This window comes from Eptesicus fuscus, chromosome 1 (assembly GCF_027574615.1).
Source record: "Eptesicus fuscus isolate TK198812 chromosome 1, DD_ASM_mEF_20220401, whole genome shotgun sequence".
In the NCBI taxonomy this organism is placed as follows: domain Eukaryota; kingdom Metazoa; phylum Chordata; class Mammalia; order Chiroptera; family Vespertilionidae; genus Eptesicus; species Eptesicus fuscus.
The window spans coordinates 121924235-121996323 of NC_072473.1; the positions used below are offsets into that span (position 1 = coordinate 121924235).

Below are 72089 nucleotides of genomic sequence, written 5' to 3' on the forward strand. Positions count from 1 at the left end.
GAACAATGTTTAATCTTTCTGCAAGTTGTTTTTGAGTTTGACATGCATCTTCATCCAATAACGCTTGTAATTGTTGGTCTTCAAACTTTTTCGGTTGACCTGGACATTCTTTGTCTTTCACATCGAAATCATTGCTTTAAAGTGTTTAAACCAGTGTTCATAAGTATCTTGAGATGGAGCATGTTCACCATAAGCTTCCTGAAGTATATACAATAACTTTTTCTTCAAAATAAAGTAATGAATTAAAACTTCCCACAAATGCTCTTTTGAAATTCGACATTTTTAAGTGTAAAAATATCTATGATGTTAACACCTTCAGCAAATTTGACATATGAAGTTTTGAAGCTTGCTGTCATTGGAAGGAATAAATAGTAGGTTGGATAAACCAGAGGATCCAATTATCAATTTGTAAGACTGAAATCATATCAAGCATCTTCTCTAACCACAATGTTATAAAACTAGAAATTAATAAAAAGAAAAAACTGAAAATCACACAACATGGAGGCTGAATAACATGATTCTGAACAATGAATGGATTAACACTGAGATCAAGGAAGAAATAAAATGATGCATTGAATCAATTGAAAATGAGAACACAACAACCCAAAATCTATGAGACACAGTGACAGCAGTACCAATTGGGAAATTCATGCATTACAGGCCTATCTCAAGAAACAAGAAAAATATGAAATAAATTATCTAAGTTTACATTTAAAGAAACCTGAAAAAGATAAACAAAGTCCAAAGTGAGTAGAAGAAAGAAAATAATAAAGATCAGAAATAAATAAAATAGTCTAAAAAAACAATACAAATGATCAATGAGAACAAGAGCTGGTTCTTTGAAAATATAAACAATTTGAGAACCTTTAACCAGACTCATCAGGAAAAAAAGATTGAGGACCCAAATAAGTAAAATTAGAAATGAAAGAGAAGAAACAACTTCCACTAAAGAAATACAAAGGACTGTAAGAAAATATTATGAACAACTACAAGGTAACAAAATAGACAATGCAGATGAAATTAATAAATTCCTAGAAACATACAATCTTCCAAAACTGAATCAGGAAAACAAGAGAATTTGAATAGACAGATTACAATTAATGAAACTGAAGCAGTAATAACATAAAATAAAAAACACAACCAACCAACAAATAAAAATCCTGGACTGAATGGCTTTTCAGGTGAAATTTATTAAACTTTCAAAGAAGAACTAACACCTATCCTCAAACTATTCCAAAAAATGCAAGAGGAAGAAGTCTCCCAAACTCATTTTACAGAACCTGTGTTATCCTAATTCCAAAACCAAATAAAGACACTACAAGGAAAGAAAATTATAGGCCAATATCCTTAATGAACACAGATGCTAAAATCTTAAACAAAATATTAGCAAACCAGATCCAGCAATACATTAAAAATATCATACACCATGATCAAGTGAGATTTATTTTATAAATGCAAGGTTGGTATAATATCCACAAATCAATAAATGTGATATGCACCACATAAACAAAATTAAGGATAAAAACCACATGATCATATCAATAGATTCAGAAAAAACATTTGATAAAATGCAGTACCCATTCTATATATATAAAACCCTAATATGCAAATAACCAAACAACGGAACAACTGAACAACTGAACAACTGGTCACTATGATGTGCACTGACCACCAGGGGGTGTGTGCAGAACATGGCGGGTGTTGGCAGCAGGTGGAAGAGCATGGAAAATCATGGGCATCAGCTGTGGTGGGATGGTGGAGCAGGTGAGCAGGGGCACCAGACCAACGCGGGGCCCCAGCGGCTGTCATCAGAGCGAGCCTCTGGTGGTTACTGAAAATTCTTTGCTCCCGCGCACCAAGGTCCCACTGGGCGCTGGCACCTGCTGCCAGAGCTGGCCCCGCTTGCACCCACTGTGGCACTGGAGTCGCCACTCACACCCACTGCCGGCGCCAGTCCCACTTGCACCATCTGCCGGCACCTGGTGCTGGCGGTGCTGGCTCGGCACCATCAGTAGGTGTGAGTGGTGGCTGCCAGCCCTGATCGCCCCTGAGGACTTCTCCACCTCCCCCTGCTCCTAAGGAGTGATTGGGGCAGCAGTCGCCTCTCGCACCCACTGGAGGCGCGGTCCCCAATAAGTCTGGTAGCAGAGTGAGCAGGGTTGCTGGCAGACAGGGGACTGGGGGCCACAGTGGGAGGGGCTGGGCAGGGGTGCAGAGGATGGGCCGAGACCTGCCCCTGTGCCCACCACAGCCTTGTGGCCCACAGTTCCTTTCAAGGTGCATGAATTCATGCACTGGGCCCCTAGTTTATTATAAAAACTCTCAGCAAAGTGGGAATAGAAGGAACATACCTTAATGTAATTAAGGCCATATATGGCAAGCCCACCACCAACATCATACTCAATGGGCAGAAACTACAAGTATTCCCCTTAAGATCAGGAACAAGACAGAGATATCCACTTTCACCACCTTTATTCAACACTAGAGGCCTGGTGCACAAAACTTGTGCATGGGGGGTTTCCCTCAGCCCGGCCTGCACGCTCTCCAATCTGGGACCCCTCGAGCCTAAACCGGCAGTCGGACATCCTTCTTGCAATCCAGGACCACTGGCTCCTAACCACTCACCTGCCTGCCTGCCTGCCTAATGCCCCCAACTGCCCTCCCCTGCCAACCTGATCTCTCCCCCAACTGCCCTCCCCTGCTGGCCTGATCTCGCACCTACTGCCCTCCCCTGCGGGCCTGATCTTGCCCCCAACCACTCTCCCCTGCCGGCCTGGTCATCCCCAACTGCCCTCCCCTCCTGGCCTGATTGCCCCTAACCCCCCGCCAGCCTGATCTTGCCCTTAACTGCTTTCCCCTGTCAGCCTGATCTCACTTCTAACTGCCTCTGCCTCGGCCCTCACCACCATGGCTTTGTCTGGAAGGAAGTCAGACATCCAGAAGATGGCCAGTTGACCCAGTCTAATTATCATATTAACCTTTTATTAGTATAGATAGTATTGGAAGTCATAGTTACAGCAATCAGACAAGAAGAAATAAAAGCCATAAAATTGGAAAGGAAGATGTAAACTGTCATTATTTGCAGATGACATTATACATATAGACAACCCTAAAGATTCCACTAAAAAAATTACTAGAACTGATAAATGAATTCAGTAAAGTAGCAAGATACAAAGTAAATATTTAGAAAACAGTTGCATTTTTATACACCAATAATGAACTATTAGAAAAGGAAATTACAAAAACAATCCCATTTACAATTACATAAAAATATACCTAGGAATAAATTTAACTGAGGACATAAAAATCATGTACTCTGAAAATTATAAGATACTGAAGAAAGAAATTGAAGAAGATACAAATAAATGTAGTCATATATATTGTTCATGGATAGAAGAATTAACATCATTAAAATGTCCATACTACCCAAAGCAATCTATACATTCAACACAATTCCTATCATGATATGAATGGCATATTTCAGAGAACTAGAAAAAATATTCCAAAAATTTATATGGAACCACAAAAGACCCCAAAAAGCCACAGCAATTTTGAGAAAGAAGAACAAAATTTGAGGTATAATACTACCTGATATCAAACTATACTAAAGTGCCATATTAATCAAAACAACATGGTACTGGCATAAAAACAGACATGTAGATCCATGGAACAGAATGCAGAGCCCAGAAATAAATCCATGCCTTTGTGATCAATTAATATTTTACAAAGGAGACAAAAACATACAATGGGGTAAAGATAGTCTAATTCAATAAATTGTGTTGGGAAAATTGGACAGATATGTGCAAAGAAATTGAAACTAGACCACGTTCTACACTATACATAAGAATAAACTCAAAGTGAATTTAAATATTTAATTTTTTTAAATATATTTTATTGATTTTTTACAGAGAGGAAGAGAGAGGGATAGAGAGTTAGAAACATCGATGATAGAGAAACATCGATCAGCTGATCCCCGCAACCAACTTACATGCACTTGACCGGAATCGAACCTGGGACCTTTCAGTCCACAGGCCGACGCTCTATCCACTGAGCCAAACCGTTCGGCCGAATTTAAATATTTAAATGTTAGACTTGAAACCACAAAAGTACTAGAAGAAAACATAGGCAGTAAAATCTCAGACACTTCCCATAGCAATATTTTTTTCTGATATATCTCCTCAGGCAAGGGAAGAAAAAGAAAAAATAAATAGCCCTAGCCAGGTGATTCAGTGGTTGAAGCATCATTCTGTGCACCAAAAGGTTGCAGGTTTGATTCCTGGTCAAGGCACACACCTAGTTTGTGGGATCAATCCCCAGGTGGGGCACACACAGGAGGGAACATCTCAACATTTCTCTCAAATTGATGTTTCTCTCTTTTCTCACTCACTCACCCTCCCTCACTCCTGTCCTCTCTCTGTAAAAAATCAATAAAAACATATCCTCAGGTGAGGATTAAAAAATAAATCTATAATAATAAAAGCATGATATGCTAATTAGACCGGACCTCCTTCTGGATAACCTCTGGACAAAGCCGGGGCTGCAAGGGAAGCCCTGGTCCTGGGTGCCAGAGGGAAGCCCAGGTTCCAGGTGCCAGAGGGAAAGCCAGTGCCGGCAGCCAGGGAAAGGAAGGCCTACTCTTGCACAAATTTCATGCATCAGGTAAATAAATAAGCAAGTAAATAAGCAAATAGTAAGTAAATAAGCAAATAGGACTATATCAAACTAAAAAGTTTTTGTATAGCAAAAGAAACCATCAACAAAATGAGAAGACAACCCACTGAATGGGAGTATATTTGCCAATACATCTTATAAGGGCTTAATATCTAAAATTTATAAAGAACTTATAAATCTCAACACTAAAAAACAAACAATCCAATTAAGAAATGGGCAGCATGGCTAGTGTGGCTTAGTGGTTGAGCATTGAACTATGAACCAGAAGGTCACTGTTCGATTCCCAGTCAGAGCACATGCCCCAATTGTGTGGTCAATCAGCAGTGGGGGGGGGGGGGGGGTTGTGGGAGGCAGCCGATGGATGATTCTCTCTCATCATTGATGTTTCTATCTCTCTCTCCTTCTCCCTTCCTCTCTCTGAAATTAATAAAAACATATTTTTTTTAAAAGGAAATGGGCAAAAGACCTAAATAGATACTTCTCCAAACAGGACATACAGATGGCCAATAGCCATATGAAAAGATGCTCAAAATCACTAATCATCAAGGAAATGCAAATTAAAACCACAATGAGATATCACCTCACACCTGTCAAAATGACTATTGTCAATAAATCAACAAGCAACAATATTGGCAAGGACGTGAGGGGAAAATCCTTATGCACTGTTGGGAATGCAGATTGGTGTAGCCATTGCGGAAAGCAGTATGAAGTTACCTCAAAAAATTAAAAATGGAACTGCCTTTTGACCCAGCAATTCCACTTCTAGGAATAAATCCAAAAAAAACTAAAAGACTAATTCGAAAGAATATATGCACCCCCATGTTCATTGCAGCATTATTTATAACTAGAGGCCTGGTGCACAAAATTCATGCACAGGTAGGGCCCCTAGGCCTGGCCAGTGATCAGGGCTGATTGGGGGCCTTCCAGCTGCCGGCCAGGGCCTCCCTTTGTTCCGCGCTGCCCCCTGGTGGTCAGCACACATCATAGCAAGTGATGGAACTCCCAGTCTCCTGGTCAAACTCTGGAGGGGACAATTTGCATATTAGGCTTTTATATATATATAGACAGTCAAGATTCAGAAGCAGCCCAAGTGCCCATCAGTAAATGAGTGGATAAAAAAGCTGTGATACATTTACACAATGGAATACAACTCAGTCATAAAAAAGAAGGAAATCCTACCCTTTGCAACAGCATGGATGGACCTGGAGAGTATTATGCTAAGTAAAATAAGCCAGTCAGAGAAAGACGAGTACCATATGTACTCACTTATATGTGGAATATAATGAACAAAATAAACTAAAAAACAAAATAGAAATATTCATAGAAATCAGGTAGACAGGAGAGAGAGAGAGAGAGAGAGAGAGAGAGAGAGAGAGAGAGAGAGAGAGAGAGGACACTCATGAACATGTAAAATAGTGTGGCGATTGCCAGGGTGAGGGAAGATGAAGGAGAGTATGGGGGGATAAATAGTGTTAGATGGAGACTTGACTTGGGGTGGTGCACACACAATACAGTGTACAGATGATGTGTTGTAGAATTGTGCACCTGCAATCTGTATAATTTTGTTAACCAATATCACCCCAATAAATTCAATAAAAGGGGGGAAAAGACAAAAAAAAGTCACCCAAACTTGTTGCCATATAATTTGCCATCCAAACCAGGAGAATTTAAGGAGTGAAAAGAGATGCTCTTAATAATTATGCCAGAACTACAGGTGCTCATTGGGTTTATCCCTAGAAAGGTCAACCTTCCTGTAAGGTCCTCTCTGATTACATGCTTACTTATTTGTCTCCTCACATTTATCCTAACCTTTGAAATCAAAGCCTGTTCTCAGGTACCTCAGCTACCCTAAGAGAAAGAGACAACTTCTTTTCCCCAGAGAATCTCCTGCCCATGTTACATATGCCATACTGAGGACCCCTACCTGATTAGCTCAAGTTCCCAGGCCCACCACATTAACAAGACTACAGTAAAATTACCATATCTCACCACCACCTTCTCAAAGGTCATTCTGATTCAAGGACAGAAGATGAGGCTATCTCATTCAAGATCATGAGGTCTCAGCCTGTGGATTAAGCCAGAGAGCTCCTTGGTCTTATGATACCTCTAGAAAGAGCACAGTAGAGAGGATAGCTAAATATAGGTGGAATCTTTATCGTCTCCACTTCTCTCTGCTCCATAACCTCAGAGTTTAGCTGAACCTTGATTAACCAGTCGCCATTCTGTCCCTATACCCTGAACATAACATCTAGGAAGGAGTGGATTAAAGTAAGCCCATTTAATTTAGTAATTTGTAAATATCTATCCATTTCTTTTGCCCAAATCTTATTTATATCAAGGTATCTGAATTACCATCTACACCTTGAAGAGAAAAATGGGAAACTAGTGAACCATCCAGTGGGTAAAACTAAGAGTCTAGTAATAGGTAATGGATGCTACCTCTCTTGATGGTTAGAATGGCCCTGGATAGCAGTTCTCCAATACCTGTTATTTCCTCTCTTGTCATAGCTGTTTGCTTATCCTTCCCAAAGGTGATTTTCATCTCATACATTTCCCTAAAACCCCAATATAGGCTGTTCTGGTCTGTTGCTTAGACCCAAATGTTTCAATTATCTTTTTGCTTTGAAATCTTATTATCTTTAATAAGACTTAGCTATTCCTTTTACCATGGCTTCCTAGTACCACGCCTATGGCAAGTTCATGAGTCTGAATCCATTTTTGCTTAAAAGTTCTTTTCCAAGAGACTTTTTATAACTGACTCCGGGCAAATCTGCATCATAGACCTTCCAAATGTACCCAGGCATATCCAATTGGTAGGGTAATATCATCTTAGAATCAAACTGGGACCATTAGCTACACTTACAATAATCCTATATGTGAGGAAGATCAAAATCAAGGTATTATCTCTTTTTACAGTTAACTGAGAGTAAGACTTAACCAAAGATACACTGTTCAGAAAGTATAGAGGCAGAACTGCAATCTAAATGTACTTTGTACTCACCAATATAGAAACCACCACCAACAACAAAAACAATAAATTTTGTAAAAAGTTTACATCTTCACTTTTACCCCACAGTTTCTAATACTTAGTAGATATGTAATAGCTACCTGTCAGCTGTCTCATAGGCACATTGGCTGAATCAGTTCCTTATCTTACATTAAATACTTCACAAAAGGTTTGTCAGACTATACATATTCCCTTAACTTGCAACAAGTAACACTGAAGGCCAGAAATGCATTTCATGATTGAAAATGGACCTAGAAGTGGAACATGTAAAAGGGTCTATTTTACTAGTAAATCATACCAAATCTCAAAACCTCCAGAGTGAAGAAGGAAAGCAACACACATATTCATTCCCCAAACAGCCAAAACCTCATTGCACAGAGCTAGCAAAAACTGGTTAGACACCTAGGATAGCAAACAGCAATTATCAGTCCTGTGTTAAGGCTATCAAACACCAACTTTTCCAAGAAAGGATTAGAGATCCAAGTCTCCACCACCCTGTGCCCATGGAGACCATTCTGCTTGCAGAAATTATTCCACCAGGAAACAAGTTAACATAGCTCCAAGGTACTCCTCTAAGCAATGTGTGAGGTGAAAATGACTCCTCTGGCCCTGTGGCTCACCAGTGTTCTGAAATTTGAACATTTTATTCCTACAAATCACTTCCTTATCAAAATTAAACTTTAGATCCTCAAAGCAAATCAAATGATGGGTCTATCTGAACAAACAAGAAGTGATTCATTGGCTAATTTGTCCTCCCAAAGTGGCAGAGGGGAAAAAATGTATTGCTTGTCTCAGGCATCTTTCCATCTGACCTGCAAAGCAAGAAGATTTAAAGTAACCTTAGCTTGATGCTAAGATTTTTTTGGCCCAACTCCAAAGTCACTTCCATTATTTGCATTTTACACATACATACACACACAAGGACAAACATCTTTGCCATACCAAGGTCATTCAATATCAAGACCATTAAAATATCTCTAAAATGAAGGCCCATTATCAAGACTAATTAAATAATGACTAATGACTAAATACACTGAGCAGTGCCTCTGCTTTAGAAATGCTTATTCACTCTTCTGGCACTCATCAGCAAAAAGCTGGTTGTCAATAAAGAGAAGTTATTTGCATCATTAGGTTAAAACCCTCCCTATCCTCTCTCAACCCCACTGTCACTTATATACCCACCCACTACCACCATAAACTTAGGTCTAGATAAATGTGGAAAAGACTAAGACTTTAAGGTCTAGTATTTGTTTATTTATTTGTCTGTTTTGCATCCATTAGCATTTTAGCTTTAGAACATTTGTCTCTCATTTTCCAGCACTCTCTGAGCCAAAGTCAGCTCCCATTGTATAATTCCACAGGCTGTGTCATTATACATTGATTATAGAGCTTTAGGGGAAAAGGTAGAATGTAAACAGTTCCATCCAAGCACACATTATCAAAGATAGCAGGCAGTGTGGGCAGGTAATATACAACCTTGAACATGACATTAGTACTTAAAATGAAAAATGTCCCATAAAATATGGAAAAGGAGGAAGAAGGCAAGGAATTATATCCAAAATTTCATAAGTCCAGGGCATGTTAAATTTTCACTGCTGATGATAACCCTGCTAGTATGAAAATTTGACAAGGGAAAAGTAACTCCCTTCAAACAAATTTTTGAAGTCCAGGAAGGAGACGTCTCTCTCTACCTGACACCAGTACAAGTAATACTAGACCATTATCTTCCTATGTCTTGATACTCTTAATATTCTACAGTTATAGTCAAACAAGTTGATCTTAACATATTTTATTAAAGTCACAATTAGCCAAATGATTCCCAATAAATAACATTCATTTCTACCCCTGTGCCTTTATTCACTTTGCTTCTTAAGTCTTCTTTTCAAAAGTCTAACTTGTTCCTATATTTAATTAATCTCATGTTCATTATGAAGTCTCCTTTTCCTGAACTTCTAAGTGGTAGTTTTTTTTCAATTACAGTTGACATTTGATAATATACAGCATAGTGGTTAGATCTTATATCACTTTTAAAGTGATCCACCAATAAATCTAATACACACCTAGCACCATACATAGTTATTACAATGTTATTGACTACATTCTCTATGCTGCACTTTATATCCCTGTGACTATTTTATAATTGCCAATTTGTATTTCTTAATCCCTTCCTCCTTTTACCAAGCCTCCCCAACCACCCTCGCATCTGGAAACCATCAGTTTGTCCTCTGTATCTACCAGTTATTTTTTTAGATCCCACATATAAATGAAATTATTTCACAACTGTCAGAATAAATATCATAAATAACCCAACAAACAAAAAGTATTGGTGAGGATGTGGAAAAAAGGGAACCCTTGTGTACTATTGGTGTGATAGCAAATTGGTACAGCCACTATGGAAACCAATATGGAGTGTCTGTAAAAAATTAAAAATAGCCCGGCCAGTGTGTCTCAGTGGTTGAGTATCGACCTATGAACCAGGAGGTCAGGGTTCAATTCCAGGTCAGGGCACATGTCCAGGTTGCAGGCTTGATCCTTAGTAGAGGGCGGGCAGGAGGTAGCCAACCAATGATTCTCTCTCATCATTGATGTTTCTGTCTCTCTCTCCCTCTCCCTTCCTCTCTGAAATCAATAAAAAATATTTTTAAAATCTTAAAAATATAACTACCTTATGACACAACAATCCCAATTCTGGTTATTTGTCTGAAGAAGCCCAAAACACTAATTCGAAAAGATATATGCACCCCTATGTTCACGGCAGCATTATTTACAATACCAGAGATATGGAAGCAACCTAAATGCCCAATGAGAGACAACTGGATAAAGCAAAGATGGTGAAGGAGGCAAATATGCTGCTCTCTAACAAAAGGCTGAGTGCCCTTGTTCCCAGCCACAGACTGGATTTACAACTAAAATACTGCATAGTCAGCTTGGAAAAACAAGAGAAGTAAAGCTGATTGGAAATATTCTAAGGAGCACTGAAGAAACAATGTAGAGACTAGTAAGAGAGGAGGGGTCACAGGAAGGGGGAATCCCTCCTGAAGCCCGAGTGTGGCTACAAGAATGAGGGATAGTGCTTACAAAGCTCTCTTCCCTTGGGAATGGGGCATCAAAATGCAGGGATCTCAAACCCTGAGCAGTGGAGATGGAAAGGACAGCCCGGGCAGCATGGAGCAGAGGGATCCAGGAAAACAGTCTGCCTGTGAGGTGGGGTCCTTACCTTCCCAGTGAAAAAATGTGCCTAATGGCTATAGCCCCAGCAGGAGAGATTCACTCTGGGCTCTGACTGCTTGAAAGGCTGTGCCATGGTGTCTGGCTCCAGAATAAAAAGGGTCCAGTGGGCGGCACCCAGCAGTGGCCTAAAGGGACCCTCTGCTTTCCTGTAAGGAGTTGTACAGAGCTCCAGAAAGCATCTAAACTGTGTAATGAAGGGAAGGGGAAGAGGAAGAGGGCCCTCCTGCCACCAGAGATACTGGAGCTGCCGGCAGTGCAGAGCGGGGATTTTTTTTTTAATAATTTTTTTTCTTTATCGATTGAGGTATTACATATGTGTCCTTATCCTCCCATTGCCCCCACCCCACCCCCCTGGGATCACGAGCAGATCTGGGAATCTCGGTCCCAGCTTTACTGAAATCAGCTGTGTGGTACACCAGCATGGGGCTGACTTAGTAATCCCTCCTGCTAGGACCAGAAGCACAAGGACACCAGGTCCTCGCAAAGCACATTTTCTGCTTGTTTGTTTCTCTGTATGTTTTTGAAGTATGGAGGGCACTCCACAGCATCCACCAGGAAAGCTTATATTGAAGAGACAGACCAGTGAGAGCTGGGCTTTGTGTATGCATTGTGGAGAGGCTGAGTTGCACTCCCTGGGAGTTTGGACAGCAAGAACTGGGAAAAGAAGGGTGGAGCATGTCTACCTTGCTTGCAGACTAGGAGCACCACCCCAACAGGGAAGGGGCTGGATCAACTCTCTGAAGTCCCAGCTACCCCAGCTGGGCACAGTTCCTTGGTGGAAGGGAGAACAGCTCAGAGGAGGACATTCCAAGAGTAAGTCTATCAGGGACTATTATTTGGGACCAGGAATAAATACTTAACACCCCTCCTGGGGGCTGGGCAGGCAGTGTGCTCACTGGAGTCTCTTTTGATCAATCCCACTGAACCCAGGCCAGCTAAAACTGCCCATACAGAAAAGGCAGCAGAATCCAATCTGAATCTATATCAGGCCATTTTAAGGGGAACTAGATTTAGAGGATATGGTAGAGACTGAGGAGTTGGCTTTGAAGCAGAGATTAATTTTCCCTCAGTGAGTGCCTGATGGCTAAATCTCTAATTAAGGGTCCCACTACCCTTGTTACATGAGCCTGCCTCCATCCTAAAGACTCTTTTCGGAAGACACTGGAGAAAGACCGGGCAACCACAGCAGGGAGGCAGAATAGCTGAAAAGTGGAGGCACTTTGCAGAGAGCCTCAGACCAGGCAGCTACAAAAGGACAGTGAGAGCCTGGCTGGTGTGGTTCAGTGGTTGAGCATTGACCTATGAACTAGGATGTCATGGTTCGATTCCCTGTCAGGGCACATGCCAGGTTGCAGGCCTGATCCCAAGTAGGGGGTGTACAAGAGGCAGTCAATCAATGATTCTCTCTCATCATTGATGTTTCTATCTCTCCCTCTCCCTTCCTCTCTGGAAAAAAAAAAGAAAAAGAAACACTAAGAGCCAAACTTGGACAGCTCCTGACACCGGCTAACACAAAAGTACCTCCCTGGAGGCCTGAAATGAACATACAAAACAGTGACCCTTGGACATCATGAGCTACCCAGATGAACTTCACTTAGCTGGCTTTAAAAAAATGTTTTTTCCCCTTTTTCCTTTATTTGTTGGTATTGTTTTGCTTGTGTTTTTTGTTGTTGTTGTTCTTTTTTCACTATTTTCTTGATATTCTCTGCTTTATTGCTTTGATGTTATTATAATTATTAAATTTATTACTTTTCTCTCTTGTTTCACCCATATGTCTTATTGGCCTCCTTCTTACTCTATCTTTTTTCCCTCCTTTTTATCATTTTATTTCCCATGATTTCTTTTGCTTTACCTTTCTCTTATTGTTACCTTCGCATAACTTTTTTTTCTTTCTTTTTCTGTCTTCTTGTCTTTTTTTAATACCATTTTTCTATTCTTATTCACTACTCTTATTTATTGCTCTCCCTGCATTCCTTTCAGAATATATTTCTGCCCCTTTTATATCCTAGTAACCTCTTTATTTTTTAACTATTTTACTGTTATCAACATTATCCTTTTCTCTCTTTTTTACTTTAGTATTTGTGCTCTCTCTTCTCTTTCCTAATTCTCTTTTCTCTTGGGTTGTGTTCATTGTGGTTATCAAGATATTTTGTATGTTACTGCTTGTTTACTGTAGTTTTTTTTCTCTGTCAGCACCCATACAACAGTTCACACAACATGGTAGTGGCTGAGTCTCACAGTTAGCCAGCATGAGATGATGGTCCTCCCACAAATGGGACAACAATCTAGACCCAATCACATCAGGAGAGTTCAAATAACCCACAAAAAGGACACACCTAGAGTATATAGCTCAGAAGCACAAGGAAAATACATCTCTGAGTCCCACAGGACATTCACTACAAAAGACCATCCCACAAGAGTAGGAGGCATAGCAAATATATCTAACACATAGATACAGACACAAACATACAATTAAAATTGGAAGATAAATAACACCCAAAATAAAAAAAAGGAGGAATCACCAAAAAAAGACTTAGATGAGATGAAGCTAAGCAAGTTATCAAACATAGAGTTCAGAGTAATGGTTATAAAGATGCTCAAGGAACTTAATGAGAACTATAAGAAACCTAATGGGAACTTCTAGGAACTCAGTGGACACTACCAGGAACTTCATGAAAGCTACATTAGCATGAAAAAAGTTATAGATATAATAAGAACCAGGCAGAAATGAAGAATACTATAGCTGATATCAAGAATATGCTGGAAGGAATTAAAAGCAGGCTCAATGAAGCAGAGGATTGAATAAGTAAATTAGAAAATAAGGATTAAAAAAACACTCAATCAGAGCAACAAAAAGAAAAAAAATACTTAAGCCGAAACCGGTTTGGCTCAGTGGATAGAGCATCGGCCTGCGGACTCAAGGGTCCCAGGTTTGATTCCGGTCAAGGGCATGTACCTTGGTTGCAGGCACATCCCCAGTAGGGGGTGTGCAAGAGGCAGCTGATTGATGTTTCTAACTCTCTATCCCTCTCTCTTCCTCTCTGTAAAAAATCAATAAAATATATTAAAAAAAAAAAAGAAAAAAAATACTTAAAAAGCATGAAGACAGTTTAAGGGAAATTTGGGACATGAAACAAAACAACATCCACATCATAGGGGTTCCAGAGGGAAAAGAAAGTAAACAAGAACAAAGGACCTATTGAAAGAAATAATGACAGAAAACTTCCTGAAGCTAGTGAAGGGAAGAGCCACACATGTTCATGAAGGACAGAGGGTACCATCAAGAGGAATATAAAGAGATCCACCTTAAGATATATCATAAGTAAAACAGCAAATGTTAAGGACAAAGAAAGAATCTTAAGGGCATAAGAGAAAGAAAATCAGTGACCTAAAAGGGAGCTCCCATAAGACTGTCAGCTGACTTCTCAACAGAAACACTACAGGCCAGAAGGGAATGGCATGAAGTATTCAAGGTAAGAAAAGCAAGGATCTGAAACCAAGACTACTCTGTCCAGGAAGGATATCATTCAAAAGAGATGGTAAAATAAAGAGCTTCCCAGAAAAAAAAAAAGACAAAAGGAGTTTATTACCACCAAACCAGAATTGCAAGAATGTTAAAAGGACTGCTGTAAAAATAAGAAATATATAGAGAGCGAAACATAGAAATAAAGAATAAAAATGGCAATAAATAAGTACCTATCAATAATAATCTTAAATGTAAATGGATTAAATGCTCCAGTCAAAAGACATAGGGTAGCTGAATGGATATGAAAACATGACCCACATATATACTGTCTACAAGAGACCCACCTCAGAACAAAAGATTCACACAGAATGAAAGTAAAGAAATGAAAAAAATTTTCCAGGCAAATGGAAATGAAAATAAAAGCAGGGGTGCCCAGTTGGCATAACTCAGTGGTTGCATGAACGTTGACCTATGAATGAGGAGATCACAGTTCTATTCCCAGTCAGGGCACATGCCCAGGCTGTGGCCTTGATCTCCAGTGGGGTGCATGCAGGAGGCAGCCAATCAATGATTCTCTCTCATCATTGATGTTTCCATCTCTCTCCCTTTCCCTTCCTCTCTGAAATCAATAAAAATATATGTAATTTTTAAAAACAGGGGTACTTATATCTGAAAAAATAGACTTCAAATCAAAGGACATGACAAGAGACAAAAAAGGACACTACATAGTACCAAAGGGGTCGATCCAACAAGAGGATATAAACCTGGTAAACATAGATGCACCCAATTTAAGAGCACCTAAATATATTTAAAAAGGTCATAGAGGACTTTAATCTAGTCATAGTTGGGGACCTTAACATCCCACTGACATCACTGGATAGATTTCACAGGGAAAAGAATTAATAAGGAAACAGATACCTTAAACAACACACTAAATCAGATGGATTTAATTGACATTTACAGAACATTCCACCTAAAACCTGTAGAATCTAGTATATTCTTCTCAGGTGCACAAGGGATATTCTCAAAGATACACCACATATTAGGACACAAAATAAGTCTCTACAAGATCAAGAAGATTAAAATCATATCAAGCATATTCTCAGATCCCAATGGCATAAAAGAAGAAATTAACCACAAAACACTCAAAAACATACAATCACATTTAGTCTAAATAGTATTGTTATTAAAGAATGAATGGTTTGCCAATGAAATCAATGAAGAAATTAAAAAAAAACTTTTAAGAGAAAATTAAAATGAATACACAACAACCCCAAATCTATGGGACACAGGAAAAAAGTCCCAGAGGGACGTTCGTAGCATTACATGCCTACCTCAAGAAATAATAAAAAGTTCTAATAAACTAACATTACAATTAAAAGAATTAGAAAGATAACAAGAAAAGCCCAAAGTCAGAAGGAAGGAAATAATAAAGATCAGAGTGTAAGTAAATGACATAAAAACTAAAAAAAAACAATACAAAAGATCAATGAAATCAGGAGCTGGTTCTTTGAAAAGATTGATAAACCTTTAGCCAGACTCATCAGAAACAAAGAGAGAGAACCCAAATAAATAAAATTAGAAGCAAATGAGGTGAGGTAACAACTGACACCACAGAAATATGAAGGATTGTAAGAAAATACTATGAACAACTATATGTGAACAAACTGGACAAGCTGGGTGAAATAGACAAATTAGTAGAAAAATACAATCTTCCAAAACTCAATCAGGAAGAATCAGAAAAACATGAATAGGCCAATAACTACTGAGGAAATTGAAGCAGAAAAAGAAAAAAAAAACTCCCAGCAAACAAAATCCCTGGTCTGGATAGCTTCACAGGGGAGTTTTACCAAACAATCAAAGAAGACCTAACACCTATCCTTCTAAAACTATTCCAAGAAATCCAAGAAGAAGGAACACTTTCAAGCTCTTTTTACGAGGCCAGTATTATCCTATTCCCAAAACTATATAAAAACAATACAAAGAAAGAGAATTACAGGCCAATATCCCTGACAAACAGATGCTAAAATCCTCAACAAAATGTTAGCAAATTGGATCCAGCAATATATTAAAAAGATCATACACTATGACCAAGTGGGATTTATTAAGGGGATGCAAGGCTGGTAGAATATTCACAAATCAATACATGTGATACATCACATATACAAATTGAAAGACAAAAACCACATGATCATATCAATAGATGAAGAAAAATCATTTGACAAAATCCAACATCCATTTTTTATAAAAACTGTCACCAAAGTCGGAATAGAGGGATCATATTTCCACATAATAAAGACTATATATGACAAACTTACAGCCAACATCATACTCAATGGGAAAAAACTAAAAGCATTCCAGTTAAGAACAGGAACAAGACAGGGATGTCCTCTTTCACCACTATTATTCAACATAGTACTGGAAGTCTTAGCCACAGCAATCAGACAAGAAGAACAACAACAACAGGCATCCAAAATGGAAAGGAGGAAGTAAAACTGTCATTATTTGCAGATGACATGGAAAACCCTAAAGTCTCCACCAAAAACTATTAGATTTAATAAATGAATTCTGCAATGGAGCAGGATACAAATTAACACCCAGAAATTGATGGCATTTTTATACACCAACTAGAGGCCTAGTGCATGGATTCATGTACCATTGGGGTCCCTCTGCCTGGCATGCACCCTCTTGCAATCCAGGATCCTTGGGGGATGTCGGACTGCTGGTTTCAGGCTTGGCCTGCGTTGATCTGGCCAAAACTGTAGTCCAACATCCCCCAAGGGATGTAGTAGTGCATGAAGCAGCAGGCGGCTGGGGAGGAGCCAGAGCCTGGGCTGGGTGCTGCGCTGCTCCCGCTCATCCCAGACTCACTATACCTGCTGCCGCAGCTGTTCAGTAGTGCTGCCGTTGAGGTGGGAGAGGCTCGCACCACCACAGCAGCTCGCCAGTCATGAGCCCAGCTTCTGGCGCCTGTTGGTCAGCTGAGTGGCGCTCCCACTGTGGGAGCGCACTGACCACCAGGGGGGAGCTCCTGCATTGAGCGTCTGCCCCCTGGTGGTCAGTGCACATCATAGCAACTGGTTGAACAGTCAACCAGTCGAATGGTCACCTGGTCGCTTAGGGTTTTATATATAGAGAAAATGATCTCTTAGAAAGAGAGACTAAAAAAAACAATTCCATTGACCATTGCAACAAAAAGTTAAGATACTATGAAATAAACCTAACTAAGGAGGTAAAAGACCTCTACTCAGAAAATTACAGGATATTGAAAATAGTGATAGAAGAAGATATAAACAAATGGAAGAATATATTGTGTTCATGGTTTGGTAGAATTAACACCATTGAAATGGCCATACTACCCAAAGCAATCTATAGATTCGATGCAATCCCTATTAAAATACCAATGGCATATTTCACAGATTTAGAACAAATACTCCAAAAGTTCATATAGAACTAAAAAGGCACCAAATAGCTGCAGCAATCTTGAGAAAGAAGAACAAAATTAGAGGGATCACAATACCAGATATCAAGTTATGCTACAAAGCCACTGTAACCAAAGCAGCCTGGTATTGGCACAAGAACATGCGTATAGATCAATGGATCAGAACAAAAAAACACAGAAATCAACCCAAACCATTATGCTCAATTAATACCTGACAATGGAGGCAATGGTGTAAAGACAGTCTCTTTAATAAATGGTGTTGGGAAAATTGGACAGGTACTTGCAAAAAAATGAAACTAGTCCACCAACTTATACCATACACAATAATATACTCAAAATAGTTAAAAGACTTAAATGTAAGGTGTGAAACCATAAAAATCCATGAAGATAATGTAGGCAGCAAAATATCAGACATCTCACATAGCAGAATTTTCACAGATACCTCACCTAGGGCAAGAGAAACAAAGGTGGGGGAAGCAAATGGGACTACAGCAAACTAAAAAGGTTCTGCACAGCAAAGAAACCAGCATCAAAACGAAAAGGGAACCTATTGTATGGGAGAACATATTTGCCAATGATATAACTGATAAGGGGTAATTTTCAAAATATATAAAGTATTCATACAACTCAAAAAAAAAAAAAAAAGAAGGCAAACAACCCAACTAAAAATGAACAGAGGAGCCCAGCCATTGTGGCTAGTGGTTGAGCATCTACCCATGAACCTGGAGGTCATGGTTCGATTCCTGGTCAGGGCACATGCTCAGGTTTCAAGTTTGATCCCCAGTAAGAGGCATGCAAGAGGCAGCCAATTGATGATTGTCTCTCATCACTGATGTTTCTGTCCCTCTCACCCTTTCCCTTCCTCTCTGAAATCAATAAAAATATTTTTTTAAATAATAATAAAATAAAAATAATTGGGCAGAGGATCCAAATCAGAGGTGGGGACCATCTGTCCCGTGGGCTGTATAAGGCCCACAAAATCATTTGATCTGGCCCCTCCAAAGCATTTGGGGTGAGTTAATTAAATGTTTGACCAAATATAGCAGGCTAATTTTTAAGCTGATAATTTTGTATGGCCTGCGAATAATGTTAAAAATATCTAAATGGCCCTTTATCTAAATAGAAACTTCTCCAAAGAGGACATACAAATAGCCGAGAGAAATATGAAAAAATGCTCAAAGTCATTAATTATCAGATAGGTGCAAATTAATACAATGACATACCACCTCACACCTGCCAGAATGGCTTCCATTAATAAATCAACAAGCAAGTGCTGGTGAGAATATAGAGAAAAGAAACGCTAGTACACTGCTGATGGAAGTGTAGAGTGGTACAACCACTGTGGAAATCAGTGTGGAATTTCCTCAAAAAATTGAAAATGGAACTTCCATTTGACCCAGTGATCCCACTCCTAGGAATATATCCTAAGAAGCCTGAAACACCAATCAGAAAGCATATATGCACCCCTATGTTCATAGCAGCACTATTTACAATAGTTAAGATCTGGAAACAGTCCAAGTGCCTATCAGTAGATGAATAGATTAAAAAACTGTGGTATATTTATACAACAGAATACTATGCAACTATAAAAAGGAAGGATCTCTTACCCTTTGAGACAGCATGGAGGCACTTGGATAGTATTATGCTAAGTAAAATAAGCCAGTCAAAGAAAGATGAGTATCACATGATCTCATTTATTTGTGGAATTTAATGAATAAAATAATCTGATAAACAAAACAGATCCAGAGACATTGAAACATACAACAGACTGAGGTATTTCAGAGGAAAGGGGGTGGGGGGGGTGGGAAGAGATTAACCAAAGAATTTATATTTATAGTAGAGGCCCAGTGCATGAAATTCATGCACGGGGGTGGGGGGGTCCCTCAGCCCAGCCTGCACCCCCTCGCAGTCCTGGACTCCTCAGGGGATCTCCACAGGAATCAGGCCTAAACCAGCATTCGGACATCCCTTTCCCAATCCCAGACCACTGGCTCCTAACCACTTGCCTGCCTGCCTGATCACCCCTAACTGCTCACCTGCCTGCCTGATCTCCCCTAACTGCCTCTGCCTGCCTGCCTGATCACCCCTAACTGCTCATCTGCCTGCCTGACCGCCCCTAACTACTCTGCCTGCCTGATAACCCCTAACCCCTCTGCCTGCCTGCCTGATCACCCCAAATCACTCGCCTAGAAAAACCTGCTCTAGGAAGGAAGAACACCTTATTAAATAGCCCATTCTTAAATATGATCTAAGTGTGGCAGACAGGGAGGAACCTAGAAAAGTCTGTTTCTTAGACTCCTCTCTGTGTCTAGCTAGAATAGCAAGAATTGTTTACCACATGTTTGCTCCTTCTTATCTACCTGTGAATTGCCTACCTTCTCTTTGAAGTCCCAACCACTAACCTCCTTTCTCCTTAGCTCAAGATGACATACTAGTATAAGCCTCAATTGCTCAAGTTGTCCTCTGTCCCATATTCATATGGAACCCCAAATGTACATACATAATAAATTTGGTTATCTCCTGTTAATGTCTCATGTCAATTTAATTTTTAGACCAGCCAGAAGAATTAAGAGGAAAAAGATTTGAAAATTTCCCCTCCTCCACACTTTTTATCACAATGCTATACTGCCTATTCCATGAAATGATAACATCCCAAAAAAGTTTGTTTTTAAAGCAAAACAAACAAAAATTATGTTAATCCTATGCCTCATCTCACAGAGTAGAGACAATGATGCCAGTAAATTTAGGCAGGCATCTTTCTGATCTTTGAAAATACCTGACTTCAGAAGCACTGTTAACTTTTAGAATAACTGTAACATGAGCAAATGTATATTTGTAAACCTTGGCAAAGCAAATGTTTAAGACTAGCCAAGATGATCCTAAAAATAAGTTGGGGAGGGAAACTTGCACCCCATTCAAAAATCTTAAAAGTTTATAAAGCCACATTAATTAAGATTGGATAGGATCATAGACCAATGGAATGAAATAGAGAATCCAGAAACAGATTTTTGCATATGAAAACCTGATATATGAAAGAATTAACCATTGAAGATCAGAAGGAAAAGAATGGGCTATTTAAGAAATAGTTCTCTGATAACTGACTGTTTATATGGAGGGGGGAAGGTATCCCTATGTTATACCATATAAAATCTGTTGCAAATCTATTAGTGAAGTTTCCATTTGAAAGGCCACACTTTTAAAAATTGTAAGGGATACTATCCTTTATGATCTCAGGTTAGCAAACACATTTTTAGCATATAAGAAAAGCAATGGTCACAAAGAAAAAGACTGATAAGTCTGATACATAAAAATTGAGAACTTATATTTATCACAAGACACCATAAAGAAATTAAAAGGCAACTTACAAACTTAAAGAAGAGAAAGGCAAGTCATACAACTGGCAAGAAAATAGTACCAGAGATATATAAAGAACTCCTACAAATCAATAAGGAAAAATAAAAATTGTTTATAAAAATGGCCCAATAATATGAACAGATATTTGACAAAAGAGAAATTATAAATGGCCTATAAAACACTGTATAACATCATTTGCAATCTGAGAAACACAGAATAAAAACATAATGCTGTGAGATTTACAATCACTAAATGTGTAATAAATTAAGAGTGTTAATAAGTGTTGGTAAAGATGTGAAGCAACGGAAAGTTTTATACTCTGCTGATAAATTAGTATGAATACTTTGGAAAAGTTGAATATGCTCATTCTCTATGATCTGGTACTGCTACTCCTTTACACATACCCTAGAGAAATATTTGAACATGTATAAGAAACATATACAAGAATGTTTCATAGCAGCACTTACAATTGCAAAACTTGAGAACAAACCAAATATTCATCAATAGGTGAATATTTAAATTATAACATACTCACACAATGGAATACAGTTCTGAAAATGAATAAAGTACATGTGTTAACATGAACATATGTCAGAAATATAATCCTAAGGTAATAAAGAAAATCACAGTATTATTCCATCCATATAAAATGAAAAACATGCAACAGTAAATAATATTTTGTATAAATATACATATATACATATGTGATTTTTAAAATGGAAAATAGCTAGAGGATGATGAACACACAGTTCAGTATAATGCTTTCCTCTCATGAAGTTGAAAATGAATGAGGGGTGCAGCAGATTTTTTCAAATGCACTGATATATGATGCTCTAATTTCCTAAGCTGGTAAATATATGAGTGCTAAATATATAAGTGGTTGTTATGTAGGTACTCATCTATTATTATTTTGGATATATGATATAGCTCATTATATACACTTTATGCATCAGCTTAGAACATATATTTGAGGAGTAGAATTTAAATTGTGCTCCACTGATCTGCCTAAAAGACCACTGTAGGAGGAGGTGAAAGGGATGCCAGAGTTGTTAAAGTATTGAGGAGGTAAGACTCTAAACTCCCCCACTCTGATTTCACTCAAAACATATAAAGAAGGTTTGAAAGCAGTTTCATTTCAAGCAGGATTATTTTGCAGAAAGAAGAGTGCACACTGAGTCACAAGGACCCCTGTACACTTGTGTATTAGTATGGCATTAACTATTTGACAGAAGGCCAAAGAAATCAAAAGTTTAAGTATCAGTAGCTATTGTCCAAAAATGACAAATTCAAAATAAAGACAAAACAGTCATGAAATTATATTTTAGGTCAGGATGAGAAAAACTGGTATCTATTTACATGCAACTTTGCAGGAATTCATCAATAATGAAATGGATAAAAAGAAGTAATTTTTCTTTAAGCCTCTGGCCTTGGTTCCTTCTTTCAATCACCTGTAAGCTTCATAATCATTCCCACCATTGTATTCTTTTTAACCCTACTTCAGCTGCTCACTCACTCTCTCTGATAAAATGCCTCATGTGGCTATATTTTCTTTATTTTATAAAGCATGTCAGCAAATGTGAAAATTTATCAACTCCCCACTATTTCAGAGTCTCTCCACATTCCCAGCATCAATCATAGAATATTATTGCAAAACTATTCTGATCCAGCTGTATGCTTCACCAATTCCAGTATCTAAATGGAGACTATAAAAAAAATGCTTTCATGGCTTTAATTTATTTTTCTTTTCTCTATAGCATTTTCTACCTGGGACAACATCCCTGCTGACTTTGTTTTTTTGTTTGGTGAAGGTCAGCTTTGACTATGTCTTGGCAATTCAGCAGAGATGGATAATCTGCTTAATGAGGGCAATTTCCTGCTCACCTATACTTTATTTTTTCATCATATATTTGGCATATTTGGTCATGGTAGTTCATTGGTTTCTTTGCAATATTGCTTTGCAAGTGAGAATTAGAACACTTATTCTGGACAGTGTGGAAAGAAGCTATCATAGGAAGGGTGAGCCTCACTTTACAAGAGACATATGTTACCAAAAGGTGGGTACAAATGGCATTTCTGTAAATCCAGCCTTATCCTACCTTATAATAGAGAAACATGCAAATTGACCGCACCTCCGCTATGCCCATGATTGGGCCTGCGAGAGGCTGGGGGCGGGACTCCGGGTGGCCTATCTGGCCGTTGAGAAAACCAAGATGGCGGCACCCAATCCTCTTAGTTCCGGGGGTCCCGGGGAGCGATGGCAACCCTAGAGGGGCGTGGCCGGCCGAGCCAGCCACTCCCGGGGGTCCCGGGGGCTAAGGCCACCCTGGGGGGCCGGGGGCGGATCGCGACCCGGGGGGGCGTGGCCAGGCCCAGCCAGGCGCCTCCCAGGGGTCCCGGGGCACATCACGACCTAGGGGGGCGTGGCCGGGCCCAGCCAGGCGCCTCCCGGGGGTCCCAGGCTGGATCATGACACGGGGGGCGTGGCCGGGCCCAGCCAGCCGCTCCCGGGGCGGGGGTCTCCGGGCGATCACCACCCTGGCCTAAATGGCTGGTGCTGAGAGGGATCAATGGGGCCAGTGGAAGGAGCAGGTGGTAGTTGACCACCAAGGCCATCTGCAGCAGCCGGATGCAGAGCTGGGGTCCACGTTCTCCAGGTTGGCCTCCGTGGGGCCCGTGTCGCACCCATAGTAGCCGAGTGGGCATGCTGGCATAGTAGCCCCAGCATGAGGCCAGCTTCCCAAGCCAGGCTGTGGAGGGAGGGAGGGCCTCTGGGCTGGGAGCACTCCCCCACCCCAGAGGACAGGGCACAGCGAGGGAGCAGCAGAGAGCTACTAGAGGTGGTGGGTGTGGTGGCCTGGCTTCCAAGAGGCTGGCTTCAGCTGCTGTGGCCTGCGCTGAGGTGGCTGGTGGTGGGGGCAACTGCGGGGGCGCATCCGAGGCTGGGGCACTGGGAGACGTGGGACTGCAGCCCAGAAAGCGAGGCTCCGGAGGACCTGGTCATTGAGGCCGCCTCCTACAAGATGTATCCTAGCCTAGGTGTGTGGGAAGCAGGTTCAGGAACCTCTCCCTTTGCGGCGCCAGAGCCCAGGCCTGCCAGCGCCCCAGAGGAGACCCCTGCCAGGATCGGGGGCTTGACCAGTCTCTAAACCAGGGTGGCCATTAGCCCAGGCCTGCCAGCACCCCAGAGGAGACCCCCACCAGGATCGGGGGCATGACCGGCCTCCAAACCGCCAGTGACCCTAACCTAGGCCTGCCAGCGCCCCAGAGGAGATCCCCACCAGTATCGGGGGCGTGACCAGCCTCTAAACCGCCCGCAGCCCTAGCCCAGGCCTGCCAGCACCCCAGAGGAGACCCCTGCCAGGATTGGGGTCATGGCCAGCCTTCAAACTGTGGCGGCCACTAGCCCAAGGAGGCCTCCTGGCCTAGGACGCCTGAGTATGTTCTTGACCTAGGGCCGGGCTCTCCCCGCAAGGGACTCAGAAGCCGCCAGAGTCTAATTGCCAGTCTCTGGGAGTGCATCCACTGTCCACCAAAAAGTAGGGCCATCAAACCATTCAGTCTCAGTGCAGGCACAGGTCCGTGGCTGACGGGGTGGAGGCCAGACCAAAACAAAACAGCAGAAACACCCTGCCCACCTGGGCGGGTGCAGCTGCAGTCCACGTGGCCTGGGCAGTGTAGAAAGCGCTACCTTCTCCCAGGTCCTGTGCTGGCACCGCCGCCTCGCTCACCCTCAAGCCCCCCTGAGTCCTGACAGCAAAGTGTGTGGGGCATTCTGCAGGAGTTGTGCCGTTCTGGGTGCTTTTGCCCAAAGACACACTTTGGGATGAATTCAGAGCCACATCTCATTTCCCATGACACTGGAAGAACCATGTAAAAGGATTTTGACAAAAGCTTTCCACATCTCTGTTTATTCTTTTGAATCCGTAAAACGACCTTAAAAAAAGCATCCGGGCCACCTAAGAAAGAATGCACTTTCTGGCCAGAGCACGCAGGATTCTTTTGCCCAACAGGTTAAAGGGAGCAGAGCTGGCACAGTGGGAATGGCCCTGGTGCCCTATGAGGAGACCGGGGGAATGGGGTTGCCGAAATTCCATAAGCCTCTTGCCACCTTCTCCTTTGCAAACCACACCATCCAGATCCACTAGGACTGGAGGCAACTGGGAATCACAGCCGTGATTTGGGACATGGTGAGCAAATCTTGAGGGGCCTCTGAAAACATCTGCAATTGATTATAAGACTGGTCTTTATTTAAAAAGAAATAAAAGAACAGCTTTGTTGAGATATAACCCATATACTGTACATGTCACCTAAAGTGTACAATGAACTGGTTTTTTAAAGTAAATTCAGAGTGGTACAACCATCACCACGCTCAATTTTTAAATATCTTCATGACCCATCCCCTCCAAAAAAAACTTCTACCCATTGGAATCACTTTCCTGATCATCTTCCCCAAAATAGATTGCACTTTAAAGGTGGGTAAAGGAAAGTTGAGGGAAGTTAAAACACTGCACAAAGGATATTGTAAGATGACAAAGCCCAAAGTGAAGATCATGTGTTTTCTTTAAAAAATATATATTTTTAAAATTTCAGAAAGGGAGAGGGAGAGAGAGATAGAAACATCAATGATAAGAATCACTGATCAGCTGAAACCGGTTTGGCTCAGTGGATAGAGAGTCGGTCTGCGGACTGGAAGGTCCCAGGTTTGATTCTGGTTAAGGGCATGTACATTGGTTGCTGGCACATATCCCGGTGGGGGGTGTGCAGGAAGCAGCTGGTCGATGTTTCTCTCTCATCGATGTTTCTAGCTCTCTATCCCTCTCCCTTCCTCTCTGTGAAAAATCAATAAAATATATTTTAAAAAAAAAGAATCACTGATCAGCTGCCGCCCACAGGCCCCCTACTGGGGATTGAGCCCAAAACCCAGGCATGTGTGCCCCTGATCAGAATCAAACCTGGACTCTTCAGTCCACAGGCCGATGCTCTCTCCATTAAGCCAAACTGACCAGGGCCATGCGTTTTCTTCAAGTTCTGCGTGGTTGTAATGGTCCCCAAATCTATACTAATAAAAGGGTAATATGCTAATTAGAGTGGTTGTCTTCCGGACATCTTTCCAGACAAAACCGCAGTGGCTACAAAGGCCAAGGCTCAGGCAGCCATAACCAGCTGCAGTGGCAGCAGCATTGGGGTTATGGGGGTGGTGCCTCCAGAGGGAGGCCAGACTGGGGGCCAAGGCACAGGCAGTTTGGGGTGATCAGGCTGATAGGGGAGGGCAAGGTAGGGGCAATCAGGCTGGCAGGAGATCAAGGTAGGGGCGAGCAGGCAGGCAGGCAGTGGGGTTAGGGACAATCAGGCAGGCAGGCAGGTGAGTGGTTAGGAGCCAGCGGTTCCGGATTGTGAGAGGGATGTCCGACTGCTGGAAGTTGGACATCCCCTGAGGGGTCCCAGATTGAAGAGGGTACAGATTGGGCTGAGGGGCACGCCCCCCCAGTGCACGAATTTCGTGCACCGGACCTCTAGTTTTTCCATAAATGAATGTGGACATTTTTAATATACTTTATATTCATCTTTGAGTGATCATTACATTCTTTACTCTGTAATTTTTTTATTTTTACTTAGGTCTTTCCTCCAAGTTGTTAATGCATTATAACACACATAAAATATACCAAGAGAATGTAATATTTAAAGAACCAAAATGACACATTTGGGGATATAGAAAGATATTTTATAATGTGACTAATCACCTCTTGATTTATTGGGGCTTTAAACTTTGAACATTTATTCACAGATAAATACTCTTGTAGATAAATCCTATCTAATAAAGAGGGAATATGCTAATTGACTGCCACACCTTCAAAGATGGCGGTGCCCACAGCCACAAGATGGGATGGAGGCGCCCAATCCCTTTAGTCCCGCTGGGGCGGCAGGTGCATGGCAAGGCTGGACCCTCCCCCAGGTGGGCCGGGCTGGGCCGCTCCGTACGCCTGTCTCTGGAATCCCCCAGTCCCCTCAGCCACCCAGCCACCCAGGACAGGCCCAAGGGACAGGTAAGCCTCAGATGGCAGCTGCCCAGCCGCCCAGGACAGCCCGAGGTTCAGGTAACCAGGGCTGGCCGAGGCTTGCACTGCCGGCAGTGGCAGCAGCAGAGGTGTGATGGGGCATCGCCTTCCCCTGATCACCAGGTTGCCTCCTGCCCCTGAGGGCTCCTGGACTGTGAGAGGGGGCAGGCTGGGCTGAGGGACCCCTGCCTCCAGTCCATGCATTGGGCCTCTAGCACTATTATAAAGGAGTATGTATAAAAAATAATTCCAAGTTCTACTAGATGATCCTGTACTCAGTAAAGGAGCTACTCTGCAGTACATCACAAACTAGTGTACTAACACCAAGAGGAGATGACAGCAAGCAATGTGCTACAGGATTTGGCACATATCCTCCTGAAGCTTCCTGGAATTTTGCTGTTACTCAAAGACTTAAAGGCAGGGAGAGATTCAAGTAACATAAACTAAGTAATAAAAAGCAATATTTGTATTAAAATGAACATTCTAAAGCAAGAAGTTATATTCATATATTTTTAAGTAAAATACAACTATTCAAAGAAATATCCTGCTTTTGGAGGTACTTGGAAGTTTCCCCCCTCACCCTCACAATTATAGTAAAGTTTACTCTTATCTACCATTGAGGTACTTGGGCATAAAAATTTGAAAAATCAGATATACAGCACTTCTGACAAGAAACTATCCAGTCTCTATTTGAACACTTCATATAACAAGTGTGCTTTCATCTCAAAAAAGCAAAGTACTACATTTTTCAAGTGCATAAATATATCCATATATGTGCATAATTTATGTGTTATAAAAATCTTTATATATCAAAGTATATAAAAACATTAGCATTGCAATCTCTGGGTAATTATATTGTATTTCCATCTTCATATGTTCTGTGAAATCATATTTTCCAAAACCTTGTAATAAAAAAGTGAAATGTCATGTTTAAAAAAAAAAAAACTTTAAGAGCAGGCAGGCTGCCTTACCTGCATACTCTCTCCTTCTGGATTCGTCTCTTTCCAGTTAAATGCTACTTTTTTCTTGAAGCATAAGAAGAGCAACCTAAGCAATGTCAGCCATGAAACTCTTCATTTGCTTGCTCTTTCTCCCTCTGCCTGATAACACTCACTGGAACTGGGATAGATTAAGAAGACATCAAAGCCGGGGCAACACAGGACCACTTCTGCATCTTGGGATCCGTATAGGGTAGGGCGCATGCACTCCCTGGGTCAGCGAGGTTCACTTCTGCTCCCAGTATACACTGCGAGCTGAATCATGGAGTACAACAAAGGACTATGGTACAGTGAAGTAGAAGTTTATAACTCTACTGGGGGGGAATTGTTAAGATATAAGCAAACATCTCCTAAGGAAAATCAATTTGGGGAATTTAAGATAAACGTCATAGGTAAAAAAGATGAAACCCCAATTCATTTCTGTGAAAAATGCGAATTACCCATTAGGATCTATGGGCGGATGATTCCATGTAAGCATGTTTTTTGCTATGGCTGTGCTATTTTAAATGGAATAGAAAGCAATTAAGGTGTGTCCAGGCTGTAGTAACCCTGTGAGGCGAAGTGAGATACACACAATAGGTTCTATCTTCGTGTGCAGCTGTGTTCAAGAATGCAAGAGAACATATTTATCTCAAATAAATTTAGATGCTCATATCAAGTTACATCATATAAGAGCTTAAAATCTTGGTGCCTATACTTAACTTAAAAATAAAACTTGGAACCAAGATAGAGAAGGTGGAATGTATATAGACAGGCTGTTATAAATGGAAGACTTGGTTGCATTATTTGTGGAGGCTCAAACTTGTGAAGGTTGAATAACATAATTTTCCCATTTGTTCTTCATTTGGATTCTGAAAAGAAAGCTGGTTTTGCCCATTTCTTATTTAAAAAAAAAAAAAAACTTGTTTAAAGAAAATGTTCAGCCGAAACCGGTTTGGCTCAGTGGATAGAGCGTCGGTCTGCGGACTGAAAGGTCCCAGGTTCGATTCCGGTCAAGGGCATGTACCTTGGTTGCGGGCACATCCCCAGTAGGGGAGTGTGCAGGAGGCAGCTGATCGATGTTTCTCTATCATCGATGTTTCTAACTGTCTATCCCTCTCTCTTCCTCTCTGTAAAAAAATCAATAAAATATATTTAAAAAAAAAAAAAGAAAATGTTCATTCTTCATATTGCACCACCACCAACTGAAATCTCTGATTGTTTTATAATGCAGACAGACGAGCATTATATGAACTATATTCCACCAAAGCAGTACATTATACTATCACCTATTTTACATGTGCTTGTCATATAATCAACCACAAGACAATATTTGTGCTCCTTCACAAGAATTAACTGTCCTTGGCTTCACCTCTACCTCCTTCTGTAAGTCAGGAAACCTTTGTATTCAACAAGAAAAAATAAATTTAATAACTCCTTATTCAGAATGACTAAAATTCAGGTGAGCATTCCCACCTCCTGCCTCCACACCTGCTCACCATCATCCTAAATATCAAGGTCAAGCAGTGGTATTGAACTCTCATCATATTATGTCTCCACAGTAACATTCTGGACACACTATCTCCTCTACTTCCAGTAAGTCATCAAATGCCACATCCTTCCCAGGCTGCAGATACTTCTCACTTGATTCATAGACAGGCTTCAGGTCTACCAATGACTTCTATTCCACCGCTCTTTCCATAGACATTGTTCAGATGCCACCTTATATAAAATACTAGAGGCCTGGTACACAAAATTTGTGCAAGGGGGGGGGTGTCCCTCAGCGCAGCCTGCACCCTCTCCAATCTGGGACATCCCTCTCACAATACAGGACTGCTGGCTCCCAACCGCTCACCTGCCTGCCTGATTGCCCCTAACCATTTCTGCCTGCCAGCCTGATCAATGCCTAACTGCTCCCCTGCCGGCCCGATTGCCCCTAACTGCCCTTCCCTGACAGCCTGGTCACCCCTAACTGCCCTCCTCTGGCGGCCTGGTCGCCCCTAACTGTCCTCCCCTGCCAGCCCGATTGCCCCTAACTGCCCTTCCCTGCCAGCCTGGTCACCCCTAACTGCCCTCCTCTGGCGGCCTGGTCGCCCCTAACTGTCCTCCCCTGCCAGCCCGATTGCCCCTAACTGCCCTACCCTGTTGGCCCAGTCACCCCTAACTGTCCTCCCCTGCAGGCCTGGTCACCCCCAACTGCCCTCCCCTGCAGGCCTGATCACCCACAACTGCCTTCCCCTGCTGGCCATCTTGTGGCAGCCATCTTGTGTCCACATGGGGGCAGCCATCTTGAGTGATGGTCAATTTGCATATTACCTCTTTATTATATAGGATCATCCTCCAGAACCCACTCTACCTCAACAGGGTAGTTCACTTGTAAATACATATCCGACTCACCATGGTAATTCTCACTCTTCTACACCATTTCACTGAAGATCAGGGAATTCTGAGCCCTCTCTTTATATAACTAGGGGAAGTGAGTAATGATATGTAGCCTGCACCCAGAAGGCCATTCCTTTCCCAAGGAATACAGGGTTTGTCTTATCAAACCCCACTTCTTGGACTATGTCATCCATCAGCAAGATGTAAACCATATTACCAATGATATTATTTTGAATGGAAGGCATGATAAGAAAAAAAGTAAGTATTATCAAACTTCTAATTAGGCTTTGACCTTTTGGGGAAGGAAAAGCATCTCTTACAGAGATGGCTATAAAACACTTAAAGTCTTGTCCTTTAAAATGGTTTTAAACCTTGATCTTGAGAATGAGTTCAAGTAACTTTACTATAGTTCAGATAAGTGACTCAATTAAGCATAGCTATCTTCTAACAATTTTGTTCCTTTAGTGTGGTAAATGACCCAGATGTGACCATTTGCCGTATTATTTCCTTAAAAAAATTGTCATACCTTCAAATATGTTGTTTTTGTTAAATCAAATGTTTAGTTTTCCTTTTATATGTTTTGTTAATTTGGATAAAAGGCATAAATTTCAGTATGGTTCTAAAAAACCAAAAAGGCCTTTGTATACAAATCTATCTCTGTGTAACTTTTAATGTTCTTGTATCTAGGCTCAAAATGCTTCTTTGTTATTGTAGCTCAGGAGCTGTGACTCAAACTATCTGCAGGGTGAGCCCTGCCCTGGATTCTAGGAAGTCGTACAAACCAGAAATATTTAAGCAGCTCTAGCCCAGGTCTGTCAAACCAGCATCAAATCCATATTTCTACTCCAACCCTGACCTTATGCCCCAGTTATAATGGGGCACTGCCCCATTGCTGTCTTAAAAAATATAAAGTGAGGCCTATTAAAATTTTTGTTTATATGAGTAAAACTGTATCTCAATAGGGCAGCATCCAATCTAGCAGATAGAAAGTAGCTCCAAGGAGCTGTAAAACAATGAAATGTTTCTGTAGGTAGAAGGGATGAGGAACAAAGATGTTACACTAAGCATAAAAGCAGATTGGTTGGCACGGTTGCTTTTCTTTAGTGGATGTCAGGGGTCTATTAGACAGATTACCTAACTAGTACCGATCAGACTATTCCTGATTTCCTGGTTTAAGATTCCATTTCTGGAGAAGCCAAAATTATAATTAAGTCTAAGTTTGGTGACATGAGGCTTAGCATAAGTAATTCCATTTTGCTGTCTTGTTTTTAACTCCTAAGAGCCAGTGCCCACTGGATCTAGATCCAGTTACTAAGGCCTTTTCTTATTCCCTAGCTAAGTAATTTATTATGTGGTATAGGCCCTCCAGGACTGTGATCTTGACTTTTATTTGCCAGTGTAAGGTTAAATAAAAATCCAAATAAGTTAATTTAAGATTTTTCATAATGCAAAAAAGTAGAGAACTTTCCTTACCCCACTTTTCTTTTGCGTTTCCTTCAGAAAACTTTATTACAAATGCTAGTTTCATCTCTTTGAAGTGTATGTAAATCTTTTTCAAAGCTAAATAAGCCTCTTGCAGTTTTTGTCTTCCAGGAATGTTGTTCATGGAGACCAAGGAGCCATCTCTTTAAAAAGTAAACACCAAGAAGGGTGGTGGCCTGCCTCCCTGTCTGTGGGAATTTAGTCCCAAGATGTACTTCCTGGCATGTAAAAACCATGAGAAATTTTATTTTTTGTATGGATAGATACAATTAATGTGTATATAATAAATTAACATATATAAACATACATACACACTAATAGGTTAGCATATACATAAAAGGGTATGAGTTATTTTTTTGTGCTGCAGTCTCTTTGGTGGATTGCCTGTAATGCACATTGCAGTCTGGTTTAATGCTTATTCAATAATAAAAACTATCTTATTCTTTTCTACATTTTATGGAGAGGTTTTATTGGGTTGGCAGGAAATTTTATGTTTAATTATATTTCCCCAACAATTTGGCAATGAGGATAGGATCCATCTGGCAATTCCTAAATTGGGTGGATCAGCTTAAGGTCTGTGGCCACACAACAGTCAGGTAATAAATTCTGAATCATAAAAATTCTCCTTTCTAGCTCTCTATTCTTTTGGAATACTAGCCAGATGAACTACCCTCTCCAAATTCAAGATTTTATTATTGCATAAGCATAGGTGATATCAGGTCTAAAATTCTGTCAGATTACCATTAGCTTTAATGGTGGGAAAATATGGGAAGCCAGAAATGTTGCCCGCAGTCTGTCTCTTAAATTGCTAATATCTCTCTATCACATTTGGAATGGGTATACATATGAGAATCCTGTCTTACGGTAGCCTAAGAACTATTTCTTTGATTTGGACAAATTAACATATTTATGGGGTGTTTTTTTTTTTTTTTTTTAGAACTGCCTCATTCCAAGAATATGAATTACTAGTATTTATGGGATGACTACCATTCTAAGGAGAAAGTGAAAAATGATTTGATAACCAGAAGAAAAGATTGAAAAAAAATGGAAAAGGAAATGCAAGAATTAAAGCCACTTTCTCTTTCACAGAACCTCTTTTCTCAGTTGTTCCAACTCTTTCTGAGTTTCTTTATCTTCCCCTATATTAAATCTACACTCCTGGGAAGAAGGAGGTAATGATTGTTTTGATGGGTGGTTCCCTCCATTAGTAGGTTTCCCTGCCAAAAAAGTCAAGTACACAATTTCTCCTGCTACTAATGTATTATCTGCCCTGTTTGAGGGCATATATTTATATGCCTCGTATCCTAGCCTGAATCCACTTCATTACTCAGCCCTGGAATCCACCTCCAAGAATTCCTTGTCAAATACATCAGGTTAGCTAGGAAAGCAGACATAATAGAGAGATGTGATCAGGGAATAATTGAGAGTTTGGATAAAAGACTGTTTCTGTATGCAGGCAGCACAATAGAATAACTATTCTTGCCTTTTCTGGTACATACTGGTTCAGAAGATTCTCCCCAGAATGTGCCACTTTGGTATGTGATTATTTTGAGCTGAAGACACTTAAGACCCAAAAGACTCAGGAAGAGCTTTTTACCTTTCCCTTGATTGCCTAAAATAATTTAGATAGTTCTCTTCCTGGACCAAACCCGCTACCACCAGAGATAACTACAAAGACTATGGACTAGGTGTGGTCAGCTGGGGGAGAAGCTTGGCAGGGTCTGTTTGTTCACAATCCTCCCTGTGTTCCATTGTCTCTGCATGGCATGACAAACATTTGTTTTTCCCCAACTTCCTATAAATTGCTCTTCCTCCCTTTTGAAGTTCCAGACCCTTCCCCCTTCTCCCTTGCTCACAATAGCATATAAGCCTAAAATGCCTGACTGTCTGTGGGTCTCATATTCCTATGGGACCCCATACATATGTAATTAGTTTTTCTCCTGCTAATTTGTCTCATGTCAATTTCATTATTAGATCAGCCAGAGGAAGCTAGAAAAATAGAGGAAGAAATTTTTTCTTCCCAACACTTCCGTCCCTTTTCCCCAGTTGTTCCCATATAGATTGTTTCTCTAAGAAAACTATTGGGGAGAGATTGCTGTGCAAATGAAAGACTATAATATTCTATACTCCAAATGGAATGTTTGGTGAGCTCCCTTGGAAAAAGTCATATAATTTGATTACTATAAGCCAGGGCTGAAACAAATTAACACATTGCTTTGGGTAGTTATTTGAGAATAATGATATTGACTTAATTTGAGATAGAGAACAAGTAAGAATAGCCATGGTCATGTGTAAAACAATAATATCCTTTGTTTAGAGCTCAATTTAAAGGAATAAAACTAGTTATGATAATTAGGGGTAAAAAAAGGAGGGAAAAGCTTTTAAGTGTACTCACCCTGTAATACTCCTATACTTCTAGTAAAGAAGGATGATAAATTTAATACAGATCGTTTACTACTGTATAGATTTGTACAAATCATAAATACATTTTCTGTTCCATTAACCTATGTAGTTCTTAACCCTGCAACTATTCTGACTTCAATACCATCATCTACAAATGTTTCACTGCAGTTGATCTACACTAATATTCTATTTTTTTCTTTTCCTCTAGTGCCGTGGTCGGCAAACTGCGGCTTGCGAGCCACATGTGGCTCTTTGGCCCCTTGAGTGTGGCTCTTCCATAAAATACGACGTGCGGGCGCACACGTACAGTGCAATTGAAACTTTGTGGCCCATGCGCAGAAGTCGGTTTTCGGCTCTCAAAAGAAATTTCAATCGTTGTACTGTTGATATTTGGCTCTGTTGACTAATGAGATTGCCGACCACTGCTCTAGTGGATGCGTGTATACTTCACTTTGCTTTTGCTTATGAAAGGAGTCATAGGTAAGTCTTATGAAGTTAGAGGATTCCAAAAGGGTTTGGGACTCTCCTACTATTTTCTCTAGTCAGATACAGGAAAACAAAAATTTCTCACATCAGGAGGATCTATTATTATTCAATATATATGTAGTTTTCTAGTAGTTTCAGAAACTAAAGAATAATAGAAAACTGATAATTTGGCTTCACAGGGGCTTAAGACCTCACTAAAAGAATTGCAATGTTGCCAAACTGAAAAATATATCTGAGGCATCTGTTGTTAGGTAAAGGCCACAATGTTTTATAATATAGGAGCCAATTATGCAGATTAAACCACCTACTAAAAAAACTACTACTTAGACAATTTTGGGGATTAATAGGGTATTGTTGACAGTGAATCCCAGCTTTACAGAGCAAGCAAAACCTCTGACAATGCAATTGCATGTTAATTCTCTGGATCTTCTTCTGGCCCCTAGAATCTCGAGACACTTAAACAATTTAAATTGGCTATAGTCTGTTCCCCAGCTTTGGGGATTCCAAACTTTGTAATACCTTTCCATTTTCATCCTGAAAATCAAGATTCTACAAGTATAATTTTAACTCTAAAGTTGGGGTTAGACTATACACCAATCTAGATGCCATAACACTGGAAATGCCTGAATATCTGCCAGCTGTGGTGACAGCTACCACACTTACTGGAAAGGCTTGGCCCATATATTGGGTCACTTCATTTGAGTATGCCACATAAGGTAGTAATTTTCTTACAAGTGCATACAGCCAAGCATTTGTTGGTGCACTGTCAGACTTATTATGATCAAACATTATTATCCAATCCTAATATTGTGCATGGAAGTTGCAATTTCCTAAACCTGCTACTCTTTTACCAGATTTTAAACAAAAAATAGATGACTGTGAATGTACAACAGTAATAGGAGAAAACACTAGGCTCCAGTGTGGTTTATTTGATAATGCTTTTCAAGATTCAGATTTCATAATGTTTACTGATGGGTCATGTACATGGGACAAAAGTGGCCAATTGGAGGCTTTCTATGCTGTGGTGACTTATTATGAATCTCAGAAGCTTATGTTTTATCTGAAATTAAGTTAGCATAAAAAGATATGTTAATAGCAGTTACTAGAGCTAAAATTCTTAGTTCTGGACTTAAAAGCAAATATACAGAGTGTCCCCCAAAAATGTACACACAATGTCTGTAGATTCTATTACATTTAGAAAAAAGAAATTTATTTTAATAAACACTGCCTTTATAATTATTCAAAATGTGGATACAGATTTTGGGTACACTCTGTATATACAAGTGTTAAATATGGGTTGGTATCTGTCATGAATGCAACAAGTCAAATTTAGAAAAATGGGTATTCTTGACTTCTGTAATAATTAAAACTTCTCATGGAGAATTTAAAGCTGATTTGTTAAAGGTTTTACAACTGCTGACTCAGATTATCACACAAGAAATGCTAAAATTTCTGAAGGCAATGATTTTGCTGAAAGAGATGCAAGGCCACAGTTAAAATATGACAGACTCCAAACTTAGAGGCCTCCATTTTGAATATGAGAAACCTTTGTCCATTTACAAGAATAAGTTTCACAAAGAGAAATGAACAAATGGTTTGAAAATGGAGCGAAAAGAAGTTCGACTGGACTATAGGTATTACATAACAAAATTCCTATACCACACTCATATTTGCTCAATTAGTTTATGGCTATGTTGTCAACAAAATAATCCAAAAGAGCGATTTTTTAAAAGCCCTAGATTTTTACTATACCTTTTTCATATGCCTATCAAAAAGATTAAATTACTCAAACATAAAGAGATTTGTTATTTGTCATCAGAATTCTTTATAGACCACTCTTAAGGTAGGTGCAGAAAGTTTTCCCTGACCGATTTTATCAGGAACTTGATGGAAGATAGAATTCATAGAATTAATGCCTGTAAAAGGTAAGAGATTTTGTCTAGTTATGGTGTGTATGATGTCTGAATGGTATAAAGTCTTTCCCTCTTCAAAAGCAAATGTTCAGGCAATGGTAAAGGCCCTCTTAGTGCACATAAACTCCACTTTTGGGACCCCAGAGCTTACTGAATCCAAGAGAGAATCCTTTTTGTCCACTGTTGTCCAAGAATTATACAAATACTCGCAGATTTCTAAAAGTAGAATGGATATCTCAAACTCTAACAAACTCATTGGCTAAGGTTCAGTAATCTACTGGTTTAAAATGGCCTAGTCACTTATCACTAGCTTTTTTAAAAATTAGAGGGACTCTTGCAAGTAATAATATTCTCTCTCTCTCTCTTTGAACTTATCATTGGCAGAGCTGTGAATTGGCGTCTAAAATGACTTCCTCTGCCTTATTTAACTGAATCCTCTCATAATCATGTTCAGTATTAAAATGACTTCTCTCTTCCCTAGAAACCCTGAGACATAAAGTCAGAATTGCCTGGAGGGACCTAAAGGAAGAAGTCTGCCACCCCTATCAAACTGGACAATTTAGTTTACATAGAAGTGTTCTAGAGGAAAGATGAGCTGCCACCATGCATAGAGACCACTTCAAATGCTGTTGATCACAACAAAGTGAAAGAAAACCCAGATGGATTCATGCTCTGGAGGACTGGACTATGATTCCCAAAAGACATGAAACTTAAATTTTCTAGAATAACTGATACAGGTGTGGGCAAAAATAGCTTTACAGTTGTTTGTATGGAAAAAGACATGAAGACTATGACTATTACAATAGCCTTATTAACTGTGTTTCATATACTCACAACTGTATACTGCCTTGTTGTCATATTCATCATAGTAGTTATTTCAGTTACTATAAGAATGAGTATTACTAGAAAAAAAAAACATGTTATTTGTTACACCACTTTCTTTTTTTCTGTACTCCCATTAATAGTTCCTAGAGTTCAATCTGTACCCTTCAAAGGGTGCCTCACAAGTAGAACTTTGAAACTAGATAATGGCCATGGGTGTCTTTGTGTTTTACATCTGGACAAAATTATATGAAAAGATGGAAGAATTACATAGGGAACTAGTTTATCCTGTAATTGTAATGTTACTTCCATGACTGATGAGAACTCGGGAAAATTATTGGGCCTTAAGAAAAACCTCAGCTAAAATATTAGATTATCAGGCTCTGAAGTTAATCAACTCATTAGGTATGGATAGGATATCATTAAAAAAAACTACAAAATAGTGCTTAAGTACAGAATTATTTGAAAGGATAAAAGTATCACAATAGTCTGTAAAATTAATGTATGACAAAGGAGAATTTTTATGCACTGTTAAACAAGAATCTGCTTTAACCATTCACCATTGGTATGATATACTTAAAAATTGTTGCCCTAGGCAAATATTGTAATTCTTAATTTGACATATTATACTTCTGATAATTTGTTTTGTATTTTATTATTAACTTTCTGGTTATTAAGAATGCTGCTGGAGAAAAATAGCAATGGCAATGTGTACATAATTAGAAAACTGTAGTTTTATTAGAAAATAGTTACAGAAATGGAAAATTGTAAGGATAAACACAAATCTTAAAAAATGTAATTTAAAACGTTCCCTAGTGCAAAACAACTCCCTCCTCACTTTTCTTTTAGCATATCTTTACCGATACAGCTCCTAGGGCAATGGAAACTAAAGAGAAAATAAACTAATGGGACTACATCAAAATACAAAGCTTCTGCACAGCAAAAGAAACCATCAACAAAACAACAAGAAAGCCCACTGCATGGGAGAACATATTTGCCAATGTTATCTCTGATAAGGGTTTAATCTCCAACATTTACAAGGAACTCATACAACTTAACAAAAGGAAGATAATCCAATCAAAAAATGGGCAAAGGACCTAAATAGAAACTTTTTGAAAGAGGACATTCAGAAATCCAAGAGACATATGAAAACATGCTCAAAGTCACTAATCATCTGAGAGATGCAAATCAAAACAACAAGGAGGTACCATCTCACACCTGTCAGCATGGCTATCATCAACAAATCAACAAATGGCAAGTGCTGGAGAGGATGGGGAGAAAAAGGAACCCTCTTGCACTGCTGGTGGGAATGCAGACTGATACAGCCACTGTGGAAAACAGTATGGAGTTTCCTCAAAAAATTAAAAATGGAACTGCCATTTGACCGAATAATACCACTTCTAGGAATATATCCCAAGAAAACAGAAACACCAATCAGAAAGGATATATGCACCCCTATGTTCATAGCAGCGCAATTTACAATAGCTAAGATTTGGAAACAGCCTAAATGCCCATCAGCAGATGAATGGATTAGAAAACTGTGGTACATCTACACAATGGAATACTATGCTGCTGTAAAAAAGAAGGAATTCTTACCATTTGCAACAGCATGGATGGATCTGGAGAGCATTATGCTAAGTGAAATAAGGCAGTCAGTGAAAGATAAATACCACATGATGTCATTCATTTATGGGTAATAAAGAACATTACAAACTCTTAACAAAAATAGACAGAGGCAAAGAAGCACAGAACAGACTGTCAAATTACAGCGGGAAAGAAGGGGAGAGTTGGGAGTGGTAAGAAATCAACTAAAGGACTTGTATGCATGCATATAAGCACAACCAACAGACGAAAGACACTGGGGGCTGGGGGACGAGGGCAAGTGCCGGGGGGTAGGGGAGGCTGGGGAGAGGTCAGTGGGGGAAAAAAAAGAGACATATGTACCACTATTTGTAATACCTTAAACAATAAAATTTTTTTAAAAAAGAAAATTTGAGATTATAAATGCTATCTCTGCCTCTTTGAGATGTATATAAATCTGTTTCAATGACAAATAAGCTTCTTGCCAGTTTTGCATCCCAGGAATGTCATTCTTGGGGGCTAAGAAGCCACCTCTTTGAAAAATAAAATTCAAGACGGATGGTACCCTATTTTCCTCTCCAAGAGTAACTTCCTGCTTGTCAAAAAAGATATAAGAAATGTTCTTTTTACTTTGGATAAAGATAATTAACATATATACAATGGATTGTATATGCCTGGCTATATAGAAAGGATGAGATTTCTTTTTGTCTTTAGTTTCTTTAAGGATTGCCTTTGATAAGCATCACAGTCTGGTTAACATTTATTCAATAATAATACCGTTTCATTATTTTCTACATTTTGTGGAGAGGTGTTACTGGATTGGCTGGAGATGTTTGTTTTTTCCACAACACCAGTCACTTATCTCAGGGAAAAAAGTGTTTCCCTGAATCTCCATCTTGGTGGCCTTGTTTTCTTTTAAAGTCAACTTTATTTGAGTATAACTGAGTGAAATGCACCCACCTAAGTGGACAGTTAAATGAGTTTTGACAAATGTATACATTAGAATATACCACAATCAAGGTATAGAACATTTCCATACAACCAAAAGTTCCCTACAGCCTCTTTGCAGTCCATCCCTATCCCATCACTGGTATCAGACAATCACTGACCTACTTTCTGTTACTATAGATCAGTTTTGATTATTTCAGTATTTCATCTAAGTGGGATCATATAATATGTAACCTCTGGTGTCTGATCTCTTTTGATAAATGTAATATTCTGAAACTAACTCATGTTTTTGCATGTACCAGTGTGTTACTTTTATTATAGAGTAGTATTCCACTGTATTAATGTACCACTTTTTATTTTTATTTAAATGTTTATAGACATTTGGTTGATTTCCAGTTTGGGACTATCTTATGTAATAAAAGCCTAATAAGCTAAGTGTCCAGTCGTCCGGTCAGCCATTCAACCAATCAAAGCATAATATGCTAATGATATGCTAAGGCCGCTCAACTGCTCCCTATGACATGCACTGACCACCAGGGGGCAGATGCTCTGACTGGTAGGTTAGCTTGCTGCTGGGGTCTGGCCGATCAGGAATGAGCAAGATGGGCCGGACAAGCCCTGGAAACCTCCAGCGTCCTTCCCTGGCCCCAATCATGCACCAGTGGGGTCCCTCGGCCTGGCCTGTGCCCTCTCACAATCTGGGACCCCTCGGGAGATGTTGGAGAGCTGGTTTCAGCCAAATCCTGCAGGCCAGGCCGAGGGACCCCAATGGTGCACGAATTCGTGCACTGGGCCTATAGTAATAATAAAGCTGCTATGAACATTCAGTAATAAATTATTTTGTGGACATTTGTTTCATTTTATTTGGAGTGTACAAGTATGAAGAAGTCCAAAATGTGTAACCACATAGAAATTTTATCTCTTTAATATGCCCTTTTCTTCTTTCTTTCCTTTTGATTCAAATGGGCTTCATTCAGCACCCTGACTAATCTCCCTTGCACATCCACTTCCTTAATCATTAAGCTCTCAGGATAATGAGGTTCTGATCCACATCAAATAATCTTAGGAACAAAGCCTCAGGTCTGTTGACCACAGAGACAGAGTTTTGGTCAAACTAGAGATAACATCTAGGCCTCAGTTGTGTTTCAGCTCCAGACCCAGAAAAGCAGCAAAACCAGATGAAGCAACAACATGGCTGACAGAGTCAAGTCCCTGTCCACCCGTGTGCACCTCGAAATCACGCGAGACCCAGACCTGGCCAGCCCCACCCCTGTCAAGCCCTGCTGGGTGGGAGGCACAACCTCAGATCCCCTGTCCTGGCACCGGGTGAGGGGCACAGCCTCAGGTCCCCCGGCCCAGCGCTGGGGTCGGGGGCATGGCCTGAGGTCCCTCGTCAAGCCCCACCAAGCAGAGGGTGCAGCCTGAGGTCCCCTGTCAAGCCCCGATGGGTGGGGGGCACAGCCTGAGGTACCCTAGCCAGGCACTGGGGTGGGGGTGGTGCAGCCTCAGGTCCCCCGTCAAGCCCTGCTGGGTTGGGGGCATGGCCTGAGGTCTCCTGTCAAGCCCCACTGGGCAGGGTGCATGGCCTGAGGTCCCCCAGCCCAGCGCCAGGGTCGGGGCGTGGCTGAGGTCCCCCACTCTGGCGTCAGGGTGGGGGATGCAGCCTGAGGTCCCCAGTCAAGCTCCGCTGTGCAGTGGGGCGCAGCCTCAGGTCCCCCACGCTGGCCCGGCACCATGCAGCCTCAGGTCCCTGCTGATCACTCATTAAGGCTCTTTATGGGGAACCCCACCTCCACTATGGGTGCAGCCATCTTTTGATGGTGTGAGGGTCAATTTGCATATTACCTCTTTATTATATAGGATTGTGTATAACAGGATATTGTAAAAATTAAGTTATGAAATTTTTATTAAAACATTTTTTACATACCATTATATTGGCTGGACCACAAAAAATATTCATTGTGGGCTGCATGCAGCCCATGGGCCGAGAGTTTGACATGCTTGTCCTATACTAATGCCAAGCAATCAGTAGAGACCATGACCTTAGCTTTCTTAGTCACCATGATTAATGATTTGCCCCTATACAACACATCCCCTGGAAGCCATTGGGGAGCCATATCTTTCAGCATTAGCTCACCTCTCTCCAGGCATGGGCCACTACTTAAAAATAAATCCTTACTTTCTTTACTGTAAATTCCTCTTCATGTCTCATTGAGCTCTGATGCATGCAGACAAATGGACCCCTTTAGTCTGGGAACAAATACTGGGAAATACAGTAAGAATATGTTGACCTTTATAAAAAACTGCCCAACTTAGTTTTGAATGTAGCTGTATCATTTTACACAACCACCAGCAATGTATGATTCCCAGTGGCTCCACATCTTCCCCAAAACTTGATTGCTGAAGCTGAGCCAGAATCTTTTCTTGGTAAAGCCCTCCCATTCTCACCCCCCCTTCATTTCTTGCTTGCAACAAATCAGACCTGAATCTCTTTTTCCTACCTTCACTAAGTCAACTTTTTCAGACATAAATCAGGGTCTTGGGTACTAGTTTCCCCTCTGGGATCACAGATAAAATATTGAGTTGTTATCACAGAAAATAAAACCCTCCACCAGATGGAAAACTGATGACTGTGTTGCTGACCACCTCAGATAAACCCCAGACTAGCCAGTGCTGGAAGATTGATTACCAGAACTCTTAAAATATGTCTTTGTAATTCCAGCTCCAACCGATCAGAAGATACCCATGAATTGATCATATATTGAAAACCCCTGCCCCCAATTTCACCCTTTTAAACTAACTGCCCATAAGTGGAATGGGATTTGGGGGGGGGGGGTTCCAGCGCAAGCTGCCCATTCTCTATTATGTAGCAATCTTATATAATAAAGAGCTAATATGCTAATTAGACTGAACAGCAGAATGACTGTCCAGACTACCTTCAGGATGAAGCCAGGGCTGTGAGGGCCAAGGCAGCTGGGGCTGCGAGGGCTGAGCCCCTTGCACATATTTTGTGCATCGGGCCTCTCGTATACAATAAAATGTTTCATTCTTTCACTGCACACCCATGTCAGTGTAATTAGCTATCTTCAACACTATTATAGCAAGAATACTTTAATTAGGATTATTATGAGTTTTGTACTTACATTGCAGTGGTTTTCAGACTTTAGTGTACATAAGAATCTCCAGAGGGGTAGTTAAAAATGCATATTCCTTGGCCCCGTCACACAATCCAAAAGATTATGAGTCAGTATGTCTAGACTGAAATCTAGGGTTGTGCAGTTTACATAAGCACTCAGGTGATTCTGATGTCGGGGATGCTGTGGACCACACTTTGAAATACCATGCTTGTTAGCTTGTCAACAAAGCCCACATGGATTCGCTCAAATAAAAGGAACATAAAGTCTCCTTTGAGTGCTTTGAAGAATATACATTAAGAACTCTGCTTTTCTCCTCTGATGGCAAAGAGAAGGAACTCAAGAGCTAAACTGCTGGCTCTGTCTCTTTAAAGAACATCATTATTCCGAAAATGAAATGTTTGTTTGCTTGTTCCATGAAGAAAAAGTTCTGCTTGCTGTGGGAGTAAAAGGTGTTATGACTGCTAAATTTTGTTCACCAGACAAATTCCAGTCTTTTCATATAGCTTTCAACAATGCTCTCTCTTAACTGTACAGCACTTCAAAATCCTGAGGAGGTGGTTTCAGTGTGGGCTAATGCCAGTGTTATTTGGAGAACATGCAAATAGAATCAAGGCTTTGAGCTGTTCAAGGGGACAGAACAGTGGCCTCCCTAGCAATAGAACTACGACTTGTTGGAGCCACTGACTGCCCATTTCTCTTAAAGGTGTGTCAGGTAAATTAGTTCTCAGGCTCAAAGACCAGAACCTGAATCAAACACTCCCTGGGATGTTCTCCCCACCCCTGGTTACAGGCTCTCATGAGATCCCAGACAATGACAGAAACTGAAGAATTTAGTTGCAACTCTGACACTTTACTGACATTTCACTATTCTGAGTTTATAGGAACAGAATGGCAATATTTACTTCACAAGATGGTTGTGAAAATTAAGTTTAGTTTATGAAAATACGTAGCAGAGTACCTGGCAGTAAACCATTACAACATTCATATTTTTTTTCATCCCACATCATAATTTTGGTCTAGAGCAGTGGTCGGCAAACCGCGGCTTGCGAGCCACATGCGGCTCTTTGGCCTCTTGAGTGTGGCTCGGCGTTAGAACCACTTCTTCAAAATAGACTCGCCCAGGCCAAAAACTGACTTTTCTGCACATGGGCCACGAAGTTTCAATCGCACTGTACGTGCGCACCCGCACGTGGTATTTTGTGGAAGAGCCACACTCAAGGGGCCAAAGAGCCGCATGTGGCTCGCGAGCCGCGGTTTGCCAACCACTGGTCTAGAGTCATTGCCACACTGATCCCTCAATTGCAGTGAGTCTCTAACCACCATTCAGCTCAGGGCAGCACCCTTTTCCAATATATTCCAATTAATGCAGCTGTATGCCATTTAATTGTATGTCATTTAATGCAGTTGATTTTATTGGATAGCAGTTAAGAACAGCTGGGGTGTGGTCACCAGTTACCAGTGTGATAGAGTAGCAAGCAGATTATGAGTTTAATGCTAATTAAGGATACTTCTTCTACCTTGAAATCCCATTTTTACCCATTATTTTCACAGTATTTTAATGAAGTTTAAAAATTAGATACAGCAAAATCTGGATTAACCTAACAGATCAATTAAGGCAAGGGCTCTCAATGGTGCAAGGGAGGCTATGCAATTTTCTAAAAACCTGGTGGATGCTATGAATATTCTTTCTTTCCTCAGCAAAAAAAAATATATACATAAGTACATACATACACACCAAATTTTTCATTCAGTATATTGAGGTTCACTGATTCACTACAGACCATCAGTGAAACCCAGGCTAAGCCATGATATGATTATAATCACTCATTTCCACTCTTCATCTAGTAAAATAGGAACCTAAGCCCCATCCTACCCTTGACAACATGGTAACTTCTCTATAAAGTCTGTTAAAACCCCACAGAAGACTTGTGTAGGCTCTCTTAACAGACGGTTGGGTTCTCAAAAGGACTACATACAGCCTGTCTAGATAATGATGGGGTTGCCATGGTGAATTGATTAGAAGCTCAATTTTATAGTTTAGCAAATATGTCTTCCAGCTTCTATAAATCAGGCAAAGATGGAACGCAGAATAGGGCAAATAGTCCAAGGAAAACTAAGTTTTATTTAAGGGCCTCATTCAATGTTTAGGGGTCATGGTATCCACATTGCATCTATGCTGGAAAATGCCTGCTCCACTGTCAGATGCTGCCCCCTCCCGCACCTTCCCAACTCTCTTTTTCTAATGAATTTAGAATTTCAGAATATCAGATTCCCAAAGTTCAGATTTTCAAATATCAAAGTCAAACAGTGGGAGATCTGTTTTTCAGGTGACAAGCTTCTATGGAGCCTGCATACATTAAATAACAGGAATTAGGCAAAAAAGAAAAAAAACAAGTGGGGAATTATGTTCAACTAGTAGCCCTATGCATGAATCCATGTGCCGGTAGCTCGCTGCCTCCCTCCAGTAGCTCTCCACCTGCTGCCCCGCCCTCCTGTAGCTCCCCCCACACCCCCTCATAGCTTGCTGCCCTGCCTCCTCTTGTAGCTCTCCACCTGCTTGTAGCCAGTAGCTCACTACCACCCTCCTGTAGCTCTCCGCCTGCTGCCTCGCCCTCCTGTAGCTTCCTCCACCACCCCCTCGTAGCTTGCTGCCCTGCCCCCTCCTATAGCTCTCCACCTCCTGCTTGTAACTTGCTGTCCCACCCTCCTGCTGATCCATGATCTGGTCATTACCTGGTCAGTCATTATGCTTCACGGTGTAATGACCATTTGCATATTATATCTTTATTATATAGGATGATTAGCTTCTATTATTACATATTTTTTAAACTTTGGGTGTAGGCATGGTATTGTTATTCATAACCCATCTGCCTCCTACAGAAAGCTATGTTTTAAGGGTCAGAACACAGTATCATTCAGATATAAAGATAAAAATCCTGGCCTTCCCACCACAAAATGTGAATACAGAGTTGTTCCTTCATACAAATCACCTCCATTTCTTCAAGCCTTGTGATTAAAGATGCTTTTGAGAGAACACTGGTAAAGTCAGGAGTGTAAGCTGTAGCCAAAGAACAAGACACATGTGGCTCACGTATGTCATGTAAGTGATTAAATGCAGCCCTTGAATTCATTAGCACAAATCTTCATCTTCTGATATCAGCTCCACCCGAGGAATCATCAAATGCAGACAGAATTTGTTACTTTCTTTAGAGGGGAATGATATCTAGGGAGAAAATTAAGGAGGTCAATGGTAGCTCTAAAAAGCAAATGAGTGATTTTGAAATTAATTGGTAAATAATAAATTGAAATATTCAAAAAAGGGGGGAAATTGAAAGAGAACCTTAGAACTGAAAAAAGTAGGATTCATCCTGTGCTAATATTCAACTAACAGGAAAGCAGCTCTCACCTTAGTGTCTTCAGCAATGAAACCCAATGAAGATTATCTAAATGAGTTATGTAACCTATCCTAATATATAAAAAAACAGGGGCTGTCACGACCTAAACGACCAAATGGACGACCAAACTGGAGTCTGCATAGGGCAACTAGGCCGGCATGGGGGCAGTTGGGGACCACCAGACTGGTAGGGGGGCAGTAAGGGGCAACAAGGCCAGTGGGGGGGCAGTTAGGGGTGACCAGGCTGGCAGAGGGGGGCAGTTGGGGGCCACCAGGTTGGCATGGAGGCAGTTAGGGGAGACCAGGCTGATGGGGGGGGGCATTTAGGGGCAACCAGGCTGGCAGGGGGGGCAGTTAGGGGAGACCAGGCTGGCAAGGGGGGCAGTGAGGGTTGACCAGGCCAGCAGGGGGGCAGTGAGGGGTGACCAGGCTTGGAAGCAGGTGAGTGGTTAGGATCCAGCGGTCCAGGATTGTGAGAGGGATATCTGACTGCTGGTTTAGGCCCAAGCCCTGGTATTAGGCCTAAACCGGCAGTTGGACATCCCCTGAGAGGTTCTGGATTGGAGAGGGTGCAGGCTGGGCTGAGGGGACCCCTGTGCATGAATTTCGTGCACTGGGCCTGTAGTCCCATAGAATTAAAGGCTAATATGCAAATAGACAGGATGGCAGTACAACTGGAACAACCAAAATAACTGAACAACTGGTCGCTATGACATGCGCTGACCATCATGGAGCATGTGTGGAACATGGCGGGCATTGGCCACAGCGGGCTGGTGGAGCAGGTGAGCAGGGATACGAGACCAAGGTGAGGCACTGGTCTCTGTCATCGGGGTGAGCCACTGGTGGTTACTGAAAATTCTTTGCTCCCATGTGCTGCAGTCTTGCCCAGAGCTCACACCTGCTGCCAGCGCTAGCCCTGCTTGCACCCACTGCCAGCACCAGAGCCACCATTTGCACCTGCTGCTGGTGTGTGGCACCAGTCCTGATCACTCGGCGCCATCAGCTGGTGCAAGCAGCCACTGCCGGCCCTGATTGTACTGAGGGCTTCTCCACCTCCCCCTGCTCCTGAGGGGTGATCAGGGCAGCAACCACTGCTCACACCCGCTGATGGCACTGGCCCCGCTCTCACCCATTGCTGGTGCCGGCCCCACTCGCTCAGCACAGTCAGTGGGTGCATGCAGGGCTAGTGCCATCAGCGCATGGGAGCAGTGGCAGCAGGAATGGGGCTGCTGGCAGACAGGGGACCAGGGGCCGTAGTGGGAGAGGCTGCGCAGGGGTGCAGAGGATGGGCCGAGACCTGCCCCTGTGACTACTGCAGCCTCACAGCCCACAGTTCCTTTCAAGGTGCATGAATTTGTGCACTGGACTCCTAGTTTATAATAAAGGATAAATACAAACTTGTGCACCAATAAGGGGAAAAAAGGCTTTCAAGTTCTCCAGGGCTGCTCCTGCAATTTTTTCTCTTCTCTGGCTATATTCTGTTCTTAAAAGACCTAATCTAGTCCAACAAATTTAAATGCCATCTATCTACCAATTATTCTCATGTTTATTTCTCCAGCCATGACTTCCCCCACATCTGTATGTTTAACTTCCTAGTTAATTGCAATTCCCAGGGTAACCAATAAGAAAAGAGCTAACAAACATTAACAAAAAGTATTGAGGAGAGAATAAAACTAGTACAATAGAAAAAAAACAAACACAAAATAAGGCAGTACTATAGGAATTGAGGAATAAAAATGATATAAGCAATATAGAAAATAGCAAAATGGCAGAAGTAAGTCTTTCCTTATTAATAATCAGTTTAAATATAAATGAGTTAAACTCGCCTATTAAAAGACAAATTAGCAGTAAGGATTTTTAAAATGATTCATCTATGTCAGGGGTCCTCAAACTTTTTAAACAGGGGGCCAGTTCACTGTCCCTCAGACCATTGGAGGGCCAGACTATAGTTTAAAAAAAACTATGAACAAATTCCTATGCACACTGCACATATCTTATTCTGAAGTAAAAAAACAAAACGGCAAAAATACCCGCATGTGGCCCATGGGCCGTAGTTTGAGGACACCTGATCTATGTGCTGTCTAACAAGACAAATATGTGCAAAAAAAGGATGCAAAAATATATTCCGTGTAAATGGTAAACAAAATAGAGCCTGAGTGGCTATACTAATAGCAAACAAAATAAATAAGTCAAAAAATATTATGAGGCCAAAAACATTATATATTGATAAAAGTTCAAATAATCAAGAAAATGTAACCATTTAATAGCCATATATGCACAAAAGAGCACCAAAATATATGAAATGATCATAAACAGAACTGAAGAAATTATTCTAAATAACAATTGAAGACTTCAATACTCCCTTTTCAATAATGGATTGAACATCTAGACAGAAGCTATATAAGGAAATAGAGGACTTAAGCAACAGTATAAACTAAATACACCTAACAGACAAACTAAACACTCCACCCAACAACAGCAGAATAGAAATCCTTTCCAAATGCACTTGGAATATTCTTCAGAACAATTTGTTAGGCTACCAAACAAGTCTTAATAAATTTTAAAAGAGAGAAATTATACAAAGTGATCTACTCTGACCACAATTGAGTGATCCTTAAAAAAATCAGAAACAGAAGGAAAACTTGAAAATTCACAAATACATGAATATTAAGCAATGCACTCTTAAACAACCAGTGGATCAAAGAAAAAAATCACAAGGGAAATCAGAAGATACTTTGATACAAATGAAAATGAAAACACAGCATACCAAAACTTACAGGAGGCAGTGAAAGCAGTGCTCGGAGAAAACTGCACAGCTCTAAATGCATACATTAAAACAGGAGATATATCTCTAAACCAATAAACTAACTTTGCATCTAAAGGAATTAGATAAAGAAAGTAAACTAAAGCTAACCAAAACAAGAAATAGTAAGGGTTAGAGCAGAGATCAATAGAACACAAAATAGAAAATAAAAGAGATCAATAAAACCACAATATTAGTTTATTGAAAAATCAACAAAATTGACAAACCTTTATTGCACTAACAAAAAAAGTGAAAAAAATCCAAATAATGAAAATCATAAATACAGAAGAAATATTATCAAAAACCTTACAGAAATAAAAAGGATTATAAATAAATATTAAGAACACTTTTATGCCAATAAATCACCAAACTACTAAACTGACTTGAAGATCTGAAGAGACCTAAAACAAATAAGGAGATTAAACCAATAATAAAAAACCTGTCAACAAAGAAAAGTCCAGAGCCAGATGGCTTAGCTAGTAAATTCAATCAAACATTTAAAGAAGAATTAACAGTATTGGTTTCCTCTTTACTCAAGCATTATTGATATTTCAGTTGCAAGAATACACAAAATTCCTTCTTAGCATGCATTCAAATTCCTAGAATCCGGTTCTCTCACATCTTTAAATAACTCATTTGTGAGTGGAAAATGGCAGTGGAATAGACAGACGTGTCTCGAGCCTTGTCCCGGAGCAGAAAGAAAGAACAGCTGAGGGTCGCACTGGGAGTGTTTGTTGGCGAGTGAAGGGACAGCTAAACCCCAGGAGAATATGGGGGACAGCTGGACGGGGTTCCCCTGACCAGGCAGCCCCCACTGCTGCTGGGTTCCCTCCCGGAGCTATGGGCTGGGATGCAGAGACCACGCCATCTTGAAGGGGAAAGTGGATCTTATTGGAAGCTTGAAAAGCTACAACTGAGGGAACCACCAAACAGCTGCGAGCCCCAGAACACCGGTCCCCAATTGGGGCAAACACATGGATTCAGAGGAGCTCTATACCCCACCACAGAAAGGTCAGATTTCGCCTGAGATAAGGTGAGGTATCTGGTCCCCGCTGGAGAGAGAAACACGCGCACTGCGGGAGCTGGAGGATCAGGGAAAGTCTGTGTCTAGAAAAAATCCATGGTTCTTGGGGCTGGCGTGATCCGTGAATGTGGAAGGGGGTCCTCAGAGCTGCTAACAGAAGGGATCTCTAAAAAGCAACCCATTTTGTTCTGACGTAAAAGGACAGCCTAAAATTCTTAAAAGTGTGCTGGCTGCTTAGACCCAAGGGGGAAAGGGCAACTGTGCAGACTTGCCTGCAGCCCCGTTCGCACACTTGGGCTTTTTCCTCTTCAAAACCTTGCTTCTGATTACTAAGCCCAATACGTAGGATCACCCAGTTGGGGACACCCAGGGAGACTTCAGGGGAAATCTGTTTTTCGGGACCTGGGGATTGGAGCAGGGAGTGATCATCGGAGAGCCAGCTCTGAGGCAGCCCACTCCCACAAACCTGTATTGAGTGCCACAAAGAAAGAAAGATCTAAACACAGGCTAGAGAGGCCATATAAACCCGGAAGTTAATCCAGAAACACAGACACCCAGGTGCTGAATCACAAAATGACGCTTGTGTAATCAAAAATAAAGGAATATGAGAAATTAAGACACCGCCTGCTTAAAAATCAGGACTGGCTTACAACACTGAGGAGCAGTGGAACGCAGGGATCTGCAATATTGTCCTGACTGGGAAACAGGCATGCCAAACAGAACAATAGAGGAAGTGAATGACCTTCACTACTGCACATTTTTTTTTTTACTTTTTTTTATTTTTTTTTTCATCTTTTCCTTAAGAAACAATTTTTTTTCTTTTTTCCTCACTTGATTTTACCTTTCTAATTATTACATTTTTATTTTCAATCAGTATTATTACTACTACTATTTTACCTTTTTTTTAAAAAAAGTGTCATTTTATTTTCTCTTTATTTTACTTTGGGAATAGTGTTCTACATTCTATTTTCATCTTTCCTTTAGCATCGTTTTAGTCTATCTCAACTCTACCTTTATGCCATCACTCTTCCTAACTATTCCCTTTTTGGGGTCCTGTTTCTCTTACCCTTTTCCTGCTTTAGATTTTCCCTATTCTTTGTGTTTAAACCCTGTTAAAATTTCACCATACTTATATATCTAATTTCCAATCCCCTGCTCCAAGTCCATACACACCTCTCTCTTCTCTGTCTTAACTATCCAAAAATTGTTTTTCTTTCTGTCCTTATGTTGTTGTTTACTTGAATGTTGATTATATCAATTCTTTATGCTTTTTTGTGAGATTGTTTTGCTAATTCTGTTTTGTTTGTTTTTTTGGTTTTTTTGTTTGCTTTGATTTTGTTTGTTTTTTGTTTCTGTTTTCCCTCACCTCACTTGATATTAGTTGTTGTTTGTATTTTGTATTACTCTCCAAGTATTTGTTGCTGGCATTTGCTGGGATTTGTGGCTGTTCTCTTGGAATTTTCTCCCCATATATATAGTTTGTTACCCTTTTCTTTCTTAATCTCTTTCTTTTCTCTCTTACTTTTTTTTTCTTTTCCCAATTAAATTTTGGCACTACTTCTTCTTTCTTTTTCCTCTCCTGTCCCCTAATTTGCCTTTCCCTGGTGTTCACCTTTATTGAGGGTTATTAATATTGTGAATACATTTCTGTTCACTGCCTTGTGTGTTGTACCTGGCTGTGTTGCATTTTGTGCCTTTAAATCAATGCAGGAGAGAGAGAACTACATAACCAGACATACGGAGAAGAGAGACCATGGGAAGACAAAGAAACAGTCCGCATATGAAAGAAAAGCAGGCATCATCAGAAAAGGAAGTAAACGAAATAGAAGCAAGCAATTTGTCAAAGAAAGAATTCAGAGAAATCATTATAAGGTGGCTGAAAAGAATGGAAGACAAATTCCACAATATGAGTAAGAACCAAGAGGAAATTAAGAAGAACCAAGAAAAACTGAAAAATGGCATCGCTGCTGTAAAGAACTCAATAGAAAGCATCAAGAGTAGACTAGAAGAAGCAGAGGACCGCATCAGTGAGCTAGAAGACAAGGTGGGAAAAAATACCCAAGTAGAGCAGCTTCTAGAAAAAAAAAAGTTAAAAAGCAGGAGTAGAGCCTAAGAGAACTTTGGGAGAACATGAAACAAAACAACATCCTCATAATAGGGGTTCCAGAAGGAGAGGAAACTGAACAAGGAATAGAAAACCTGTTTGAAGCAAGAATGACAGAAAACCTCCCTGATATAGGTAAGAAAAAACCCACACAAATCCAAGAAGTGAACAGAGTCTCAAGCAAAATGAACCCCAAAAGACCGACGCCAAGGCACATTATAATTAAACTGGCAAACACCAACGATAAAGTAAGAATCTTAAAATTGGTCAGAGAGAGACAGAAAGTTACATACAAAGGAACCACCATCAGACTAGCAACTGATTTCTCAACAGAAAGTTATCAGGCCCAAAGGGAATGGAATGAAATATACAAAGTCATGCAAAGGATGGGTCTGAATCCAAGAATAATGTACCCATCAAAGCTATCAATTAAAATTTAAGGTGAAATCAGGAGCTTCACAGACCAAAAAGGACTAAGGGAATTTATTACCACCAAACCAGGAATGCAAAAATGCTAAAGGGTCTGCTGAAAAAAAAAGAAATAGGAAGCACAGAAGGCACACAGGGGTAAAGAATAAAAATGGCGACAAACAAGTACCCATCAATAATAACTTTAAATGTAAATGGATTAAATGCCCCAATCAAAAGACATAGGGTAATGGATTGGATAAGAAAACATGACCCATATATCTGCTGTCCACAAGAAACCCACCTCAGAAAAAAAGATGCACACAGACTGAGGGTGAAGAGATGGAAAAAGGTTTTCCAGATGAATGGAATTGAAAAAAAAGCTGAGGTAGCAATACTTATATCTTACAATTTAGATCTCAAAGTGAAGGACATAAAAAGAGATATGGAAGGGCACTTCATAATACTAAAGGGAGGAATCCAACAAGAAGAAATAACTTTGGTAAACATATACGCACCCAATACAGGAGCACCCAAATACATAAAAAACATCCTGGAGGATATCAAGGGAGAGATTGACACCAATACAATCATAGTAGGAGAAGTTAATACCCCACTATCACCATTGGGCAAATCCTCTAAACAAAAAATCAGCAAAGAAACATCAATCCTAAATGACTCACTAGACTAGATGGAATTAATTGACATCTTCAGAACATTTCACCCCAAAGCCAGAGAATATACATACTTCTCAAGTGCACAAGGGTCATTTTCAAAGATAGACCATATGTTGGGACATAAGCAAAGTCTCTTCAAATTCAAGAAGATAGAAATCATATCAAGCATCTTCTCATATCACAGTGGCATAAAACTGGAATTCAACTACAATAAAAAAAAATCCAAAAAAATCAAACACATGGAGACTAAACAGCATGCTATTAAACAATGACTGGGTTACCAGAGAGATCAAAGAAGAAATAAAAAACATCATGGCAACAAATGACAATGAAAACACAACAATCAAAAATCTATGGGACACAGTGAAAGCAGTCGTGAGAGGGAAGTTCATAGCTCTACAAGCCTACTGCAAAAGAATAAGAAACTATGGTAATAAATTACCTAACCCTACAACTCAAAGAGTTAGAAAGAGAACAATAAGAAAAGCCCAGTGTAAGCAGAAGGAAGGAAATAATAAAGATCAGAGCGGAGATAAATGACATAGACACCAAAAAAACAATACAAAAGATCAACAAAACCAAGAGCTGGTTCTTTGAAAGGATAAACAAGATTGATGAACCTCTAGCCAAGCTTACCAAGAAGCAAAGAGAGAGAACCCAAATAAACAAAATCAGAAACGAAAGATGAGAAATAACAACAAACCCCACTGAAATACAAAGGATTGCTAAAGAATACTGTGAACAACCCTATTCCAACAAATTGGACAACCTGGAGGAAATGGACATATTCCTAGAAAAATACAACCCTCCAAAACTCAATCAGGAAGAATCTAAACAGCTCAATTGGCAAATAATTATGGAAGAAATTGAAGCAGTCATCAAAAAGCTTCCAGCAAACAAAAGTCCAGGGCCAGACTGCTACACAGAAGAGTTTTACCAAACATTTAAGGAAGAACTAAAACCTATCCTCCTCAGCCCTAACCAGTTTGGCTCAGTGGATAGAGCGTCGGCCTGCAGACTCAAGAGTCCCAGGTTCAATTCCGGTCAAGGGCATGTACCTTGGTTGTGGGCACAAACCCAGTAAGGAGTGTGCAGGAGGCAGCTGATCAATGTTTCTCTCTCATCGATGTTTCTAACTCTCTATCCCTCTCCCTTCCTGTCTGTAAAAAATCAATAAAATACATTTTTAAAAAATAAAAATATAAAACCTATCCTCCTCAGACTATTCCAAAAAATTCAAGAGGAATGAATACTTCCAAGCTCCTTCTATGAAGCCATTATCACCCTAATACCAAAACTAGATAAAGACAACACAATGAAAGAGAATTACAGGCCAATATCCCTCATAAACATACATGCCAAAATCGTCAACAAAATTCTAGCAAATCAGATCCAGCAGTACATCAGAAACATCATACACCATGACCAAGTAGGATTTATCCCAGGGATGAAAGGATGGTACAATATCTGCAAATCAATAAACGTGATACACCACATAAACAAATTGAGAGATAAAAATCACATAGTCATATCAATTGATGCAGAAAAGGCATTTGACAAAATCCAACACCCTTTCTTGATAAAAACTCTCAGCAAGGTGGTAATAGAAGGATCATACCTCAACATAATAAAAGCCATATATGAAAATCCCACAGCAAACATCATACTCAATGGACAAAATCTAAAACCATTTCCCCTAAGAACAGGAACAAGACAAGGATGCCCACTCTTACCACTCCTGTTCGACATAGTACTGGAAGTATTAGCCATTGCAATTAGACAAGAAGAAGAAATAAAAGGCATCCAAATTGGAAAAGAAGTAAAGCTGTCCCTATTCGCAGATAACATGATATTGTACATAAAAAACCTGAAAGACTCCATCAAAAAACTATTAGACTTAATAAATGAATTTGGCAAATTAGAAAGATACAAAATTAATGCCAAGAAATCTATGGCATTTCTATACACCAATAGTGAACTTACAGAAAGAGAGACTAAAAATGCAATCCCATTTACCATCACACCAAAAAAAAAATAAGATAGGTAGGAATAAACTTAACAAAGGAGGTAAAAGACCTATATGCGGAAAACTACAGGACACTGAGAAAAAAGATAGAGGAAGACATAAACAGATGGAAGAATATACCATGTTCATGGATTGGTAGAATCAACATCATCAAAATGTCCATAATACCCAAAGCAATCTATAGATTCAATGCACTTCCCATTAAAATACCAAAGGCATATTTCACAGACCTAGAAAGAACTCTCCAAAAATTCATCTGGAATAAAAAAAGACCTGAATAGCCACAGCAATCCTGAGAAAGAAGAACAAAGTAAGTGGGATCTCAATACCAGAATTCAAGCTGTATTACAAGGCCACTGTTCTCAAAACAGCCCGGTGCTGGCACAAGAACAGACATATAGACCAATGGAATAGAATAGAGAACCCAGATATTGACCCAAACCACTATGCTCAATTAATATTTGACAATGGAGGCATGAACATACAATGGAATCAAGACAGTCTCTTCAACAAATGGTGTTGAGAAAATTGGACAGATACATGCCAAAAAATGAAACTAGATCACCAACCTACACCATACACAAAAATAAACTCAAAATGGATACAGGACTTAAACATAAGACGGGAAACCATAAAAATACTAGAGGAATCCACAGGCAGTGAAATCTCAGACATATGCCGAAGCAATGTCTTCACCGATACTGCTCCTAGGGCAATGGAAGCTAAAGAGAAAATAAACAAATGGGACTACATCAAAATAAAAAGCTTTTTCACAGCAAAAGAAACCATCAACAAAACAGCAAGAAAGCCCACTGTATGGAAGAACATATTTGCAAATGTTATCACTGATAAAGGTTTAATCTCCAACATTTACAGGGAACTCATACAACTCTATAAAAGGAAGATAAATGATCCAATAAAAAAAAATGGGCAAGGGACCTAAATAGAATCTTTTTGAAAGAATACAGAAGGAAGGCAAAGAGACACAGGAAAACATGCTCAAAGTCACTAATTATCTGAGAGATGCAAATCAAAACGATAATGCGGTACCATCTCACACCTGTCTGAATGGCAATCATCAACAAATCAACAAATGACAAGTGCTGGCAAGGATGCGGAGAAAAAGGAACCCTCTTGCACTGCTGGTGGGAATGCAGACTGGTGCATTCACTGTGGAGAACAGTATGGAGTTTCCTCACAAAACTAAAAATGGAACTCCCATTTGACCCAGTGTTTCCACTTCTAGGAATATATCCTAAGAAACTAGAAACACCAATCAGAAAAGATATATTTACCCCTATGTTCATAGCAGCACAATTCACCATAGCTAAGATTTGGAAACAGCCTAAATGCCCATCAGCAGATGAGTGGATTAGAAAACTATGGTACATCTACACAATGGAATACTATGCTGCCATAAAAAATAAGGAATTCTTACCATTTACAGCAGCATGGATGGACCTGTAGAGCATTATGTTAAGTGAAACAAACCAGGCAATGAAAGAAAAATACCACATGATCTCACTTAGTTATGGAAAATAAAGAATATTATAACCTGATGAACAAAAAGATAGATACAGAGGCAGTAAAGCACCGAATAGACTGTCAAATTACAGCAGGAAATTTAGGGAGTATTTGGTGGGGGTGGGAAGAGATCAATCAAAGGACTTGTATGCATGCATATAAGCACAACCAATGGACACAAGACACTGGGGGGGGGGGATGAGGGCATGCGACAGGGGGTAAGGGAGGGTGGGGGAAGGTAAATGGGGTGGGGGTAAAAGGATATATATGTACTACTATATGTAATACTTTAAACAATAAAAAAAGAAAGAAAAATACCACATGATCTCACTCATTTATGGAAAATAAGAACATTATAACCTGATGAACCAAAAGATAGATACAGAGGCAGTAAAGCACCGAACAGACTGTCAAATTATAGGAAGGCAGGGGAGTGTTGGGGAGGGGGGGGGAAGAGATAAACCAAAGGACTTGTATGCATGCATATAAGCACAACAAATGGACACAAGACACTGGCGGGGTGGGATTAGGGCATTCTAGAGGAGGTAGGGGAGTCTGGGGGAAGAACAGTGGGGGAAAAAACAAGGAGATATATCTACTACTACATGTAATACTTTAAACAATAAAAAATAAAAGAATGGGCCTTCCTTCCCCTGTCTGCTGGCTCTGCCTTCCCCTCAGCCTGAGCCGCCTTTTCGCTCCATCCCAGAGCCACCTTTTCACATTCCCACACTGACCAGAGGCCCAGAGCATCTGGGGTAGTGGCTGCTCAGCACCTGTGTATGCAAATTAACCTGCCATCTTTGCTGGGTTAATTTGCATAGTCACTCCTGATTGGGTGGTGGGCGTGGCAAAGGTACGGTCAATTGGCATCTTACTCTTTTATTAGTGTAGATGTCTCCAGTACCTAAAATGGCCATATCTAATTGTTCCCTAGACTTCTGGTTCTGTGATAAGACAAATGAGTAGGTGCACTTGTCCATAATTACCCCACTAAGTTCAATAAACAACCCTGAATATTATATATAAAAACATAAGATGACTCTGGAAGGTGAAAAGTAGAAAGACCAGTAGGAACTTTGAAACCCAAAGAATGGCATGGTGTTAAATTCCCTGTTTTGCTTAATATATCCTGAATTGGTACAATAGAAACCTGCAACCAGTACACTCCAATGGATAAAACAAAAAATGCTCTAACTAAAGGACCAGGATAAAGGAATTCTAGTAACCCTGCTCTAACTAAAGGACCAGGATAAAGGAAGTCTAGAATGACAGAAACCTTTCAGACAATAACCCTACTCTAGCCAAACACTAGGGGGGAGGGGAGTGGTCTCACTACAACCAATGACAGCATAGGCCATGCAGGAAACATAGACTTCTACAAAGTTATAACTAGACACCTCTTCCCCTCCACCAGGATGGTGACAGAGAAGGCTAGGTAGAGCCAGGACTTTCATTCTGGCCAAGTGGTATGGAGGGCCCCTTCCATGGGCACTGTCAAGGCCATATCAAAAACAGTAATGACACACCCCTTCACACACCACACCCAAGCTAGGGTGGTGTCAGCAAATGCCATGTGAGACCTTGAAAATCTATCCTTCCTCAAAAGTAACAAGGGGATCCTCATAGGATGTCAAAAGTAGCTTAGTGGAAAACATGGACTTCTATCCTTAACTGGCAGTGATGAAGTGGTATATCATTCCCTATTCTTGTGTGGTGACAGAGGAGTCCTACAAAACAGAAGGTATAATAGTATCCAGAACCTTATAACATAATACCCATAACTGTCAGGATATAATAAAAAGAATCATCATATTAATAATTAGGAAAATCTCAGCATGAATGAGAAAAGAAAATCAACATATGGGAACAAGATGATAGAGATAATATAATTGTCTCACAAGGATTTTAAAGTAGTTATCATCATGTTTCAATGAACAATTATGAAGAATCTTGAAGAAAATTACAAGACAGAAAGTTCCAGGAAAGAAAAATTCCCATCAAATAAATATAAAATCCCAGCAAAGAAATGGAAGATTTAAAGAAAAAACAGCCCTGACCAGTTTGGCTCAGTGGATTGAGTGTCAGCATGTGAACTGAAGGGTCCCAGTTTCGATTCCGGTCAAGGGCATGTACCTTGATTGCGGGCATATCCCCAGTGGGGGGTGTGCAGGAGGCAGCTGATCAATGTTTCTAGCTCTCTATCCCTCTCCCTTCCTCTCTGTAAAAAATCAATAAAATATATTTTTAAAAACGAAAGAATAAACAGTCCCGCTGGCATGGCTCAGTGGTTGAGTGTTGACCTATGAACCAGGAGGTCAAATTTTGATTCCCGGTCAGGATACATGCCAGAGTTGCAGGCTTGATCCTCTCTAGGAGGCATGCAGGAGGCAGCCAATCAATGATTCTCTCTCATCATTGATATTTCTATCTCTCTTTCCCTCTCCCTTCCTCTCTGAAATCAATAAAAATATATTTTTAAAAAAGAAAAAACAAATTTTAAAATTATAAAACATAATGAAGACAAAGACTCACTATAGGGGGCAATAGCATAATGGAGTTGAGAGGCTTTCAGTGAACTTAGGACTTAGAACAGTAGAATAGGACAGTTGAAGAAAAGGACAGTAAAATCACCAATTCTGAGCAAGAAATAGAAAAAATAGATGGAAATAAACACATAGGGACCTCGAGCTATAAAAAAAAATCTTACATGTCATCAGAGTCCTATAAAATAATATGAAGGAATGCGGTGGTAAGGTAATATTCAAAGAAATAATGGCTTAAAATTAACCAAATTTGGAAAAATGCATAAGCCTACAAATTCAAGAAGCTGAGCAAACTTTAAGTAGGATAGAGTCAAGCAAATTCATGCCACAATACATTATAATAAAAAACTTAAAAATTAAAAACAAAGAAAACTCTAGAGATAAGCGAGAGAGAAATGACACCTTACTTCCGGGGGGTGGGAACTAAAATGACAGCAGATTTCTTGTTACAAGTGCAGGTGAGTTCAGTCAAGAGGTAGGAGCCCAGCCAGCATTGCTCAGTGGTTGAGCATCAACCCATGCACCAAGAAGTCACCAGTTTGATTCCCGGTCAGGGCACATGTCCAGTTTGTAGGATTGATCCTGGGCGAGGATGGGGGGGTGGGGGGGAGGGGGCATGCAGGAAGCAGCAGATAGATGTTTCTCTTATCAGCATTTATATCTCTCCCTTCCTCTCTCCATAAAATCAATAAAAATATATTTTGAAAAAAGAGGTAGGAGTTCTCTTCTCTGTCCAACCTCAACTCATGAGACAGAGGCTCTGCCTTAAGGCCAGAAGGAAGTAGCATACTTTGTTTTTTGGGGGGTTTGATTTTGTTTTTGTTTTTTGGAAAGCAGTAAGCAAAAACAAAAACACAAAAACTAAAAATACAGAATTTTATATTCAATGAAACTACCTTCATTGAAAAAGGAGAAATCAAGGCTATCCCAGATGAAAAAAAAAATTAAAATAATTTGTCATCAGCAGGTCCACCCTAAAAGTATGGCTAAAGGAAATTCATGAAACAGAAAGGAAATTTTAAAAAATAATCTTGAAATATCAAGAAAGATAAATGTACAATGGAAAGAGAAAAGTTTGGTCAATACCATAGACCTTCCTTTTCTTCTATACACTAACAATGATCTATCTGAAACAGAAATAAATAAAAAAAACAATCCCATTTGAAATGTCATCAAAACAATAAAATAATTAGTAATAAGTTTAACCAAGAAAGTGAAAGATTTATACATCTAAAACTAGAAGACACTGATTTAAGAAATTGAAGAAAATGCAAATAAATGGGTCAAAAGAATTAATATTGGTATACTACCCAAACCCATCTGTATATTCGATGCAATCTCTATCAAACATTCCACTACCATTTTTTCACAGTTATTTAAAAAAAAAAACACTAAAATTTCTATGGAACCACAAAAGACCCCAAATAGCCAAAGAAATATTGAGAAAGTATATCAAATATGGAGGCATTACACTTCCTGATTTCAAATTGTATTACAAAGCTGTAGTAATCAAAAAAGAGTATGGTACTGGCATAAAAACAGATGCATAGACCAATGGAACAGATTTGAGGTCCCAGAAATAAACCCACATATAGATTGTCAAATAATATGTGACAAAGAGACCCAAGAACAGACCCTGGGGAAAAGGCAGTGGTTCAATAAGTGGTGTTTGGAAAACTGGATAATCACAAGCAAAAGAATGAAACTGGACCCCCTATCTTATACCACTCACAAAAATTTACTTGAAATAGATTAAGAACTTAATAGCATAAAACTCCTAGAGGAAAACAGAAAAAAAGGCTCCTTGACATGGGTCTTGGCAATGATTTTTTTTATAGATATGATACTGAAAACATAGGTAACAAAAGAAAAAAAATCATCAAATGGGTTCATCAAACCTATTTAGTAGTAGCTTCTGTACTACTAAACAATCAATTACAAAAATGAAAGGGTAACCTACAAAATAAGAGAACATATTTTCAAATCATCTATATGACAAAGAGTTAATATCCAAAACATATAACGAATTCATAAAATTCAATAGCAAAACAAAATAAACAAAACCAAATAATCCAATTTAAAAGTGGGCAGAGAAACTAAATAGATATTTTTCCAGAGAAGACATACAATTGGCCAACAGGTACATTAAAGATGCTCAGCATCACTAATCACCAGGGAAATTCAAATAAAAACCATAATATCACCTCAAAGCTGTTAAAATGACTATTATCAAAAAGTCCAAGAGATGACAAGTGTTGGTGAAGAATTTTTGTACACCTGTTGGTTGGAATGTAAATTGGTTCAGCCACTATGGAAAACAGTATGGAGGTTGATTTAAAAAATTTAAACTAGAACTACCATATGAACCAGCAATCTCACTTCTGGGTATATATCCAAAGGAAATGAAATCAGGATCTGAAGAAGATATCTGGGTTCTCATGTTCATTGCAGCACTGTTCACAATAACCAAGATATTTGTACAACCTTAATTCCTATCTATGCATAAATGAATTAAAAGGTTTTGATATTTTATACACAGACAATGGAATATTATTCAGCCATGAGAAAAAAAAGGAAATCCTGCCATTTGCAACAACATGGATAGGCCTTGAGAACATTATAATAATTGAATAAACCAGAAAGAGAAAGAAAAATACTGTATATCAATTATACTTGAAATCTAAAAAGGTTGAACTCGTAAGAGAGTAGAATGGTTCATCTAAGGCAGGCGTCCTCAAACTACGGCCCAGCGGGCCACATGCGGGTGTTTTTGCTGTTTTGTTTTTTTACTTCAAAATAAGATATGTGCAGTGTGCATAGGAATTTGTTCATAGTTTTTTTTTAAACTATAGTCTGGCCCTCCAATGGTCTGAGGGACAGTGAACTGGCCCCCTGTTTAAAAAGTTTGAGGACCGGCCAAAACCGGTTTGGCTCAGTGGATAGAGCGTCGGCCTTCGGACTCAAGGGTCCCAGGTTCGATTCCAGTCAAGGGCATGTACCTTGGTTGCGGGCACATCCCCAGTAGGGCGTGTGCAAGAGGCAGCTGATCGATGTTTCTAACTCTCTATCCCTCTCTCTTCCTCTCTGTAAAAAATCAATAAAATATATATATATATATATATATATATATATATATATATATATATATATAAAAAGTTTGAGGACCCCTGGTCTAAGGAGTGGAGGAAAGAGGGATGTGTTGGTCACAAGGTACAAATTTCCAGTTATAAGATGAAGAAGTTCTGGGGATCTACATGGTGACTATAGTTAACAATACTGTATTATATACTTGAAAGTTGCTAAGAAAGTAGATATTATACATTCTCATCACAAAAAGAAAAGAAATGGTAATTATGTAAGATAATGGAAGTGTTAAGTAACCCTACTGTGGTAATTGTTTCACAATATATACCTGTACCAAATAATCACACTCTATACCTTAAACTTATACAATGTTATATATCAACTAGTGTCCCGGTGCATGCATTTGTGCACATTGAAAGGAAATTAATTAGAAGAAATATTTTAATATCACTATTCACCCTTTCTCTATAATAGAAGTGTCAACCAAATTCACGATCAACAAGGACAGATCAAAACACGTGTGCAATTGGCACCAGTGAGAGCTTTATGTGTATCGCACATGCATGAGTCAACTTAGCCTTTTATATATATAGAATAAACTTGCTTAATTAGAACTGCTTTCTGATTTAGCTAAACTTTTTCCAGCCCAGTGAAGCACGCCAACTTCTCTTTCAGGTAATTGTCAGCAACACAGCAGTAAATATCAACATGAAGCTGATTATTATTGTAGATCACGCAGGGAGAACAAAGGGTAAAATATTTAACTGCAGCAGTATTTGACTATATTCTGTGCAGTGAGAAAACCTGAAGTCATTTTCAAGTTCCACCATTTCTTCTTTTCAGTTGGGTCAAGTTTCTAAACTTTATAAATCTCCATTTTCTGGCTAATGAAAACAAAATAGGATTCTACTGAGTCTCCTATGTACCTACTCCAGGACTTCTGTGAGGATTAAATGAGATGAGGCACATGAAAATGCTTCACAAACATTTGGTTAAAGTGCAAAATGTTTGCACCTGGCTATAAAGCATTCGGGTTCCTGGGCTAAATAAACTCCAAGGAGGCTTGTCGCTAGGGAGAGGAAGCCGGGTGTTGCTACATGATGTCATTACCCAGCGCCCACAGCAACTGTTTCTGGGCTGGGCTGGGCTGTGGGCTGCATTTTGCACCATGGGGTCTTGGCAGCATTGGCTGCAATTTGGTGGGGTGTCGCTCTGGGGTGGTGGCAGGGCCTGTGTCCCACTTGGGGGAAGCCGAGTATTGGTTTGTTAGCACCAGGTCCATGGTGCTGTTTATTTTGAAATGGTCAGTGCACATCATGGCAGCTCCTGCATTGAGTGTCTGCCTCCTGGTGGTCAATGCACATCAGAGCTACCGGTCATATGGATGGACACTTAGCTATATATATAATGGTCAGTGCACACCATAGCTACTATATATATATAGTATCTCAATAAACCTGAGGGGTGTGGGGGAGTAAAAGAAGAAAGAGAGAGAGGGTGGGAGGGAGAATGGAAAGAGAAAATTATTAAAGAGATGACTCTGTATAAAAGAACAGTTTTTAAAAAAACTGTTCTCACAAAGGATCTGATTTTAATTGAATCAGAATTAGAGCAATTTATTCTCCAGGGCATTGTTGAAATAACAGAACAATCAGTCAACAGTTACTGGAGTTTAATATCTGGGTATGCTCAGGGACCAAGAATAAATGAGACCTACCAAAACAACTATCATTCCAGGGTGGCTGTCTCCATACCCAAGGCTCTGTCCTCCAAAGAGTATTGGAGGCTTCAGACTATGGGAAGGAAATGCATTTGATTAAAATGATCTGGTTAGCCACAAAAAATAAACAAACAAATAAGTATGACTACCCCCTGAACAGGTAGGAGGAAGACTGTGAACCTTGCTACAATGCATTATGTAAAATATCCTATTTCCAACAAAATAATTTACAAGACAGGCAAAGAAACAATGAAGCCTGACCCATATTCAGGTATACCTCATTTTATTGTACTTTGCCTTATCTCTCTTCACAAATATTGCATTTTCATCAACATCAAGGCAAGACCCCTTTACCAGTAAGCTAAAGGCTCAGATGATGGTTATTATTTTTTAGCAATAAAGTATTTTTAATTAAGATATGTACATTGTTTTTTAAATATATAATGGTATTTCACACTTAATGGACTATAGTAAGTATAAACATATATTTTATTTACACTGGGAAATCAAAAAATTCACGTAACTTGCTTTACTGCAATATTCACTTTTTGTAGTGGTCTGGAACCAAACCCACAATATCTCCAAAGTATCTTAATATATAAAAAGCCAGGAGCCATCATGACAAAAACAACTGGACTGACGACCGAACAGCAGGCTGTGTGGAGTGACATGGCCGGCACGGGGGTTAGTGAGGAACGACCAAATGACTGAACAGCAGGCTGCGTGGGTGACCAGGCCAGCGGGGGCGGGGCAGTTAGGGATGACCAGGCCAGGGGGGGCAGTTGGGGTGACCAGGATGGTGGGGGGAAGTTGGGGGCGACCAGGCTGGCAAGGGGGCCAGTTAGGGGCAATCAGGCAAGCAGGCAGGTGAGCAGTTAGGAGCCAGCGGTCCTGGATTGTGAAAGAGATGTCGGACATCATCCAAAGGGGTCCCAGATTGGAGAGGGTGCAGTCTGGGTTCAGGGGACCCCCACTCCATGCACAAATTTTGTGCACTGGGCCTGTAGTTCTTTATTAAAAAAAAAAAAGAACCAAGTGGGAAGAGAGAAGAAAATGGTGGCTGCATAGGCAGATGTGTTGTGCACCTCCTCCTGGAGCCAGGCTGGAATAGCAACTAAATCAGAGAACATCTACCCAAAACTAAAAATATTAGACACAGTTGAAGAGATAATTTTCAATAAGGAGGGGCAGAGGATGCCTGGAGAATGGTTGGAGTGGGGATCTGGACTGGAGAGGGACACCTGTGGCTGAGAGGGTGAGGTGGAGACTGCATTGCAACAAAGCAATGTCCCTTAGTGACAGGTGTAACACGCAACTGTGAAAAGGAAAACCTGCAGAGATGCTGGCACCCAGGTAATCTAGACCTGGGACCACATCCACGGGGGGCTGCACCCCGAAAGATGACCTGAAAAGTGGAGCAAGTGGCACAGTGCTGGGGGAAGAGAAACCTGTTGTTTTGTGGTTGTTTTGCTTTCGTTTTGTCTTTGCTTGTATTCGCTAAACCCAGAATATAGGACTTTTCAGCTGCAAAAACTCACTGAAGGAAAAGAAAAGGTGCAGGGAGAGGCACAGATTTGTGGAGCCTGAGGACAGGCTGAGGAGGGAGGCAGGGCAGCGAAATATGGCCAAGACTCTTTCTAACCCTCCAAACCCAAGCAGCCATTTCTCCCCAGAAGAGCTAGTTCCTCCCAGTGGCCTCAAGACAGGGAATACTACCAGCCTGCTACACCCTGTCTGCATTTTGAGCTATACAAAGGAAACAAAGGCTGTTAATAGCCCCAAAGAGCCCTTAGTGTCTGCTCCACTATTATGGGAATCAGACTGATTAAAAACTCCATGTTTCCAGCCAACCCCACTAGTCTTCATACAAGGATCTCTGATCAACGAAGGCCAGAGTTATGTTTTGGGCCTCTTGTAGAGGATTGGCCCTGGATCTGAGAAAATGCATCCATCTGATCTCTGGACAGGGAACAGTACCAACCCCACCTAAAGCCCTGACTGAAACAGAAAATTCAGTGATTAAGGTTGATAGTTGGCAGACAGGCAAAGCAGGCCAATTGGTCCTGCCTGCTTGCATCCAAGGCCAGTGGAGATAGACACAAACAAAGGAGCTATGGATCACCAAAGACAGTGCCTGACAGTGGTCAGCACCTAAATACCTAACAGGGAGCCCAGAATTGGCAGGCAGAACACAAGAGTGGGGTCCTAAACCAGCCCACATGGGGCATTAAAAAGTGGCTGAAGTGAATGACAGTTCACTTCATTTTTTATCTTTTTTATTTTCTTTTTAATTTTTTTAATATTATATATTTTATTTTACTTTTTTATTTTCATTCTATATTATTTTAATTTGTTTCACCTTTTTCTTCCTGGCTTCTCCCTTTTTCATCCTGTTTTTCTTCTTTCCCTGTTTTAGCTTTTCCTTTTCTCTTTCTTTCTTTTTACTACTTGTTAAAAATTGATCTTCTTTATCTGCTGTATTGATGTGTTATTATTATTGTAGTCTCTGTTGGCTTATTCATATATCTAATTTCATCTTCCCTGCTCCTACTCCATTTCCCCTTCTCTTTTCTCTTTCTTAGCTACTCATTTTTTTTTATTTCTTTTCTTTTCTTACTCTCTCATGCTCTTTTCTTCTCCTAATTTTTAAATTAGATTCACTTCCTAAATTCAGGCCTATCTGCTTTCTCCTCTATTCTCCTTTTCAACTTATTTTTTATTTTTTACTATTATACACTTTTTAGTTTGTTTTGTTTTGTTGTGTTAACTCCCCATATTCTTTCTTTTTTACTTTTCTATTCTCGCTGTCATTTTTGCTCTCCTTTCTCTCTAATTCTCTTTTCTCTGGTGGTCACTTCTATTGGGGTTATAGGTGTCTTGAGTACATTCATGTTCTGTTCCTTTGAGGTCATGTCTTGTGTTGTATTTTGTGCTGTTTGGTCAGCACTTCCACAACAGTTGGCACAACGGGGCAGAGAGCGAGCCACATAACGAGACACGCTGAGAAGAGACTCCATACAAGAACAGGACAATAACATTCAAGACACAACTACATCAAGAAAACCCAAATATCAAGTAGGGGGCATTCCTAGAATACCCAGCCCAGAAGACCTGAGAGACTGCACCACACTATCCCAACAAAACATCTGCTACATTGCCAAAACCGGTTTGGCTCAGTGGATAGAGCGTCAGCCTGCGGACTCAAGGGTCCCATGTTCGATTCCGGTCAAGGGCATGTACCTTGGTTGCGGGCACATCCCCAGTAGGGGGTGTGCAAGAGGCAGCTGGTCGATGTTTCTAACTCTCTATCCCTCTCTCTTCCTTTCTGTAAAAAATCAATAAAATATATTTTAAAAAAACACATCTGCTACATAAGAAAAATTCAAAAAATCTGAGTGGCAGAGCAGTTTGTTCTAATACATAGAAACAATCGATTGGAGCTTCATCACAGTGCTAAATACCAAAGACAGTGCTTGACAGTGGTCAGCACCTAACTACATAACAGGAAACCCAGAATTGGCAGAAAGAACATAAGAGAGGGGTCCTAAACCAGCCCCCCTGGGACATTAAAACTTGGCTGAATGACACTTCACTTTTTATTTTTTATTTTAAAAATTTTTAGTATTCTGTTTTTAGTTTTTATTATTTTATCTCCTTTTTTCACCTTTTTCTTCCTCACTTCTCCCCTTTTTCATCCTGTTTTTCTTCTTTCCCTGTTTTAGCTTTTCCTTTTCTCTTTCTTTCTTTTTACTACTTGTAAAAAATTGATCTTCTTATCTGCTGTATTGATGTGTTATTATTATTGTAGTCTCTGTTTGCTTATTCATATATCTAATTTTCTCTTCCTTGCTCCTACTCCATCCTCCCTTCTCTTTTCTCTTTGTTCACTAGATTTTTTTTCTCTCTCCTTTATTAGTCTTTTCTTCTCCTAATTTTAAAATTAATTTTACTTCCTAAATTCAGGCCTATCTGCTCTATCCTGTATTCCCTTTTCAGTAAATAATTAAATAAATTTTTAAAAAATTAATTTATTTCCTCCTTATCCACTCATTCTCTTTCTCCCTCCTCTATACTAAACCATGGTCCTTCCCCTGTTCATCCAATTCCTTAGCCTTATTTTCTGTATTTAAGCTCTGCCTCTATAGATTGTGCCCCCCTTACCTTTTTCTGGGTGTTTTTTGTTTGGGCTTTTTGGTTTATTTGTTTGTTTTGTGGTGTTTTCTCCCCATATTTTTGTCTTTGTTTTTTTTAATATCCCTTTTTTCTTTTCTTGATATTATTTTTGCTCTCCTTTCTCTCTCCTATTCTCTTTTCTCTGGTTTTCATTTTAATTGGGATTAGAGGTGTCTTGTGTACATTCGTGTTCTGTTCCTTTTGTTTCATGTCTATTGTGTTGTATTTTATGCTGTTCAGTCAGCACCTCCACATAACAAGACACCCTAAGAGGAGACTCCATCCATGAACAGGACAACAACACTCAAGACCCAACTACATCAAGAGAACCCAAATATAACAAGGAGGGGGCATACCTAGAATACCCAGCCCAGAAGACCCGAAAGACTGCACCACAGGGTCCCACAAAACATCTATTACATAAGAAAAATTTTAAAAATCTGAGCTGCATCTGTTTGTTCTAATGCAGGGAAACAATCACTAAGAAACAGCAAAAATGAGGAGACAGGAAACAAACCCCATATGAAAGAAAAGGAGGAATCACCAGAAAAGGAAATAAATGAAATGGAGGCAAGCATTCTGTCAAAGAAAATATTCACAGTATTGGTTATAAGGATGCTCAAAAGCCTGGATGAGAAATTCAAAATGTGTAAGCATCAAGAGGAAATGAAGAATTACATAGTGGCAATAAAGAATCCAATGGAAGCCGAAACTGGTTTGGCTCAGTGGATAGAGCGTCGGCCTGCGGACTCAAGGGTACCAGGTTTGATTCCAGTCAAGGGCATGTACCTTGGTTGTGGGCACATCCCCAGTAGGGGGTGTGCAAGAGGCAGCTGATTGATGTTTCTCTCTCATCGATGTTTCTAACTCTCTATCCCTCTCTCTTCCTTTCTGTAAAAAATCAATAAAATATATATTTTTTAAAAAAGAATCCAATGGAAGATTTCAACAGTAGACTAGAAGAAGCTCAAGACCGAATCAGTGAATTAGAAGACAAGGTAGAAAACAACACCCAAGCAGAGCAGCAACCAGAAAAAGAAAATCTTAAAAAGCAGGAGGAGAGTCTAAGGGAGCTTTGGGACAGCATGAAACTAAACAAATCCGCATGAAAGGGGTACCAGAAGGAGAAGAAACTGAGCAACGAATAGACAATCTGTTTAAAGAAATAATGACAGAAAAATTCCCTGACTTTTGGAAGAAAAAAAGTCACACAACTTCAAGAAGCACACAGAGTCCCAAACAAGAGAACAAAAAAAAAAAAAAAAATCAACACCAAGACACATTGTAATCAAATTGGCAAACAACAATGACAAAGTAAAAATCTTAAAGACTGCCAGAGAGAGACAGAAAGTTACCTACAAGGGATCTCCCATTAGACTATAAATTGATATCTCAACAGAAACACATCGGGCAAGAAGGGAATGGAATGAAGTATATAAAGTGATGCAAAGCAAGGGACTGAATCCAAGAATACTCTATCCAGTAAGGCTATCATTCAAAATTGAAGGGGAAATCAGAAGCTTCACAGACAAAACAAGAAAGCTAAGGGAGTTTATTACTACCAAGTCAGCAATGCAAGAAATGCTAAATGGACTGCAGTAAAAAGAAGAAATAGAAAAGGAAGAAGAACACAGGCATAAAGAATAAAAATGACTATAAACAAATACCTACCAATAATAACCTTAAATGTAAATGGATTAAATGCTCCAATCAAAAGACATAGAGTGGCTGAATGGATAAGAAAATATGACCCATATGTGTGTAGTCTACAGGAGACCCACCTCAGAACAATGGACTCACACAGACTGAAAGTGAAGGGATTGAAAACAATTTTTCAGGCAAATGGAAATGAAAAAAAGCTGGAGTAGAAATACTTAAATCTGACAAAATAAACCTCAAAGTGAAGGCAATAAGAAGAGAAAAGGAAGGCGACTTCATAATACTAAAGGGATCAATTCAACAAGAGGATGTAACTATTGTAAACATATACACACCCAATGCAGGAGCACCAAAATACTTAAAAAAAAAAAAAACTTCTGGAAGATGTCAAGAGAGAGATCAACAGCAATACAATCATAGTAGGGGAATTTAATATGCCACTGACATCACTGGATAAAATCCTCTAGACAAAAAAATCAGCAAAGGAACAGCAATTCTAAATGATTCGCTAGAACAGATGGAATTAATTGACATCTTCAGAACATTCCACCCCAAAGCTAAGGAATATACATTATTCCCAAGTGCACATGGGACATTTTAAAAGATAGACCACATATTAGGACACAGGCTAAGCCTCTACAAATTCAAGAAGATTGAAATCATATTGAGCATCTTAGGTCACAATGGCATAAAATTAGATATCAGCTACAATAAAAACAATCAAACACATGGAGGCTAAATAGTATGTTATTAAACAACTAGAGGCCTGGTGCACGAAATTCGTGCATGGGGGCGGAGGGGTGTCCCTCAGCCTAGCCTGCACCCTCTCCAATCTGGGACCCCACGAGGGATGTCTGACTGCCCGTTTAGGCCCCAGTGGGATTGGACCTAAACAGGCAGTCAGACATCCCTCTCACAATCCAGGACTGCTGGATCCCAACTGCTTGCCTGCCTGCCAGCCTGATCACTCCCTAACCACTCCCATGCCAGCCTGATTAATGTCTAACTGCTCCCCTGCCAGCCTGTTTGCCCCCAACTTCCCTCCTCTGCCGGCCTGGTCACCCCTAACTGCCCTCCCATGCAGGGTTGATTGCCTCCAACTGCCCTCCCTTGCTGGCCATCTTGTGTCCACATGGGGGCAGGATCTTTGACCACATGGGGACAGCTATATTATGTGTTGGAGTGATGGTCAATCTGCATATTACTCTTTTATTAGATAGTATAGAGGCCTAGTGCACGGGTGGGGGCCAGCTAGTTTGCCCTGAAGGGTGTCCCGGATCAGGGTGGGTGTTCCCTTGGATTGTGGAGCAGCCTGAGTGAGGGGCCTGTGGTGGTTTGCAGGCAATCCATGCCCCCTGGCGACCCAAGTGGAGGCCCTGGTATCTGGAATTTATTTACCTTCTACAATTGAAACTTTATATCCTGGAGTGGAGCCAAACCTCCTGCTCACTCCATGGCCAGCAGCCATTTCTGTTTGGATTTGTTTACCTTCTATAATTGAAACTTTGTAGCCTTGAGTGGAGGCTTAGGCCGGCCAGGGCAGGGGAAAGCTTGGCTTCTTCTATCGCCTTGAAAACCCAAGCCTCCCT

General features: G+C 40.2%; 1 pseudogene; it reads left to right on the plus strand.

Annotated features, from left to right (window-relative positions):
- Positions 1-28487: 28487 nt before the first annotated feature.
- On the plus strand, positions 28488-29908 carry LOC114227942 (E3 ubiquitin-protein ligase Hakai-like; annotated as a pseudogene).
- Positions 29909-72089: the final 42181 nt, after the last annotated feature.